Source organism: Dama dama, chromosome 1, assembly GCF_033118175.1.
Source record: "Dama dama isolate Ldn47 chromosome 1, ASM3311817v1, whole genome shotgun sequence".
Lineage (NCBI taxonomy): Eukaryota > Metazoa > Chordata > Mammalia > Artiodactyla > Cervidae > Dama > Dama dama.
In genome coordinates this window covers 26072595-26144683 of record NC_083681.1, presented here as the reverse complement: position 1 = coordinate 26144683, position 72089 = coordinate 26072595, and the positions used below count along the sequence as shown (strand labels likewise).

Sequence of the window (72089 nt, the reverse complement as noted above, 5' to 3'; positions counted from 1 at the left end):
CTGGCTTATCAGTAAGGAAAAAAAAATTCTCACATAAGATATAAGAGAAATCCTTTTGTAAAAAATACAGTGGTAGAAGGAAACGACTCGTAAGAAGTAGATTTTGAAAGATTCCAAACAGCAGAGGTTAAAAAAAAAAAAGAAAAGAAAAACCTTTATATTCTTATAAAGAGTTGAGGCTCTTTTGTAGAAGATTATTCTGAATATGCCTAAAAAAGGAAAACCATACCACGTTTTTAGAAATGCGAAGAAAAGAAGAAAAGTTCCCAAACACCACAGGAGGAAGAGACATGCAAAGATTATTAAGGCTCCCTGCTACACTTCAGAGAAGTGACCACTGAATCACACGGGGACTTGGCCTTATTTTCCTGGAGCGTGTATCCAGGAGAAGCTGGAGAGTCTCAGCAACCCTATGAGGATACAGAAAATATATTAAAGAGATAATGCAATTGTGAAATGAAGTAAATTGAAGGTCGTGCTAACTTTCATTGCTTCCTACTGACAGCCATAGCTTTAAAGATGAACGCTGTATAGGAAAGTAAATTATTAGCCACACACCTGGCAATGGCCAAAGTCTTGGTCCCCTGAACCATGACCAATGCCAATACAGTGAGCACTTTGAAAGAAATTAAAAAGAAAACTAAACAAATATATAAAGCCTTGTGCTCATGCATTGTGGAGGAAACAAGATGAATTAGCTTTGCCCTAAAAGTTGTTCATTACACAAATAAGCAGTATTTGGAAGACATATCTGTTGATACATAAGAGTTTTGAAGTTATAATAAGAATTCACTATGTCAATTTGTATCAGATTAAAAGATCTATGTGAAAAAGATGATTTTTAAACAAAATACAAATAACCAAAATTGACCAAGATAATAATTACTATAGGTAGTCAAAATTCTACCACTAATCCAGGTCCAGAGGGTTTCTTTAAGGTAAATTCTATCTCAACTTAAATAATCCAGGTGCTACTTAAGCTATTCCAGAGCACAGAAAAAGATAAAAATTGGAAAATGGATTGACCACAAACTTCCATCTCTACTTCCTGACCTGAATCCTTAAAAATGGTATAAAAGAACTGTTTAAAGAAATTAATTCATAAACACACTATAAAACAAAAAATGTTTACCAGTGATGATGAAGAATCCATGAAAGATAGGATATACATACACATGGGTTGGTTTAACAGAGGAAACCATTGTTCAAAACATGTGGGAGCATAGTTACTAATGAGGGATGAGAGTGAATTATTTGTAACAGGGCATCGTCATGACAACATCAAAGATGCCGAGGACATCTTCATCAGAGGTCCACAGTCCCCTATCTATAAAAGTGGGCTACTGCTTAGCTATTTAGATACTTCTGTGCAACAAACATTAAATGACAAGAAGATGATTGCTTTGTCTAACATTTTAGTTTAAGGGCCTCAAATATGCTTGCCACAAACTTGACACTCAATAAATATGTGCTAAATAAATTTTCATGTTAAAACAAAACAAACAAAAAAACATGTGACAGGACTCTAAGCAAACATGGCAATGACTTTGGAAGTACTTAAGTTAAACATGTAGACATAGAGGGTCAGGAAGGAGCCCCAGAAAAATACCTAGGTGGTTAAAAATATACATTTTAAATGTCTAGATGAGTTGATCTCATAGGACAATGACACCCCATGCCTATTTATACCATTTATACCAAGGAACAGCCTCTGGGCTAAAACTATGAATATGAGTACTTGGGTAAGAGAGGAAAGGCAATGTACTGGGTGACTTGCAACACCCAGGAAGAAGCAGGAAACCCCTGCCCCCTAAGTAACTATTATTGTCTCCCCAAATACATCTGACTTTTTAGTATCCACACTCATGGAGCCAGGGTTGTTCCCCCCCAAAATTAGCATCCACTGGAATTAGAATAGGGAAACTCTCTACAAGATGAGTATGCAGCAAGAAGCACCTAACATTTTGGAAATTCACTACAAAAAGCAGCACCCAACTCAACAAACAGGGACACTCAAGAAGATAATTCAACGAACAGAACATTTTTTTTTTAATCAAGGTAATATTCTCAGAGGGATAAGACAGAATATAATATCAATTAAATAAAAACAAGATAAAATGAGGAACTAAGAAATAATATTATAGGATTGCGGTAAAGGCCTAACTGATGGGTAGCATAAACAATAGAAATTTGTTTTCTCAAAATTCTGGAGGCTAGAAGTCAAAGGTCGACATGTTGGTGGAATCGGTTTCCTCTGAGATCTCTGTTTGGCTTGTAGGTGCCCATCTTCTCTCTGACTCTTCCAATGGCTTTACCTCTGTACCTACCTGTGTCCTTTTACTGTTGTTCAGTCATTAAATGATCTCTTTGTGACCTCATGGACTGCAGCACACCAGGCTCCTCTGTCCTCCACCATGTCCTGCAGTTTGCTCAAATTCATGTGCCCCGAGTCCTAGTCTCCTTTTATAAAGATATCATTCTTCATTACTGAAAACAGAGTAAAATTAGCATCTTTAAATCTAATCAGGTCAGAGAATCAATTCCAGAAACCCCAGAACCAACTCAGAAAACTCATCCTTAATATTCTGTTCCTCTGGAACCATTGTCGGTACCAAAGTCTCTATCAGCCAGTATTCTCCAGAGAAACAGAACCAACAGGATGTGTATATAGCCTGAGAGAGATAGAGATTTATTGGCTTACAAGATTGTGCAGGCTTGGAACATCCAAAATCTGCAGGGTACACTGTCAGGCTGGAGACCCAGGGAAATGTTTCAGTTCAAGGCCAAAGGCAGTTTTCTGGGAAAATTCCCACTTTTTGAGGCAAAATCAGTCTTTTTCTATTAAGGCCTTCAAATAATTGGATGAAGCCCTCCTGTATTATGAAAGGTTATCTGCTTTAATCAGTCTACTGATTCAAATATTTATCTCATTTAAAAAATCACAAAAACACCTAGAATGATGTTTCATCAAATACCTGGTTACTGTGGCCTAGCCAAGCTGACACATAAAATTAACCATCACAGGAACTAATAGTTTACCCAAAGTGTTGACATATTAAAAAGAGTTTTATTATTCTAACAGAGTATAGGGGAAAAAACTGTGTAAGTACATAAAAAATTAAGCAAACAGCAAAAGATAATTATCAACATCAAAGTAAATTATATAAGTAATGAAAATTTACTCACAGTATGCCATGTGATTCAACTATAGAAAGATTTATATAATCCTAGTGTGGTAGGCAAAATGATGCCAAGCTTCTGCCCCAGATGGTCACATCTTTTTTTTTTTTTTTTTTACTTTTTATTTGTATTGGGGTACAGTGAATGAACAATATTGTGATAGTTTCAGGTGAACAATGAAGGGTCTTAGCCATACATATACATATATCCATTCTCCCCCAAACTCCCTTCCCATCCAGGCTGCCACATAACATAGAGCAGAGTTATACAGTAGGTTCCTGGTTATCCATTTTAAATATAGCAAAGTGTACATGTCCATTCCCAACTCTCTAACTATCCCTCCCCCCAATCCTTCCCCCTGGCAACCATAAGTTAGGTTTCTAAGTCTGTGAGTCTGTTTCTGTTTTATAAATTGTTTCATTTCTTTTTAGATTCCTGGAACCTTTGAGGATATTAACTCATACGGCAAAGGTACTTATAGATGTGATTAAGTTAAAATGGGAGATTTTCCAAGTGAGCCCAATGTAATCAAAAGGATCCTTAAGAGAGAAGCAGGAGGGTTGGTGTAAGGGGGAGATGGCCAGCTAAAGCAAAAGAGTTCAGAGAGCTTTAAAAATGTTACACTGCTGGTTTGAAAAATGGAGGAAGGGGCCGTGAACTAAGGAATACGAGTGCGTCTCTAGAAGCTGGAAACACAAGGAAACAGACACTCCCCTAGAGCCTCCAGAAGGAACCAGCCCTGCTGACATCTTGACTACACTCTCACTTCTGAACTATGGGATGTAAGGTAATATCTTTGTGTTCATTTACACCACTAATTTGTGGGAATCTGTTCCAGCAGTAATACAAAACTAGTATACCTAGTGATATGAAATTGTGGATAATTAATCAAAATCATAGTCTTTTGAGAGGAAAAGAAGGGAAAAGATTGTGTGTGGGGGGTGTGTTTGGCTAGGGAATAAGGTAAGAGAAAGAAACTTATCTGCCTATATATCAGAATATATAGCCAATGAATATATCAGAAATAGTTAATTAGGTCTAGAAGGCAAAACTTAAGCAGTAAGGATATAGGGGGTTGCTCTTGTTCATTACAAGCCTTGTCAGATAATATGCCGTTAATCTGTGTAGCTACATAATTTTAATTTAAAAATTAAAATTAAACTAAAATCACAAAGGCTACCAATTCCATACTCTGAAAGAATTATTAAAGGATATACTCCAAAAGAAGAAATAAGTGAATTCAGAGAAGATACCAGTCATAAGAAAGAAGGATAAGCAAGGAAACTAAAGAAGTCTAAATTTAAAAAGGTTAGTAGTTTGAAACTAGAATCCCAGATGATCTCAACAAAGGTGATGGCAAAGAAAAGACAGAAATAAGTCCTGCTAAGCTTCATGGTGTGTGTTTGTTTGGGTTTTGGTTAGCCACAGGTACTGATTAACTCAAGATATTACTGCCTAAATAAAAATTAAGGGACATTAACATTTTCAGTGTTACTATCAAAATGAGTAGCATGTATGTCTTTCAAATCACTAGAGGGGATTCTGCTTTTACTATGTCTAAGTAAGCTTCTAATGAGCAAATCCTCCCACAAATAGTTATTATAGAATCTGGGGTGGAAGGGAGAGAAACTAAAAGTAGGCAGACTCCGGAAAGTGGTTGATATTTGAAAAACAAGAATGGTACTGATGTGTTTCCTGTTTTGAAAGTTTTGAGCCTAAGGAAAATTTTAGACTGTGCTATGCAGGGCATCTAAAACCCCTAAAGCAAATCTTCCACTTTTCTGACTTGAAGAACCAGAAAAGACAGCGAATAGAAAGAAACTAGAAAGTGAGAGGAGAACTCTAGAAATGAGGGAGAAAGAGAAAGAGAGGTATCTCCAAATGTTGTGTACAATCTTCAACAAAATCTCCGGCTGTCCCCAGACCATGAATGTATAGGGCAGATTCCAAGCTGCTTAGCAAAAGATAAAGAACTGAACTGAGATTTGAACTGCTTCTCGAGGAATAGAGTCCAACCAAGTCAATGAGTGCTGAAACAATATGAATAAAAACAATACTTATCAGAGTAATATAACAGATTCCATATTCTTTACAACATGATATTTACAGTATCTAGAATTTTTTTCTAGTTTTGAATAAACAGGAAAATGTGCCCCATTTTCCAGAGAAAATAAAACATTCAATGGACACTAAGAAGATTCAGATGTTGAAGTTAGAAGATTTTAAGCTATTCTCAATGACATAAAGAAAAATATTCTTGCTATACATAAAATCATAGGAAATTCAGGCAGAAAGATATATACTACTTTTTAATGTAAATTTTAGAACTAAGATTTTTTTTAATTCATTGGATATACTCAACAGCAGAATGAAGATTATAGAGGCAAGTCAGTGAACTTAAAGATAAATCACAGTTATTATCACAGTGCTTAAAAAAATTTTTTTTTAGATGAGTCAAGACTCAGGAACAGCATCATAAAGTTTAATATAGATGTAGTTGGGATCTGTCAAAAGTTCAGAGACAGCTGAAATAAAACCAGTGAATCACCAAGTAGTAATTAGCAAAAGTTTATTATGTACACACCAAAAAGACAATTTGTGAACCTGGAGTATACAGATTAAACATGGTATGATGCTCCAAGGTAAGGAGACAGTAACAGTTTATTCTTCACAGTGATTAATTATAATATTAGAATTTTGTTAAATGATAGGGAATTGGTCAGTGGTTACACAGTTGAAATTTTGCTTATGATTTCCAGAGTCAAAAACCAGAAATGACCCAGGTCAAGTTATTCTTGCAAAGTAAGCTAAATTAAGCTCTACTTGTCTGACTAAATTAGTTTTGTCTGCTCAGGGAATTTTCATGCCTGGTCTCCATTTGTTTTTAATTTTAACAAGTTCCAAAAGGAGAGAAGACAGAATAAAGGGGGAAAAAAGAGGAGGGGGGTGATTTTAAAGGAATCAGAGTGCCAAAACGTCCTACTGCCGCTGCTGCTGAGTCGCTTCAGTCGTGTCCGACTCTGGGCGACCCCATAGACGGCAGCCCACCAGGTTCCTCTGTCCCTGGGATTCTCCAGGCAAGAACACTGGAGTGGGTTGCCATTTCCTTCTCCACGAAATGTCCTAAGGTTGGAGAAAAAAATAAATTTATAGATTTGAGCATTTCATGGAGCCCCAGGCAGGACAGGTTTGAAGAAAACCACTCCTAAGCACATTGTAGTTAAAGCGCTGAAAACTAAATATAAAGAGAACATCTTGAAAGTAAACAGAGGAAACTGACAATACATAAAGAGTGAATGACCCAAATGAGAGCTGACTTCTTATTGGAAGTAATAGAGGCCAGTGAACAGAGAAAGGACACGTTTAAAATGCTTATGAAAAACAACTGTCAACACAGAATTCTATATGCAACAAAAATATCCTTCAGCAATGAAGGTAAAATAAAGCATATTCAGGTAAAGCAAGCTAAGAAAATTTGTTGTCAATACACACTACAAGAAACACTTGTGACTTAAAAGCTTTCCAGGTGATTCTGACACATGTTGAAGTTAGAAAACCATTGACTACATGGGAATTTGGCATCATGTACAAGGTCAGCACAGGAGCTCTTCACCACCCTCTTCAACTCTAAATGCTATGATTGAATGATTTAATAACATGAAGCAGGGAATTTTGGTTGGTGGAGCTAAATAAACCTCACACGCTTATTAGTGTGGATAACATACTTTTATAAGCTTTGGCACAAACAATGCTGTTGCAGGACTCCAGTGCAAAAATGTAGCATAGCGTGATGGTTGGATGGCATCAACAACTCAATGGACATGAGTTTGAGCAAACTCCAGGAGATAGTGAAGGGCAGAGGAGCCTGGTGTGCTGCAGTCCATGGGGTTGCAGAGTTGGACACAACTGAGTGACTGAACAACAACATGACCTCTGCCTGAAATCTAGCACGACTGTGGCACCCCAAGGATCACCAGCTTTACTAGCATTAGGAGGGGATAGTTTCTGAAGGCAACATTGTCCAGAGTGTAAGATAAAGCCATGGAAGTCTCAGTGAGGCCTCTTCAATCAGCTTTGCAAGCATTACTTGTGAGCAAGCATGAACCAAAGCAGACAGGAGCGAAAGAGACAAACACAGTAAGATCAGCAGATAGATAACATGAGGCACCTGTTTGGGGATGTTTAGACGCAGCTGGGAAGATTTTTTGTTCAGGGGGAGTGCAATGGAAGATTGTAAAGTTCCTGCTTGGGCTAGTGAAAGGTACAGAGGCACTTACATGTGGCAACATAATATGCAGGTGTCTTCATTTGGTGTGACCAGGTAACATTTGGACTTGAACATCTATATATGGCAAAGGACTGGCCAAGTGGTAGGAAAAAAAAAGATGATGAAAAAAAAAAGAATGTAAGGCTGAGACACTCGCTGTTGGCTATATCATTACAAGTAGGAGTGAATGTAATATTTTCAAAGTCAACCCATTAAAGCACTATGTTGTCAAGCACTCTGGTGGTATAAGGAAAAAGACTTCACTCTGCAGTTGACTTGTGGTTGAGAGTCTACTTGGGAGGTGGGCTGTCCTAATGGCATGAGAAGCAGTATGGTGCTGTGGTTAGGATCTGGGTTAGGAATTGTTCAGCTCTGGGATTAAATCTCAGGTTATGGTTTGCCCTCCCTGTGACCTTGACTATTTTATTTATCCTCTTCGAATTTCAGGTTCCTCATCTGTCAAATGGAGATAATAATGGTCTCTCATCCTTAGGATTGTGTCTGTTGTTCTCTCCGACCACTTTGACATTTTATTTTTCTAGAGGAAATTTAGGAAGGCTTCTCATTTCTGATTTTCCTTTTCTATGAAAGCATTGTTGACAAATTCTCAGCTATGAAGAGATGATAGCTGGGAAGAACTGAAGAACTCGGAGCTGGTCAAAAAAGGGTTCTGAGCACAAGGGATCAGTGGCGGGAGATCGGCGGTCAGCACCAAGGGGTGCTTCTTGTTGCTTATGATTGTGCATGAAATTTCTTTCCTATTTACCTGTAATAAAATGCTTACCATGTATTGGATATTTGAGGGAAACACACATTATTTTCCATACTGAAGTTTGTACTAGTTGCCTGGATCACTTTTGCAACCCCTTCCTTGCCCCACCCTGAAAGACTTTGTAAAGCCAAGAAATGTCTACTCACTCAGTACATTAGATAAGGGGGTTGCTTCATGACAGATTCTCTGGGCAGGCTAAAGTTAATCTACGTCCTTATGAAGATAACTCAGATATGGGGGTTCAGCAGGTGCATGCCCAGGGGAATGCATAACTGCATACAGATCCCATCCTGAGGCTCGTTCCTTCTGAAGACCTCAGGAAATCTTGCCATATGACATAACCTTGGGCTGTTTTCTCTCTTCATGCCCAAATGGATCATTTATTACTGTGTTTTTGAAACTCTTTTCCAACTCCATGCTTTCCACACTTTGGATTTCAAAAATTAGTAACCTCTTATAGCACAGGGAGGACTTCCCTGGTGGCTCAATGGTAAAGACTCCCCCTGCAATGCAGGAGACGCAGCTTCTGTTCCTGGGTCAGGAAGATCCCCTGGAAAAGGAAATGGCAACCCACTCCAGTATTCTTGCCTGAGAAATCCAATGGATGCAGGAGCTCAGTGGGCTAAAGTCCATGGGGTTGCAAAAGAGTTGTGAAAGTTGTTCCTATTAAACAACAACATAGCACAGGGACCTCTGCTTAAATGTTACATGGCAGCCTGGATGGGAGGGGAGTTTGGGGAAGAATGGATACATGCGTATGTATGGCTGAGTCCCTTTGCTGTCCACCTGGAACTGTCACAGCATTGTTAATACTCCAATACAAAATACTTTTTTAAGAAAAAATTAGTAACCCCTCCTATCCCCTTCCTTCCAGGCTTCCCTTCCTTTTTTCTCTCCCCCTTTCCTTTCTTCTTTTCTCACTTCCTTCTTTCCTTTCTTTCCTCATTGCAATTTTTAGATAAATTGCAAATTTTCTGTAAAGTTTAGGGAATGATATATTGAATACCCAGGTACTCATTGCCCAGTTTAAGAGATAAAATAAAAATAAAGCCCCCTTTATACCATCTCCAACCCAGTTTCTCTTCTCCCCCACTTCCAGAGGCATTCACTACCCTGAATTTGGTGTTAATTATTTTACATGCATGATGTTACAAATTTTATCACATGTGCATATAACCTTATATAGGGTACTATTTTGTTGGTCTTAAAACTTTCAGTTTCATATAACTTTTTTCCTTCAACTTTCTTCTCAATATTTTGTTTTTGAGATAGAATTTTCAATTTTTGGCTTGACAAAGGGGACACTTCAATGCCCAATTTAGAAATAATCTCCAAATCCTTTGTTAAATTATGTACATTTATCTTTTTATGTATCTTTATGTGAAGCACTGCATTGGTTTTGCTTTCCTATGTTCCCTTGGACTGATCAAAATGCCCTCCCAAGCTGAGGGCAGTGTGTGGTCCAGCCGGGCTCATATGCATCCCTGCTCATGGCTTTCCTAGCATCTCAGAGGGGAGGGAGTGTTGTGCACCCTTTCAAGGAACCATGAGGTACAGAGAAATGCAAGACAACACCCCAGAACCCTGGCTTGGAGTTAACCTTAAAGGTTCCTTCTGTCTTTATGGTTCTGCTGAGTCTCCATGGGAAAAACCCTCACACTCTCAAAAAGTACCTTTCCTCACCCTGCAGAATACTTTGCTCTAGCATCTATGTCATCCCTTCTGACAAAGGCTCCCTCTTCACAAGTTCCTGCACTGGGAAAAGTGGTTCCCACATGAACCATATCATAAACAGAACCCTATAGAAAAAGTAAAGCTTAAATAGACATTTTGCTGATGAATGTGACACTAGGGATCTTCCAGTTATATAAACAAGGGTTGAAACTACAGTTTTTTCCCACTTCCTTCGTATCTCCTACTCAAACTTTTCTCTCTTCCTCTATGTTACTCACATTTCTAGGATATCATTGTTTTGTTCCATTTCCTTTTTCTTTTGACACTTCTTTCTCTTTCCTAGGTAATCCCCTATCCTAATTCTACTCATGGGCAGGAAGAACAATCATTAAGAACAAACACTCTAAAGTCAGATTGGGCTCAAATCCTAGTCTGGCAGATTATTTAACCTCACTCTGTGTCAGTTTTCTCATCTGTAAAATGGGGTGGTTTTACTACCTTCCTCAGGGGGTGATTATGGGAAGTAAGAGAAATAATATCAATACTAAAAATCTTTCATATGGAGTGGATACACAGTCAACTCCCCAAAGCTATTAAATATCACTCTCATCTTTTTACTCTGTATTTTCCCTTCTCTTCCATCTCTTGCCAACTAATCTTCACTTGTTTTTATTCCCCTCACTTCCCCTGACTCCCATAATACTACCCCAGGTGTCCCAGGCTCTCTTTCTCCAATAGTGGGGATCTAGAAATGTGGCAGAATCCAGGCAAGAGATAGCAGCAGGTTATATAACTCTAGTAATGAGCCCACCAACATAGATAATAATGTGAAGACAAGTCTGTAATTTTCACAAAGCACTAAACCATGTTCTTCATCATTCCACTGGGATTATGCTTTGAAGCATCACTTATTGTGCCCTAAAGAACACAGAGCAGCAATGACTAATTCAAGGATTTTTAAAAGTAAGCTAAATCCAATGATCTCACACATCCACGATTGCCAGCTCTCAGTGTACATACAATCCTCAACCTCAGGATGGCCCACAAAAGAGTCATCTAACCTCCTGCTAGGGGTGAGAAAACACTTGGGGGGAAGGAAAAAGCACAGTGGGGGGTTTCCTTAGTCCAGGACCTGAGAGCAGGTGCTTCAGGAAGGGTGATTGACTTCCTCACTGGGACCTCCCTTGTCAAGCTCACATGTTTATACTTACCGTGCACCTCCATTTTCACCGGCCAGATTTCACATGCTTAAGAGCCACATGTGACTGGTGGCTACCTGGACACAGCAGGTTTCAACCATGAAGTCTTCTACTGCATGAAACCTGACGCGTGCCCTGACCCACCTAAAGAGCAGGTACAGCAAAGTGTCCTTCTTAGTTTCAGAGAAAGACGTTTGCTCTACAGATAAACAGGCCTTCATCAGCAGATGAACTAAGATGGGACCAGACTTGGATCAGACTCCCTCAGTAGAACTTTTCTCAGTGGAGTCACCCCACTCTTCACAGCAAGTTCTGCAAACAGATCCATCCACTCAGAGACCCACTCGCTCCTTTCCGCCAGATCCATGGAACTCGGGAGTGTATTTACAGGAAACCATTTATTTTCCTTGCACAGCTCTGATCTCATTTCCCTGAAAGAGTCTGTAAAAGGAAAACAGCCAAAGAAGCGGCCTCCCTAGAAGACAAGTTGGAAGGGTGTCAAGGAGGAAAGAGTGTCAGACTCCCACATTCTGTAGAGAGGTAGGGAGAGAACCGAGAACGGATGATGGTGGCGCTCAGCTGTGACCCCAGCCATCCCCGCACTGTGAGGCTGACACATGACACATGCCAGTTACAGGCTGACACGGATATATCCGGGGCCTAATAGCCCAGGCGAGAGAGGGCACATGAACTCGATTTTAAGGGATGGGAATGGGACTAAGCAGGTGTTAGGAGGTGGTTAGTGTAACAATGAGGGGAGTCAGGGCAAGATCTGCAGGGTCTAAACACCAGTCAAAGTACCGAGCACACTCAGAAAGCGGGGGCATTTGAGGTTTTCAAGAAAAGAAGGAACCCCTAAGACCACATGTATGTTGGCCAGGAGGAGGGAAGTGGGAGAGTGGGTTCTGGCCACCCATGGTCAGAACTCACCCTGGGCACCCTGGGTGGCCGCTGGATCTTGCGGGCTTCCTCCTTTGTCAGAAACGGTGCAGAGCTGTGGGGGGTCGGGTCAGACTCGGGGCACAGGCTCCCTCAGAGCTGTCCCAGCCAGGCTATCACCTTCATCAGGGGACAGCCACTCGGGTACCCATGAGAGTTGCGGGGCTTCCCGGGGTACCTGGGGAGGGAGCGGCATCAGAAAGGGCCAGAGCCTCATCCTACTTGTCTCGAGAGGCTCCTAGTGGAGGACCAAGGCCAGGAAACTGCTTGAGAGGAGACATGTGACATTCGTGCTGTGACCTGAGACCCTCAGCCACCACAGCACCAAACGCAAGCCGAGCCCCTGGGCCTTGCCAGCACATGATGCTGGCTGCAGTCACTCTGCAGACCCTCTGCCGGGCCTGGGGAGGCAGAGACTGAGCGTAAGTCTTCTAAACACTTCCCCTGACCAAATGTACCCAGTGGTTCTGAGAGGCACTGCCACTTCTGACTGGTACCAGGGGCCTGTAGTGAGGGCAGAATGGGCAACAGTCCATCCAGAGTAATGAGGAAAAGAGCAAAGGCACAAACAGGCGGCCCTCTCGCCCCCAAAGTTCGTGGCATCCAACCTCTCGCTGCATTAAGCTATGCTTCCCATTCTGCCCGCTCAGCAGTGACATTGTTTTCTGACTTCCAGAAACTGCTCCAAATTTCTCATTGGCCCTTGGTTCTCTTCCTTGCTTCCTAAAATTGTTATTCATTCATTCATAAAAGTATTATTTCTGCCATTTCTTTGGTTGGGTTGGAAGAGAGTTGGAAAACAGGAAGTAGTGCAGTAGTATTATTTATTGTACCTGCTGGCAGTGAAGACACAGTGACTACAGGTGATCTAACACAAAATAAAGGTTTGACTGTATTAGATAAAGCAATAAAAAACACAATCCACAGAAGCACTAAAAGTAGTAATATAAGGAGAAACTCGTACCGTGGCAGAGAGAAGCTGGAAGTGATCTAGATTCCTCATTTTCCCCAGTGACAACTCAATGAATTCCATCTAATGTCTGTGTAGTCAATAAGAAGTATGAACTTAAATTTATAGAACACTACCTGCCAACCTAAAATAGAAATAATTAACTCTGGAGGGAGTGGTATTCCATGTGATATCATTCTATTGTACTTGGCCTTGCTTTTAACATGTGTGTGTGTGTGTGTGTGTGTGTGTGAGGGCTTCCCTGTGGCTCATCATGCAATGCGGGAGCTGCAGGAGATGCAGATGAAATCCCTGGGTCAGGAAGATCCCCTGGAGGAGGAAATGGCAGCCCACTCCAGTATTCTTGCCTGGAGAATCCCATGGATAGAGGAGCTTGGCTGACTACAGTCTATAGGGTTGGGCACAACTGTACAACTGAGCACAAATGCACATGTGGGTGCTTAATCACTCCAGTCTTTGTGACCATATGAAATGTAGCCCACCAGGCTCCTCTGTCCATGGGATTCTCCAGGCAAGAATACTGGAGTGGGTTGCCATGCCCTCCTCCAGGGGATCTTCCCGACCCAGGTATTGAACCTGCATTTCTTACATCTCCTGCATTGGCAGGTGGGTTCTTTACCACTAACAGCACCTGGAAAGCCTGAGCACACACACATATATAAATTAATATATGTGATATATTTTTTACTTTGCCTGTATCTTGTTATATACATGTGTATTCAACTTATATGTTATATTTCTTATTTCAAATTTTTAAAAACAGGATTTGTGATTTAATTTTTGTCACAGATAAATGAAGCCTGAACATATTGGTTACACTAATGACTATATGTACTTACATTCACAGCAGTTTCATTGAAAATTCTACCAGGTTTACTATCCTTATTGTGGATCTCAACTGACCACGTGAAAAGGAGCAATGATGGATGTGATTTCATGCATTTCTTTATTACAGAGGAATTCTGGACCCTCATTTCTTTTACACTTTTTACTGGATGTTTTCAAACATTTTTATCAGGAGGTAGACTGGACTATCATAATTAATCCTCAGTTACCTATCATCTGGTTTTAACAATGAGTAACATTTTACTATATTATTTCCTTTTGGTGGGGGTGGGGGGGCCAAGGTGCAGAGTATTTTAAAGTAAATGTCAAACAAATGAAACTTCATCTCCAAATGTGTATATGCCTCTCCTTTCTAAAACATGGCATTTCTTACTTAAGGTTAATGCCATTATCATTTTCAACAAGATTTACAGTATTGTCTTAATTCCATCAAATATCTTGTTCATATGTAAAATTCCCCAGTTGTACCCAAAACATCTTTTACAAGGTCAAACCAGGATTCAATAATCGTATGTTTTAATAATAGAATATTACATCTCTTAAGTCTTTCTTTTAAAAAAAAAACAACTTTATTGAGGTATAGTTGACATACAAAACTCTGTACATATTTAATGTGTATAGTCTGAGCCTGACATAGTGTGGCTGAATTCTGGTCTCTGTCTATCAGCACAAAATTAAATCTCGGAGATAGAGTTTTTGGTGAAGCAGAAAATAGCTTTACTGCTTTGCCAGGCAAAGAGGGCCACAGCAGACTAATGCCCTTAAAGATGTGTGTCCCAGCCCAGGGTGGGGTTGAAGAATCTTACTGTAATGGTTTAGGGAGCAGGGTTGTCGATAAGGATTTATGTGCAGGCAGGGCCTGCCTTCCTTCCATCCAGATATCTGAAGACCAGCAGTGTTGGCATCAGCTGGGCTTGTGATATGCTTTTGTGGTTCTGGAGGCTACTGAACTGTGATCTTCTCTCAGAAATGAAGAATGTTTACAAAGAAGGGTGTGTAGAAGGAGTGTTCTCAACAGAGAAAAACACCAGGTGTGGATATGAAACTAAGCAGAAAAGCAAGTCATCTGTAAAATGCAAGTCAGAGTGAATTAAAACAGATTACCATTCCCAACAAGATTTACAGTATTGTCTTAATTCCATCAAATATCCTGTTCATATTCAAAATTCCCTAATTGTCCCCCAAACATCTTTTAGAAGTTCAAACCAGGCTTCGATAAATAATCATAAATTTAATACTTGGACGAGACGTCTCTTAAGTCTTTCTTTTTAAAAAACAGCTGTATTGAGATGTAATTGATATACAAATATCTGGATGTATTTAATGTGTATTTAATGAGACCAGCAGTGCTCGCATCAGGTGGTCTTGTGATGGGCTTCTGTGGTTCTGGAGGCTATTGAACTGGGATCTCTCAGGAATGAAGGATACTTACAAAGAAGGGTGTGTAAAAGGGAGAGTTCTTAAAAAGAGAAAAATACCAGGTATGGATATGCAACTAAGCAAAAAGCTCTGTAAAAAGCAAGTCAGAGTGAATTAAAAGAGATCAGAGCATGATGGGGGCTGTTTCAACTAAACTTTAAAAAGTTATCTGGAACAAAATGTGTAACACTCATGACATCAGAACAATCATCATAATAAACATATCTAATCACTTCTAAAAGTTTCCTTGCGCAACTTGGCTATTTTTGTTTAGTTTGTGTGTGTGCTAACATGAGATCGGCTCTCTCAATTTTTTTTGACTGCATGTTGTAGCATTAGCTATAGGCATGATATTGTACAGAAGTTTTCTGGAATTCATCTAGTATAACTGAAACTTTATACCCACTAAAGAGCTCCAAGATGCTGCTGACAATCACCATTCTACTTCATAAATCTCTTTTAGTCTTGAACAGTCGTCTCACAACTCCCTTTGTTTTTCTTTGACATTGACTTGTTGAAAATTGAAGCAGTTGTTCTGCAGAATAACCCATCTTTTGAATTTTCTTATTGCTTCCTCGAAGTGTTAGTTACTTTGTTCCATTACCCTTCTAGAAATAGATATGAAGGCTCAGTTAGATTCTAGTTCAACATTTTGGACAAAAACAGTTCAGATTGAATCAAGTCAGAAGGCATGTAGTTGCTGACTCTCCCACTTGTAGTGATTCTGAGTGGGTTCAGGTGGTGGTAGGCTGACTTCCCCATTATGTAGTTGCACTTTCCTCTTACATCCAGGAAGTAATCTGCAGGGCAATGTTTGAACACTTTGTGAAGACCTGTAATTACTTTAGCATCTATTAATGATTATTATCTAGATAGACAAACTCACTAGGGGTTTTAAAACTGGTAATTTTTTTCTAATTATTTCCACATTTATTCCCTGAAACACTTCTGTTAAAAAGTTTCCTTCATCAGTTCAAGCTGTTTGATTTCCCTGAATATAATTCACACAGGACAAGCAAGGGGAATGCAAATTCTTTAACTTTAATTATCAACATTTAGAGTAAGGTGTTTCTGCACTTCCTGCCTCCAATAATGATAAATGAGATTTCTTCTCTCTCTCACTCCCTTGCCTTCTCTCCCATAAGCTTAGAGACTTTTATATATTCAATGTGTTTCAAACAATTGCAGTCTTTTTTTCAGTGTTCACATTGCCCCATATTTGACCAGTAAGAGCCCCCTTGAGTTTCTTTTCAGACCCCTAAATGGAAGGGGACCTCAGTTTTCATTGCACAATTTCTGTTTGTAAAAATAGTTAAGTATTACATGTGAAACTTTATCCATGCCTGCTAAAAGCCTGAAAAATAAAAAACCACCAGGACAGAAGTGAATTCAGAATTACCTTCCAACATAAAAAGAAAAGTGTGTTATATTGAGAGTAGGGGTCTAGGGGGAGAATTGTTTAAGAAATTTCCAACATTGCAGGGATGGAAAAGTATTAGATGTAAGTAAATAAAAAAGCAACCACAAATAGCCTCAAGACCATTTTCAGATTGCAGATGAAATTTTGATGCAGTTTTTCTTAAGCTACATTTTGCCATTTACATATCCCTGTCCACCAAAAGGGAGCAGAGAGACAGAGAGAAACAGAGAGAGCGTAAAGGGAGGGAGGGAAGAAATGGGGAAGGAGAAAGATAAACAGAGGCAGACTAGTTTGGTTCTTCCGAAAGATTTTAGATGTGAGTAAAATTGCCACCAAGTCCATCCATCAGCTGTGCCCCATCTGCAAGTCCCACCTCTGCAAGTTACTTTGTCTTTACTTTATTCCATGTCTGACTCTTAATTCCTTTGTTTTGAAAAGGCCTTTGATTTTTTTTAATGTTTTTTCTACCAATGACATCAGCCAGGATTATTTCTTCTATCTGTATGGATAAAAATTTGAAGGATTATGACATATTCCCCAGAATATTGTCTACCATTTTGCTAATGGAGCAAGGCAATTATACCAAGCCAAAGAGATTCAAAGGGCTTCCCTGGTGACTCAGTCAGTAAACAATCCACCTGCAATGCCAGAGACCCAGGTTTGATCCCTGGGTCAGGAAGATATCCTGGAGAAGGGAATGGCAACCCACTTCAGTGTTCAGTGTTCTGGAGAATCCCATAGACAGAGGAGGGATTTGAAGGAGCCTGGAAGGCTACAGTCCATGGGGTCACAAGAGTCAGACACGACTTAGCAACTAAACCACAACAGCCCGAAAGTGATTCAAGACACAGGATATTTTAATGTTGATGGTTGTTACACAATGTACAGCTCAACTCAAAAGCAAGAAAGCCAAAAACTTAAGCCCCAATCTAAATCCAGCTACTTAATTTGAAACCAAAGATTAGTTGAAAGATTTAACAGCAAGTTATCCACAATAAAGTTGATACTAGTAAAACATTTGGACTACAGGTCAGGAATGAGATTATGTCCAGGGGTGGGGCAAGGGCTGGCCATCATGGGAGAAGATTCATTTTTCACATTGCATGCATGCTAAGTCGCCTCAGTCATGTCCGACTCTGTTCAACCGTATGGAAAAAAAATAGAGGCTAAAAGGTGAATGCTACCCATACCACCGCTTCCACAAAGCAGCAAAATGACCAAATCATATTAATTACAGAAAAACATTCAATTTCTTAACTGTTATCTCCCCTATATCTTATCCAAGGTATAAAATCTAAGAATTAAGCACAGTGACATAGATGAGATAGGATCAGACATTTCTGTGAGGCAGAGAACATTTCAGAGGCAAGAGGGAACAATAGTACTTAACATCTTTTGCTGCTGTAATTTAGACTTGTTTTGATTTCATTGCAACATTTGCTTCTTTAATCTGATGAGCATGGGAGACCTAAAGAAGAGAAATATTTGGCTATGATGAGTTTGGTTTATTAAAACCAAGCATGTTATGAATGGAGAGAGTAGCATGGAAGCACATACACTACCATATGTAAAATAGATAGCAAGTGGGAATTTGCTTTATGACTCAAGGAGCTCAAACCGAGGCTCTGTGACAACCTAGAGGGGTGGAATGGAGTGGGAGGGAGACTCAAGAAGGAGGGGATCTATGTATACCTATGGCTGATGCATGTTTGTTTTTTTTTTAATTTGGGAAAACTTTTTATTTTTATTTGTGTGTGTGTGTATCTGGTATGGTTCTTTTTTTCTTTTTTTGATGCATGTTCATGTATGGCAGAAACCAGTGCAATATTGTAAAGCAATTATCCTTCAATTAAAAATAAGTCAATTAAAAAATAAAACATTATACAAGTATAAAAAATTAAAAAAAATAAAATTAAGCATCTTGCCATATTAGAGTGGTACTATTGTATTTTGTCTTCCTTTCCTTGAAATGTTACACCAACTAATATCTTAAAACAAGAGCATGAGGCAGAGTGGGTATCAGTGAGTGTTAGTTGTTAACATTGACTTTGATGAAAAATAGAATAGATATTAATGATAAATAAAAATAACAAATTAAAAATATTGTTGCATACTTATATTGTTCCAGACTTATTTTACTAAATACTTTAATAAATCAGTCCTAGAAAGTAGATACTATTATGTATTTTACATACGATGAAACTGAAGTCCAGAGAGGTTAAGTAAGTTGTTCAAAGATACAGAGCTAATAAAGGACAATGCTGGGATTCAAATTCAGGCTGTTCAGAGCCCAATCTTTTAATCAATATTTGATCATGATGGCATTCATTTATAGGTAGATACAATTATCATTCATTCACTCATCCAGCAATTATACACTGAATGGCTCCTATTTCCATAGAATTGTGTCAGGCATGGTAGATACAGAGCAAAATAAGACCAGAACTCAGTTCCTAAAGTGGAATCCAGTGACTATCTTCTCCTTTGACAAACATCCTCAGAGCTACCCGCCCAAAGTTCCGTGTTTGTCCTGCTTGTAAGATCCCAGCCAACTCTCTCAGACCTCAAGCTTTTCCTGAGGTCCAAATACCTCAAACAGACCCAGAAGGAGGATCCCCTGGACTCCCATCCAGTCCTGAGCTAGGCAAAGAGGGCAGCAGAGAAAATGGAGGAGAGAAGAGGAAGCCAGCAACCTGCCTGTCACGGGGCCAGCGGAGAAGAAATGGGGAAGGAGAGTCCTAAGCACTTTGTGGTTTGTTTGCTTCTACCTGAGCTCACTCTTCCCAGATCCTTCTTCTTGAGATAATACTGTAGCATTATTTCAAATTTATATATGAAAAACCAAGATCATTGACATTAAGTGCTGCATTCAATATGCTAGCAAATTTGGAAAATCCAGCAGTGGCCCCAGGACTGGAAAAGGTCAGTTATCATTCCAGTCCCAAAGAAGGGTAACGTCAAAGAATCTTCGAACTACTGAAGAGTTGCACTCATTTCACATGCTAGCAGGGAAATGCTCAAAATTCTTCAAGCTAGGTTTCAACAGTATGTGAACCAAGAATTTCTGGATGTATAAGCTGGTATTAGAAGAGGCAGAGGAACCAGAGATCAAATTGCCAACCACCGTTGGATCATAGAAAAAGCAAGGGAATTCCAGAAAAAATATCTATGTCTGCTTCACCAATTATGCTAAAGCCTTTGACTGTGTGGATCACAACAAACTGGGGAAATTTTTAAAGAGATGGGAATATCAAACATGGAACAATGGACTGATTCAAAATTGGGAAAGGAGTACATCAAGGCTATATATTGTCACTCTGCTTATTTCACTTATATTACTTATTTCACTTATTTCACAGAGTACATCATGTGAAATGCCAGGCTGGATGAAGTTCAAGCTGGAATCAAAATTGCTGGGATATATATCTATAACTTCAGATATGCAGATGACACTACCCTAATGGCATAAAGTGAAGAGGAACTAAAGAGCTTCTTGATGAAGGTGAAAGAGGAGAGTGAAAGAGTTGGCTTAAAACTCAACATTCAAAAAACTAATCATGGCATCTGGTACCATCACTTTCTGGCAAACAGATGGGGAAAAAATGGAAACAGTGACAGGTTTTATTTTCTTGAACTCCAAAATCACTGTGAACAATGGCTGCAGTGCTGAAATTAAAAGACACTTTCTCCTTGAAAGAAAAGCTATGATAAACCTAAACAGCATATTGAAAAGCAGAGACATCACTTTGCCAACAAAGGTCCATATAGTCAAAGCTATGGTTTTTCCAGTAGTCATGTACAGGTGTGAGAGTTGGACCATAAAGAAGGCTGAGCACTGAAGAATTGGTGCTTTGGAAATGTGGTGCTGGAGAAGACTTTTGAGAGTCCCTTGAACAGCAAGGAGATCAGACCAGTCAATCTTAAAGGAAATCAACCCTAAATATTTATTGGAAGAACTGATGCTGAAGCTGAAGCTCAAATACTTCGGCCATATGATGTAAAGAGTCGGCTCATTAGAAAAGCCCCAGATGCTGGGAAAGATTGAGGGCAGGAGGAGAAGGGGGTGATAGTGGATGAAATGGTGGGATGGCATCATAGACTCAATAGACATGAGTTTAAGCCAACTCCATGGGATAGTGAAGGACAGGGAAGCCTGCAGTCCATGGAGTCGCAGAAAGTCAGACACGACTGAGTGACTGTACAACAGCAACATCCTGAGAAGTAATGATTTAATTTGAATTTAAGAATATTTAACCGGAGAATGATTCTCTTTCCACTATGCCAGCTGCCTCACACGTCTCAGGATTGGGCAGTGGTTGCAGGAGTTAACTCCTACCATCTAGCAAGATCTGATTGTGTGCATTGCCCCTCAATTTTGTGTTCAGTAACATCATCATTACAGCTTGAAATTGTTGGCAGCTTGAAATCAGCTGTGGAGGGGAGTATTTACACCACAGAAATTGGCAGACGCTACAAATCAGGACTTCTTGGTTCAGTTGCTGGTTGTTGAACACTTACCCGGACACAAATGGGAGTGGGTGAATCAAGGACAGGTACATGAATTCAGTCAGAAACAACTCTTAGTTGGTCTTCATGATGCAGCCAGAAAGAGTCCAATTAAGAGGACAGCCAAACAGGAGTTTACCAGGTACATGAGTCTAAAAGGACTCTAAGCCAAATATCAGCAAATTTTTCTGTAAAGGGCCAGATGGTAACTATCTTAGGTTTGCTGGTCACATATTCTTCTTTATTTTATTTTTACAAACCTAAAAAGGCGAAAGCCATACTTATGCCCCACCCCCCAGGCTGTATAAAGGCAGGCTGCAGTCTGGGTTTGGCTGGTAGCCATTCATTTGTTGACTCCTAAACTAGCAGCAGATCTGCAGAAAGGCAGAACCTATTTATTTATTTCCATTCTCCTTAGAGAAAGTGCTCTTTGCAAGTGGAATGAATACTTTCATCAACTGCTTCAAGTATGGAATACTGAAACACCACCTGCCTTCTCCCTACAGAGTATAACCAAGTGGCAATGGCCTGATACCAAATAACTTTCTGAGTAGGGCAGGTCTTTTCAATCACAGAGCTCTCATTTGGCTTAGTGGGATATGCAGCTTGGGGATCAGAGCTGAATTACTCAAGACAATATAAGCAGCACTGATCATTCACTGCTTTGCCCTTGGCTTGCATCTCAATATATGCTGGCCAAATCCTTAAAAAGAGCCACACACTTATTCCTCTGCCCAGGTCATACTTGGCAGGAAGGACATATTGTGTAATACATCCAAGACTCAGATAATGGAGACAGAGATAAATAGAAGAGACAAGAAACATACCCACCTGTATTTCAGGGCATCTTTATTTCATCCCTCGTCATGCCTCCCCTATTCCTAGGGTGACTTCTGTGCCGTAAATGGAGTGACCTTCCATGAGCACTGGAATTCCGTTTTTCATGAAGTTGAGTAGAAGTGCAGATGTAGACAGTGAGCTTTATTGGATCCAGAGCAGGTGAGGATAGAGACAACTGCCTGGTAACCAGGTCCCATGAAGGCTGCTTTTCCTTGTCCTACCTGCTGATGAAACTTCCACAAGGATTATGAGTTACCTGTCTTGGAGCTGCTTCCCATAGTATCCTGTGGTGAGGACTCAGCCATGTGATAGGTTTAGATGAGAACTGCGGAGGGATATAAACAGGGCAAATGGACAAGTGTAAGCTGCTTGACCTCCGGAAATAGAGAGAGAATACTGTAGAATATGATTCCTAAATTGATCTTATTGCAAGATGCTAGGATGGGTATGTTAGAGTTACACTGGAAGACCATTTAAAATAGAGATCTCTGAGCATCACACAGGGAAGGTCTTATTTGGCTGGCCAGAAGTTGGACGTGTCAATCAACGTCTTTCATAAGCTTCAGAGGTAGCTGTGGTACCCAGGCCCATGGAGGAGCTGACTTTGAGAACACTCTTGCAGACACAGAGAATGGACTTGTGGAAATAGCGGGGGAAGGAGAGGGAGTGAGGAGCCGAGAGTCGCATGGAAACGTACACCTTACCACGTGTAAATAAGACAGTCAGCGGGAATGTGCTGCATGACGCAGGGAGCTCAGACTGGTTGGCATTGTTCACTTGCTCAGTCGTGTCCGACTCTTTCAAACCCTGTAGACTATAGCACGCCAGGCTTCCCTGTCCTTCACTATCTCAGAGTTTGCTCAGACTCATGTCCATTGAATCGGTGATGCCATTCAACCATCTCATCCTCTGTTGTCTGTTTCTCCTTTTGTCCTCAGTCTTTTCCAGCATCAGGGTCTTTTCTAATGAGTCAGCTATTTGCATCAGGTGGCCAAAAGTATTGGCGCTTCAGTTTCAGCATCAGTTCTTCCAATAAATATTCAGGGTTGATTTCTTTTATGACTGACTGGTTTGATGTCCTTGCCGTCCAAGGGACTCTCAGGAGTCTTCTCCAGCACCACAATTTGAAAGCATCAGTTCTTTGGCACTCAGCGTTCTTATGGTCCAACTCTCATATCCGCACATGACTACTGAAAAAAAAAAAAAAACCATAGCTATGACTAGACAGACCTTTGTTGGCAAAGTGATGTCTCTGCCTTTTAATATGCTGTCTAGGTTTGTTATAGCTTTTCTTCCAAGCAGCAAGCATCTTTTAATTGCAAGGCTACAGTCACTGTCCACAATGATTTTGGAGCCCAAGAAAATAAAATCTGTCACTGTTTTCATTTTTGCCCCATCTATTTGCCATGAAGTGGAGGGACCAGAAGCCATGATCTTAGTTTTTTGAATGTTGAGTTTTAAGCCAGCTTTGTCACTCTTCTCTTTCACTTTCATCAAGAGGCTCTTTAGTTCCTCATCACTTTCTGCCATTAAGGTGCTGTCATCTGCATATCTGAGGTTATTGATATTTCCTCCAGCAATCTTGATTCCAGCTTGATTTCATCCAGTCTGGCATTTTGCATGATGTACTCTTCATATAAGTGAAATAAGCAGGGTGATGATATACAGCCTTGATGTACTCCTTTCCTAGTTTGGAACCAATTCATTGTTCCATGTCTGGTTCTAACTGTTGCTTCTTGACCTGCATACAGAAGGTCTGGTGTTCCCATTTCTTTAAGACTTTCCCACAGTTTGTTGTGATCCACACAGTCAAAGGCTTTAGCATACTCAATGAAGCAGAAGTAGATGTTTTTTCTGGAATTTTCTTGCTTTTTCTATCATCCAACAGATGTTGGCAATTTGATCTCTGGTTCCTCTGCCTCTTTTTGCTCCAACTTGTACATCTTGGTTCACATACTGTTGAAGCCTAGCTTAAAGGATTTTGAATATTACCCTGCTAACATGTGAAATGAGTGCAATTGTGTGGTAGTTTGAACATTCTTTGGCATTGCTCTTCTTTGGGATTGGAATGGAAACTGACACTTTCCAGTCCTGTGGCCTGGAAAACTAGTACTCTGTGACAACCTAAGGGAATGGGATGGGGTTGGAGGCGGGATGGATGTTTAGGAGGGAGAGGACATATGTATACCTATGACTGATTCATGTTGATGTGTTGCAGAAGCCAACACAATACTGCAAAGCAGTCATCCTCCGATTAAAAATAAATAAATTAAAAAATTTTTTTTTTAGAAAAGAAAATACCCTTTTAGAAGACAGCACTAATCCTCAGAATGTGGCCTACAATAGTTTATCAAGGGGTCAGAAAGTATTTGGGTAGTTCTCAAAGAAAAACATGTAAATATTTTGTACTTATATTTCATAGAGTTGAAATGAAATGTATTTCATCCTACCCTTTCTTAGGCGAGTTGATGTTGATTTCTATCACCTGCCAAAAAAAGTCTCATCTAATACGGAGGACTAAAGCCATCAAAGATTTTATGTAACTGTCAGAGAAAGCACAGTAACCTCTCTGCTAAAGTAATCTAATTTTTTTTCAGAGCAGGAACAAAAGATTTCCTTCTAGTACAAACTTGATGAATTCTATCAGTAAAGTCAAAAGAAAGATTAGAATTACTAAGGTATCATTCAGCATTGCACTCCTGATAATGAAAAAAGGTACATGTCAAACCACAAAGTCAACCACAAGTTAATGACAAATATGGTTACTGCTAATCAGAAGGAACTGTTGGTAAAATTTCTTTATCAAATGATACTGTTGTGCAAACACAACGTCAATAACATAGAATGTGAATTGAAAGGTGTGGTGCTAGATTACATTTTGCTTTACAGTAGGTTGACGTGATTGATATGTAGGCTATAAATAAGCTCTTGGCATCTGTGCAGCGTTTATAAGAAGCTGAAGCACTTGATTCTTTGCTTCTGGTTGTCATTGAAAACTTATGCTGTAGGGGAAGAATTTTCATATAAGTTACTTTGTGTGCTGTGGTGTAGAATGGAAAGAAGCGTTGGGATTACTCCCATTAGGACAGCAACTGTGTGTGCAGCAAGACTGATACCTGAAGCCAATTCACATGCTGCTTACTAACAGAGAACAGTTAGGGCTTTTTTTTTTTTAAACAACAATATGCCTCCTAATGTTGACTCATTATGAAAGAAAATTAAAAATTCAAGACACTAACAGCTACTGTGCAACTGAGGCTGTTTCATTTTAACATGTTGAGCAAAGAAATGAACTGCTTTGGATTTCAACACTGATGTTTATTTGCTATAAAATGGAATGAATACACATCATGTAAAAAACACATAATATTAAATCTACCACCTTAACTATTTTTAATGCTCATTTCAGTAGCATTAAGTGTACTCACATTGCTGTCCAACAGGTCTCTAGAACTTTTGTCTTGCAACATCAAAACTCTACACCTACGAAATACTTGCTCCCTTTCCCCCACATTGATAACCACGTTTGTACTTCTTGTTTCTATGATTTTAACTACTTCATTTTACTTTACCTCATATTAGTGGAATCATAACACTGTCCTTTTGTGACTGACTTGTTTTGCTTAGTGTAATTTCCTTGAAGTTCATCCATGTTATAATGTGACAGGATTTCCTTTTCTCCCTGAGACTTCCATTATGTTCCATTTCGTGTATATACCACATTTTCTTCATTTATTCACTCATTTTTCAGAGGGCATTTGGGTTGTTTCCATATCTTGGTTGTTGTGAATCATGCTGCAGTGAACATGGGAGTGCACATAACTCTTTGAGATCCTGATTTTAGTTCTTCTGGATATACCCAGAAGCAGAATCAGTGGGTTATATGGTAATTCTATTTTTAACTTTTTGAGTAACCTCCATACTTTTCCCCACAATAACTGCGCCATTTTACATTCCCACTAACAGTGCACAAGAGTTCCAACTTCTGCATCCTCACCAACATTGTTTTGATTGTGGCCCTTCTGATAGGCATGAACTGATGTCTTATTTTGGTTTTGATTTACTTTTCCCTAATGATCAATGATGATGAACATCTTTTCATGTGCTTATTGGCCATTTGTATATGTTCTTTGGAGAAAATCTAATCGATTCCTTTGCTCATGTTTTCCTCTGCTGCATGTCACTAGCTGGTGACTATGCCACAGCCGTTGAATAAGGTCAGCAGTTACTCCTCAAGGACTCTAGCACAATAAATCAGTAGCTGATACCCACGTGGCTCAGATGGTAAAGAGTCTACCTGCGATGCAGGAGACCTGGGTTTGATCCCTGGGTCAGGAAAAGCCCCTGGAGAAGGAAACTGCTACCCATTCCAGCATTCTTGCCTTGAGAATTCCCCTAGAATTGACTCTAGCCTCAATCCTTTGCCCATTTTCTCAATCAGGTTGTTGTATTATTGTTGTTGAGTTGTAGCTTTTCCTTATATATTGTGAACATTAAGCTTTACCAGATGTACAATTTACAATTATTTTATCCCATTCTGTAGGCTGTCTTTTCATGCATTTTTTCCTTTGACATGCATAAATTTTTGAGTTCATGGTATAGTCCCATTTGTGGTTATTTTGTTACTTGTGCTTTTGGTGTCATATCAAAGAAATCATTGACAAATCTCTTGTCTTAAAGACTTTCCCTTATGTTTTCTTCTAGAAGTTTAGCAGTTTTAGGTCTTTTGTTTGGGTGTTTAATAAATTTTGAGTCAATTTTTATATACAGTATAAGGTAAGGCTCCAACTTCATTGTGTTGTATGTGTACACCCAGTTTTCCTGACACCATTTGTTGAAAAGACTGTTCTTTCCCCATTGATTAGGCTTAGCATCCTTGTTAAAAAATCATTTGACCATATATGCAAGGGGTTATTTCTATACTCACTATCCTGTTCCATTGGCCTATATATCTATCTTTATGCCTGTACCATATCATATTAATTGGGCTTCCTAGGTGGCTCCGTGATAAAGAATCCACCTGCCAATGCAGGAAACGTGGGAGATGCAGGAAACGTGGGTTCCATCCCTGGGTAGTGAAGATCCCCTGGAGAAGGAAATGGTAACCCAATCCAGTATTCTTGCCTGGAAAATCCCATGGGCAGAGAAGCCTGGCATGCGACAGTCCATGAGGTTGCAAAGAGTTAGAGACAACTGCATGACCAAACAACAAGAACACTGCCTTAATTACCGTTACTTGGTAGTATCATTTTGAAATCAGGAAGTTTGAGTCTTCCAACTTTGTTCTTCTTCAAGATTGTTTTGGATATTCAGAGTTCATATGAACTTTAGAATTTTTTTCCATTTTCACAAAAAAAAATACCACTGGAATTTTTGTAAGTATTGCATTGAGTCTGTAGATTGCTTTATTTGGTACATATGAACATTCTGATAATATGAAGTCTTCCAGTCTACAAGTATGTGAATGTCTTTCCATTTATTTGTAACCTCCTTGATTTTAAAAGTATTTTGTATCATTTAGTGTACAAGTCTATTATCTACTTCATTAAGTTTATTCCAAAATATGTTATCCTTTTTGAGGCATAGTAAATGGGACGGCCTTCTTAATTTCTTTTTCAGGTTGGTCATTGTAAGTGTATAAAAATGCAACTGAATTTTTTTAAATCAAAGAACAGCTGATGTACAATACTGTATAAGTTTGAGGTGTGCAGCATAGTGATTCAGCTATCTTTTTCTGATTATACTCCCTGTAGTTTATTACAAGATGTAGAATATAATTCTCTGGGCTATACAATAAAGCCTTGTTGACTACTATCTGTGTATAGTGGTTTTACCTGTTAACCCTGCGCTCCTGGTGTTTCCCTTCTTCCCTTCCTCCCGCCCCCCTTTGGTAACCATAAGCTTGTTTTCTGCCTGTTTCTGTTTTGTATACAAATTTATTTGTATTATTTTTTAGATTCCACAAATAAGTGAAATCACACAGTATTTGTCTTTCTCTGCCTGACTTACTTCACTAAGTATAGTATTCTCTGTGTTTATCAAGGCTATTGCAAATAGCATTGTTCCATTCCTTTTTTACTGCTGAGTAATAGTCCATTGTATATGTACCACATCTTCTTAATCCAATTATCTGTTGTTTCCATGTCTCAACGACTATAAATAATGTGGCTATAAACTTTGGGATGCATGTATCTTTTTGAATTAGAAGCTTTTTTCCCTGAGTATATATCTAAGAGTAGGGTTGCCAGATCATATAGTAGGTCTATTTTTAGTTTTTTAAGGAACATCTATACTGTTTTCCATAGTAACTGCACCAATTTTCATACCTATCAGCAGTATACAAAGGTTTCCATTTCTCCACACCCACTGCAGCATTTATTATATGCAGATTTCTTTAATAATACCCATTCTGACCATTGTGAGGTGACACCTCATTGTGTTTTTTATTTTAAAATGCAACTGATTTTTAAACATTGATTTTGTTTTCTGCAAATTTGCTGAATTTATTAGTTTGAACAGGTGTTTTTGTAACATCTTCAGGATTTTCTAAATATAAGATCATGTCATCTGGAAACAAATAATTTTATTTCTTCTTTTTCAATTTCCATGCCTTTTATTTATTTTTCTTATCTAATTGCTTTGGCTAGAATATCCAGTACTATGTTGAATCTTTGCCTTGTTCCTGATTCTAGAAGCTAAGTTTTTAGTCTTTCTATGTTGAATAAAATGTTAGCTGTGGGCTTTTCAAAAGGAAGTAAATATTGTACTGTCAGCACAGTGCCACTAAACACATGTAGCCACTGAACACAAAATGTGATTAGTGCAACCAAGTAAATAATTTTTAATTTAATTTAATTTTAATTTAAACAGTGACATGTGACTAACAGCTATAATACTTACAGTGCAGCTTTAGAACAAGTGAACAGACCCTTATTAGTCACATTTAAATTAGACCATTGCCTTTGTTGAAGTGAGAGATGGGTTAGAACACATGTTGTAGGATGACACAGACACAGTTCAGTGCAATCAGAGAAGAGTAATCATAATAAAAGTGGAAACTCTAGCATCTCAGAATTAGGTTAAAGGGACTTAAGATAACTTTGGTAGGACAATGATAACTCATATAAGCATTTAAGAGTGTGATGATTGGGAGAACAAATAGATTTATTTTGAAAGCTTCCAATGTGAAGATTTAGAACCAAAGAAAAAGACTTCTAATATGTGTTTTCTTATTTAGAGAAGCCTAATCCTAAGCTGTATGGATTGACATTCATACTGATATTACAGCACTATAATTTCACTTCCTCTCCCTAGGAAACGTAGTCCAAAAAAGAAATCACCCTGGAGTAACAACATTTCTACTCTTGTAACCTCAAGCGGTCTTCATAGAACAGTTCAATTCCAGTTCCTTAAGCATTACTGGTTGGGGCATAGACTTGGATTACTGTAATATTGAATGGTTTGCCTTGGAAATGAACAGAGATCATTTTGTCATTTTTGAGACTGCACCCGAGTACTGCATTTCATACTCTTTTGTTGATTATGAGGGCTACTCTATTTCTTCTCAGGGATTCTTGCCCACAAGAGTAGGTATAATAGTCATGTGAATTAAATTTGCCAATTCCAGCCCATTTTAATTCACTGATTCCTAAAATGTCAGTGTTCACTCTTGCCATCTCCTGTTTGACCACTTCTAATTTACCTTGATTCATGGACCTAAATTCTAGGTTCCCATGCAATATTGCTCTTTACAGCATTGGACTTTACTACCATCACCTGTCACATCCACACCTGGGTGTTGTTTTTGCTTTAGCTCCATCTCTTCATTCCTTCTGGAGTTATTTCTCCAATATTTTCCAGTAGCATACTGGGCACCTACCAGCCTGGGGAGTTCATCTTTCAGTGTCCTATCTTTTTGATTTTTCATACTGTTCATGGGGCTCTCAAGGCAAGACTACTGAAGTGTTTTGCCATTCCCTTCTCCAGTGGACCATGTTTTGTCAGAACTCTCCACCATGACCCGTCCAACTTGGGTGGCCCTACATGGCATGGTTCATAGTTTCATTGAGCTAGACAAGGCTGTGGTCCATGTGATCAGTTTGGTTAGTTTTCTGTAATTGTGGTTTTCATTCTGTCTGCCCTCTGAAGGATAAGGATAAGAGGCTTATGGAAGCTTCCTGGTGGGAGAGACTGACTGTGGGGGAAACTGGGTCTTATTCTGATGGACGGGGCCATGCTCAGTAAATCTTTAATCCAACTTTCTGTTGATGGGCAGGGCTGTGTTCCCTCCCTGCTGTTTGACCTGAGACCAAACTCTGGTGGAGGTAATGAAGATAATGGCGACCTCCTGCAAAAGGTCCCATGCATGCACTGCCATACGCAGTGCCTCGACCCTGCAGCAGGCCACCACCGGCCCATGCCTCTGCTGAAGACTCCTGGAAACTCACAAGCAAGTCTGGGCCAGTCTCTTGTGGGGTCACTGCTCCTTTCCCCTTGGTCCCAGTGCACACAAGGTTTTGTCTGTGCCCTCCAAGAGTCTGTTTCCCCAGTCCTGTGTAAATTCTGTAATCAAATCCCACTGGACTCCAAAGTCAGATACCCAGGGGGTTCTCAGTCCCTTTGCCAGATCCCAAGGTTGGGAAGTCTGTTGTGGGGCCTAAAACTTTCTTAACAGTGCAATAATTTCTTTGGTATAATTGTTCTGCAGGTTGTGGGTCATCTGCTCTGCGGCTCTGTGGTGGGGTTAATGGCAACCTCCAAGAGGGCTTATGCCACAGGCTGTGTGACCAGGTAGCTGCACCCAGAGCCCCTGTTCCTGCAGCAGGCCACTGCTGACCCATACCTCCACAGGAGACTCAAACACAGGTCTGGCTCAGTCTTCTGTGAATGATGTCCTTTTCATCATAGGGGAATGGAATGCAAAAGTAGGAAGTCAAGAGATACCTGGAATAACAGGTAAATTTGGCCTTGGAGTACAAAATGAAGCAAGTCAAAGACTAACAGAGTTTTGCTAAAAGAGAACACACTGGTCATAATAACACCCTCATCCAACAACACAAGAGGAGACTCTACACATGGACATCACCAGATGGTCAATACCAAAATCAGATTGACTATATTCTTTTCAGCCAAAGATGGAGAAGTTCTATACAGTCAGCAAGAACAAGACTAGGAGATGACTGTGGCTCAGATCGTGAACTCCTTACTGCCAAATTCAGACTTCAATTGAACAAAGTAGGGAAAACCACTAGGCCATTCAGGTATGACCTAAATCAAATCCCTTATGATTATACAGTGGAAGTGACAAATAGACTCAAAGGACTAGATCTGATAGACAGAGTGACTGAAGAACTATGGACAGAGGTTCATGACATTGTACAGGAGGCAGGGATCAAGACCATCCCTAAGAAAAAGAAATGCAAAAAGATAAAATGGTTGTCTGACAAGCCCTCACAAATAGCTGAGAAAAGAAGAGATGCTAACTGCAAAGAAGAAAAGGAAAGATATGCCCATTTGAATGCAGAGTTCCAAAGAATAGCAAGGAGAGATAAGAAAGCCTTCCTCAGTGACCAATGAAAGAAATAGAGGAAGACAATAGAATGGGAAAGACTAGAGATCTCTTCAAGAAAATTAGAGATACCAAGGCAATGTTTCATGCAAAGATGGGCACAATAAAGGACAGAAATGGCACGGACCTAATAGAAGCAGAGGATATTAAGAAGAGGTTGAAAGAATACACAGAAGAACTATACAAAAAAGATCTTCACAACCCAGATAATCACGATGGTATGATCACCAACCTAGAGCCAGACATCCTGGAATGTGAAGTCAAGTGGGCCTTAGGAAGCATCATTAAGAACAAAGCTAGTGGAGGCAATGGAATTCCAGTTGAGCTATTTCAAATCCTAAAAGATGATGCTGTGAAAGTGCTGCACTCAATATGCCAGCAAATTTGGAAAACTCAGCAGTGGCCACAGGACTGGAAAAAATCAGTTTTCACTCCAATCCCAAAGAAGGACAATGTCAAAGAATGTTAAAACTACCACGCGATTACATTCATTTCACATGTTTGCAAAGAAATGCTCAAAATTCTCCAAGCTAGGCTTCAACAGTATGTGAACTGTGAACTTCCAGATGTTCAAGCTGGATTTAGAAAAGGCAGAGGAACCAGAGGTCAGATTGCCAACTTCTGTTGGATCATCAAAAAAGCAAGGGAGTTCCAGAAAAACATCTACTTCTGCTTTGTTGATTACACCAAAGGCTTTGACTGTGTAGATCACAACAAACTGTGGGAAATTCTTGAAGAGATGGGAATACCAGACCATCTTACCTGCTTCCTGAGACATCTGTATGCAGGTCAAGAAGCAACAGTTAGAACCGGACATGGAACAACAGACTGGTTCCAAATCAGGAAAGGAGTACGTCAAGGCTGTATATTGTCAATCTGCTTATTTAACTTCTATGCAGAGTGCATCATGCGAAATGCCAGGCTGGATGAAGTTCAAGCTGGAATCAAGATTGCTGGGAGAAATGTCAATAACCTCAGATATGCAGATGACATCACCCTTATGGCAGAAAGTGTAGAGGAACTAAAGATCCTCTTGATGAAAGTGAGAAAGGAGAGTGAAAAAGTTGGCTTAAAATTCAACATTAACCCAGAGGAATCGGGTGGAGAGGGGGGTGGGAGGGGGGATCAGGATAGGGAATACATGTAAATCCATGGCTGATTCATGTCAATGTATGACAAAAACCACTACAATATTGTAAAGTAATTAGCCTCCAACTAATAAAAATAAATGAAAAAAAAAAAAAAAAAACCACTAAAATCATGGCATCCGGTTCCATCACTCCATGACAAGTAGATGGAGAAATAATGGAAACAGGGACAGACTTTATTTTCTTGGGCTCCAAAATCACTGCAGATGTTGACTGCAGCCATGAAATTAAAAGATGCTTGCTCCTTGGAAGAAAAGCTATGACTAACCTAGACAGCATATTAAAAGCAGAGACATTACTTTGCTGACAAAGGTCCATCTAGTCAAAGCTATGGTTTTTCCAGTAGTCATATATGGATGTGAGAGCTGGACCATAAAGAAAGCTGAGTGCTGAAAAATTGATGCTTTTGAACTGTGGTGCTGGAGAAGACTCTTGAGAGTCCCCTGGACTGCAAGGATCCAACCAGTCCATTCTAAAGAAAATCAGGCCTGAATATTCATTGGAGGGATAGATGCTGAAGCTGAAACTCCAATACTTTGGCCACCTGATGTGAAGGGCTGACGACTCATTGGAAGAGACCCTGATGCTGGGAAAGATTGAAGGCAGGAGGAGAAGGGGATGACAGAGGATGAGATGGTTGGATGGCATCACTGACTCTATGAACATGAGTTTGAGTAAACTCCGGGAGTTGGTGATGGACAGGGAGGCCTGCCATGCTGCAGTCCATAGGGTCACAGTCAGACACGATGAGTGACTGAACTGACTGAACCTCAAGTATATTAATAGAAAGGGAGGATACTTTTATTTTGAGAAAAGCTTATAAAGTCATTTGAAGTTGTCTCAAGGAGATCTCATCTCATACTTTGAGGATCAGCAAGAGCCAGGTTTGTAGGGTCTGTACACTGACATAATAATACTAACTGGTTTCTCTCAATGAGTTTGCAGGTTTGGACTGTGATTCCTGATTCTTACCGAAATCTAGAGAACAACTGGCTAACAAATTTCAAATAATTATTTTAAGCACAAAGACTGCTATTACGATTCCACTAGGTTTTCTTCTATATTTCACATTTTCTCTAAACTTCTCTAAACTTTAATCATTTAGACTGCTCATTTCCAGGTCTTATATTTCCTACAATTAAACTATGAATGATGATCTTTTGCTGTTCTGTCATCACACTCAGCACTATAAACAATCCTTTAAATTTGGTTTCCTCTTCATAGCAGTATTACTCACAATATCCAAAAGATGGAAACAACCCAAATATCCCCATCAACAGATGCCTGGAAAGACAAAATGTGTATATACATAAAACAATGGAATTTTTCATCTGCAAAAACGGAAGGAAATTCTGACACATGCTACAACATGGATGAAACTCAAAAGATATTGTACTAAATGAAATAAGCCAGTACAATGGGAAAACACTATATAATTCCACTTATATGAGCTACCTAGAATGGTTTAATTCATAGAGACAGAAAGTAGAATGGTAGTTATCTGGGGGTAAGAGCAGTTGGGAAATTATTAATCAATAGATACAAAGTTTCTGTTTGGGATGATAAAAAATATCTGCGATCATGATGGTGCTTGCACAGTATTGTGAATGTTATTAATGCCACGAAATTGTACTCGTAAAATGGTTTAAGTGGTAAATTTTAAATTATGTTTATTTCAACAGTAACTTTTTAATTTTGTGTCCTCCTACCTTGGATTGTATTAAACTACCCTTGCAGTATAAGTGAGGTCATCTACAGAGAATGGCTAGCACTGGGTTTTCTTGTTGTTGCTGTATTTCTCCTCTAGCAAATGTAGTTTAAGAACATGTTGATCTGATTTTCAACCACATAATCAGGAGGATGGATATTATCGGTGCTATCAGCAATAGTCATGTCCCAGGCATCAATAACACCCACATTGAGATCCATGAAAATATCCCTCATGATAAGATTCTGAATATAACCGTGAAAATCACTAAACATCTCTGCATTATCAAACATCCTCCTAGTGTTTTCAGTTTTCAGGATCACCTTGGTCTCTGGGCTTCGCAAAAATAGTCGTTCTATGGCCTTTTGAACGTTGATGGCCCTACGGATAAAAATTTTGATGGGGAAGGGTCTCAAGTGCTGACCAAGAGTGATGACAATGGCGGTGTCCTTGTCTCCTGCTATCCGGTCAATTTCCCGTGGGATATAATTATCATCCTTTACCGAGAACAGGCTTTGGGTAATAAATGGATGACCATGCTTTTTCCACTGAATCAAAATATGTCTTTCAGCATCCAGAAGCACATGTGTTTTAAAGGGCCCAACTCCATGAAGATCAAAATATTTTAAGGCTGATGGGGAAAAAAAAATCAATAACTCTTTTAACCAAAGGAAAATAAAGATATAATTTTTAGATGCACACATTTATAAAATTCTGACCAAGATCACTTCTAACTAAAAAAGCATTGCTGCCTATGGGAAGAAGAGAACTTTACCAAATGCATTAAAATATTAACAAAATTGTGAAATTATTACCAGAATAGAGAAAGAGGAAGAAAATGTTGATATTTGAGAATGAAAAGATAAAATTTAACTTTTGATTAAAGGCCCAAATCCAAATGTTTGACACATTTTAAAAAATAGTTAACATTAGAAAAGGAAAATGAAGACTTCTATTATAAAAATAACTTCTGATGGCAACTATAATTTCAAAATAAGACACATACTTTTTACCATTTTTGGTAAATATTGAATCCACTGACGCAGTGTTGAATCTCCCATTAGGTAAATAAGTTTTCTCTTCAAGCACTCATTTATAGTTTTTGTTTCATTTAATTCTCTCTGTTTACAAAATGCTGCAATCCACTTTCTTTTCAAAGTATAACCACTGGGGAAAGGACTCTTCATGCCGAGCTGACATTTTGTTATGTCCTTACTCTCTGGTGATAAAAATTCCCACAATCAGCAATTTTTATTATCACAAATTATTTCAAAGACAGTTTCCTCATTTTCTTTCTCTGTTTCCCCCTTTCCCTCCGCCCTTCTCTATTGCTGCTCTCCTGTCTTCTTCCCAAATATTTACTTAACAAGATCATGTTAAAAGGATGACTTAAAACTTATCACTTTTGAATAATCTCAATAATGAATGGTAGTCCCTAGAATGGGGTTGGGGCTTCCCAGGTGGATTAGTGGTAAAGAATCTGCCTGCCAGCGCAGGAGACACAAGAGACACAGGTTCGACCCCTGGGTTGGGAAGATCCCTTTGAGTAGAAAATGGCAATCCACTCCAGTATTCTTGCCTGGAAAATCCCGTGGACAGAGGAGCCTTGAGGGCTACAATCCATAGGGTCTCAAAGAGTTAGACACGACTGGATGACCGAGCATGCACACACATAGAGTGGGGTTAGATTTTTCCCTTGTGAATTTTCAGTGTTTCCCAGGGCTTCATGTTATTCCTAAGGCCATGCAGTTGTGAGACAGCTAGCCAAAACTGAGGGAGAAATGCATGGTGGTAACAAGCAGGAATCAGTAGCCCAACTGAATATCATTCCCATGACACTGGCCAGGCAGGACTGGACATCTCTTCCTCAAACTACTTACCCATGGAGAAAGTTTGAACACATTTACGGAGTGGCTACTGCTTGTTATTCTGTATATATCAGAACCATGCTTTCTAGTTCACAGAAAACTCCTTCAATGTTTCTTCCTTGTGCCCATACTGAATTTAATATTCTGTGTGGTCTGATTAGTGCAGAAAAAGAGAAGAACAGTCTCTGCTTTTTCTGAATAGTCCACTTTGCAGTGCTTAGTCGCTCAGTCATGTCCGACTCTGTCCTCTGTCAGTGGAGATTCTCCCGGCATGGATACTGGTGTGGGTTGCCATGCCCTCCTCCAGGGCATCTTCCCAACCCAGAGAGGGAACCCAGGTCTCCTGCATTGCTGGTGGATTCTTTATCATCTGAGCCACCCGAGAAGCCCAAATATTCCACCTTAAAAGTGGCCTAAGCTGAACTTGCTGATTCATGTCAAAATCTTTCCATCCATGTGTGACTGAGCCATTTTTATCCTTTGCCACTTTAAAACCCATCTTGGCATACATCAACATGAATCAGCCACATCACGGTATTGTAATTATCCTCCAATTAAAATAAATAAATAAGCTAAAAAAAAAATCTTGGGACTTCTCTGGTGGTCCAGTGGTTAGGAATCCACATGCCAACGCAGGTGACAGCGTTCAGTCCCTGGCCTGAAAAGATGCCACATGCCACAGAGCAACTAAGCCCAAGAGCCACAACTACTATAGACTGTACTCTACAACAAGAGAAGCCACCACAATGAGAACCCCATGCACTACAAAGAGGGGTAGCCTCTGTTCACCACAACTAGAGAAAGTCCACGTGCAGCAACGAAGGCCCAGTGCAGCCAATAAATAAATAAATACATCATTTTTTTAAAGCCACATCTTTTTGTTATCTGCCTACATTGCTCGGATTTGGGATATATGTTTAGGAACACAACATCTTATAAGACTTTACTAGAAATTACTATCTAGGCAAGAGGGAAATCAAGCAGGGGTGTTACAAATTAATTGGCCTAAAGAGTCAAAGAACTTTCATTGATGTAAAAATTAGGTATGGATGATGGTTGCCATGGCAGGGAAGGAATCTATCTTTCACCCAGAGCCCATGAGCTTTAGATCTGGGTTTCTGGTTTATTTATATCCCCACAGGGTTTAGCAAAGTTCTTTGCCTATAGTAGGTCCTCAATAAACATTTTCTGAATATATGAGAAAAGGGCAGTAGATAGATGTATACCCTATTGACTGTTAAAATGGAAGTAATTTGCTTCTTTGAAGTTCACTTTAATTTCAGTATAGCAGAAACATCACTTTGATAACTGAGATGGCTTTGAATTGACCACTGAAGTTTATGTGAAAAAACTGAAAGAAATCCACAGGAATTTTAGTTTATACAACTTTAACTGAGATGGTTTGGCTGAAAGAGAGATTAGAAACCATCAAAGAAGTTTCCAAGCTCTGTAGTTCATTTGAGATATTTTCACCAGTACCCAATTATTGGTTTTTCAGGAACAAATCCCAAGTTGAAATACAAATACAAATAACCTGCACATTTTGAGAGAAAGCAGCTGAAATGAAGGGTTGCCTAGCCTTTTATAGCTGGCTCAAGATGAAAATTGGTTTAAATTTATATGAAAATAATTTCCAAGAATAAAACCCCTTCTGCAAAGCCCAAGATGATTAATACTATTTATCCCAGGAAGTGAAAGATTGAAATGGTTAATGTTCAATAAATATCTCTTAAAGTAAGGATATCCATTAAATGGATAAATTTTTAACACAACAGACTTACTGCCACACGCTAAGACCTTGATGGAGGCAAAGTTCTTCATTATTTCAACCCCCACGTTGGACCTTTAAGAAACGAGAAAATAAATTAGCCTGATAACAGTTGAGACATTAAAGTAAGAACAGATCACAGGGGACTTAGAAAGATCAAACCACTCTCAACTCTCTGTAAATATATTTTTTCTTTATTTTGATATATTTTAGATATTATGCAGAAAGTAAACACCAGGATTCTGTAAAACTGTTCTCCTGCTAATGATAGGAATCCAGAGATCCAGAGAGTCACTCACCTTATATGTGCAATTAATCAAGTATAAATCTCTTCGATTTTACCATCCAAATTATTTTTGACCACATTCTACCACATTTAGCACTCATAGCAATTTAGTCCTTCATGGATATCTTCCTAGGCGAGTACTTCTCTAATTCAAGTTTGCATCAGAATCATCTAGAGTGCTTGTTGTAACTCAGATCGCTGGGCTTCATCTTCAGAGCATCTGATATAAGAGTTCTGCAAACTTGAAGAGATATCTATAGTTCTGTGGTCATAGCAGCATTATTGGCAATAGCCGTGATATGGGAACAACCTAAGTGTCTATCAGTGGATAAATAGATAAAGAAAAATATGGTTTATATGTACAGTGGAATATTGCTCAGCCTTAAGAAAGTCCTGCCATTTGCAACAATATGGATGACTCTAGAGACCATTTTGCTAAATAAAACAAGCCAGATACGGAGAAGCAAATGGCTGCCTACTCCAGTGTTCTTGCCTGGGAAATCCCACAGACAGCGGAGCCTGGTGGGCTACAGTCTATGGGGTCACAAAGAGTCGGACACAACGCAGTGACTAAGCACAGCACAGAGAGAATAGAAACAGAAAGTAAAATGTTGAGGAGTTGAGGGTTGGGGAAGTGGGGAGATGTTGGTTAAGGGATACAAACTTTCAGTTTTAAGATGACTAAATTCTGGGGCTCTAATGTACAGAATGGTGAATATAGTTAATAACAGTGTATACTTGACATCTGCTGAGAAAGTAGATATAGTGTTCTCACCATAAAGACAAAAATGTAAACTATGTGAGACGATGGATATGTTAATCAGCTTGATTTTAGTAATTGTTTTACAACATACACATGCATGCTGGCTAAGTCGCTTCAGTTGTGTCCAACTCTCCGTGACCCCATGGGCTATATAACCTACCAGGCTCCTCTATCCATGGGGTTCTCCAGGCAAGAATGTGGGAGTGGGTTGCCATGCCTTCCTCCAGGGGATCTTCCTGACACAGGGATCGAACCCACCTCTCTTATGTCTCCTGTATTGGCAGGCAGTTTCTTTACCACTAGCACCACCTGGGAAATTTTACAACACATACATGTCTCAAAACGTCATGTTGTAACCTTAATAATATACAGCTTTTATTTGTCAATCATACCTCAATAACACTAGAGAAAACTAGTTCTGGGGTGGAGTTCACAGATTTGGATTTCTAACAAAACTCTCAAGTGATGCAGATGCTGTTGATACAAGGACATCAGAGAGCTACATCCTAGATTGTTATAATATTGTCTTTATGCCCTTTAGGGTTATCCCATTTAAATATATCCTGTATGCTGCCTGTTTTGCTCCTCTACGCAAAATCTTTCCATGACTTTCCATCATCAACCTACAGGATAAGAACCAAGATCGTCAACTGTAGGTTGATGATGGAAAGTCATGGGAAGATGACTCCTCCTTATCCAGGAGGAAAGATAAAACCTCCTTATCCAGCCTCTCCTCCATATACTCTTTTCCTTCACAAATCCTCCAGGAAATTTCCTGTTCCCTATTATCTCCTTGCAAACAGGGCTTGTGCATGTGTGCCAAGGCACTTCAGTCATGCTAACTCTTTGCAACCCTATGGACCATAGCCTGCCAGGCTCCTCTGTCCACAGGAATTCTCCAGGCAAGAATACTGGAGTGGATTGCCATTGCCTCCTCCAGTGGATCTTCCCAACCCAGGCATTGGATCCGTGTTTCCTGCATCTCCTGCATTGGCAGGCAGATTCTTTTACCATTATGCCACCAGGGAAGTAACCAGACTACGGTATGTTGGGATTCCAATTCTGACTCTGCCACTTACTAGATGCAACCTATATTGGCCAAGCTCTTTAATATGTCTGTGATTAAATTCCACAAAAGTGAAATGGGCATAGTCACTCCAGAGCATCTTACTGAGGATCCTATGAGACTTACCTGTGGCACAAATTAAACTTTGTCTCAGTGGGAAACTTGAAACATTGCTTTTCCCACATCCATTCCAGGTAAGTTTGAAGTTGACAAAAGAGACCAATATCTGGCTACCTTGTAAATTTGGTTACCAAAGCTAAACTGTGATGGGCCATTAAAATTAGGATTAAAAACGTGTACTCATGGTAAGAAGACATTCATTTCGGTGTGCCTTGTCTTAGTATTCTTGAGTGCGTCTGTGCATTACATTTCAGAAGGGAGTCTATAATCGCCCCTTCCACCCACAGAAGGATTGAGTGAATTTGATAGCAATATAGAAACATAACAGAAATGGAAAGAATTGTCAACAACTTGTTGCCTGTATGATGTCTTCTCATATGATAACCCCTTTGCTTATATTTCTATCATGGTTATCAATAAAACTCTTAAATTAAGAAGAAAAAAAACCTTTTTTTAACTTCAAAGAATTGAGTATCTGAGGAGGTAGCATCTGATTCTGCAGCTAATGTTGGGAGAGAGGACCTTGGTAGGAAAATGTATCTGTTAATATTATGTGACAAATGAAAGAGAAATAGGCTTAGTCCCTGGACTTCTGGGAAAGGAAGATGCCACAGAACCTGGCTTGGGCCTAAGAAGGGGCCCTTGAGCTTAGTGAGAGAATGATACATGAGAGCTCATGGATTCAGAATCACCTATGAACTCAACTACACCTGTGAACAGATTCATATCTCTACTTCTATGCATTGATGGGCAGGGGAGAGGGGAGAGGTGTGTGGTGAGGGAGGGAGGGATAAATGGTTTGAATAGAGCAGGGTATGGAGGAAGTAAATGTGTTTTGAGGGAAGTAAAATGGAATCAGGCAGATTATTGTCATGAACATAGCTCACTTGAGAAGTATGATTAGATCCAAAATACAGATCTGCAGACCTGCCAGACCCAGAACTTAGCATTCCTGAGAGCAGACAGGAGAATGTGCAAGGAGAGCTCCTCCATCCCAAACTGCAAGGAGGACCCTTTTCTCAAGAGGGAGCAAATGTAGTGAACAGGAAATATGGAATCAGCACAGGTAATCTCTGAGCATAGAGTTGAGATGTGGTTTGGAGACCTTCAAGGCAGGAAGGTCTCTACGCTTTTGTGATTATTTAGGCCTTTATGTCTCCATGATTATGTGTCCTTTAGTTATTAGCATAATATTTATTTGGAAAAGTCCAGCCTTTTTTGGATGAGCTATAAGATCCATGGATTTTTTCAAACCTTGACCAGGAAAACAAAAAGAAATAAAGGCGACCTAGGCGTGGAAGGGAAAGCTTATAGCCAGGTAGGGTCTGTTGTATCCTGCCCCCTCCCCTTGTGTCATCATAAAGTTTGAATTGGATTTGAGCTTGAATTTCCAGGATACTATGCTATTCAACTTACTTTTCTGAACATGTTTTAGAAAACCAAGGCCATTCTGCAGCAGCATTTACTATAGAACCACAACCCCTTAAAATAATCCATTAAGTAGGTGGTCTATAGTCAAATAATTTTGAGAAGTGTTTCGTGTCCTATCTGACTTGAAGGAATAGATACTAAAGTCAATAGATATTCCAAGGCTCTACCTACTTGCTGGAACTCCTTTTTCCTTCATTCACTGCGTTCCAGCCTCGATGGTCCCCTTCATGTTCCTGGGAGATTCCAGCACGCTGATGCTTCAGGTTCTAGTCCCCTTCTTGAAATAGTGTTCCCCTCAAATGCATGTGGCTCACTTCCTCACTTCATTCAGGTTGCTGTTCAAGTAACCCATTCTCAGGTTGCTGCTCAAGGTACTTACCTGACCGTGCTTTTAAAATAGCATTCACTATCACATTCAAATCTTATTCTGATGACTTTATGTTATAAATGTCTTTGTTGTCTTTCTACCCCATCCCAGAATGTTAAATTCTCAACACCTAGAGCTATGTCTGGAATATAGAAAGTGAGAACTATTTACAAATTGAATGAATGAATGTTGAACAAAGTTTGATTGGCCAAAAGGTTCATTTGGGTTTTTCCATAAGATGTTACAGAAAAACCCAAATGAATGTTTTAGCCAACCCAATAGGCACAGTTATTGGGTCACAGAGCTTATAGCTTGGCAGAGGATATAAAATATTTATCTGAGATTTAATAGTGTAATGAGTATTTTGATTGGGGGAGAATAGAATACAATGGAAGAATATGGAACTAGCAGTTTACCCAAATGGAGAAGGCAATGGCAACCCACTCCAGTACTTTTGCCTGGAAAATCCCATAGATGGAGGAGTCTGGTAGGCTACAGTCCATGGGGTCTCAAAGAGTCAGACAGTACTGAGCAACTTCACTTTCACTTTTCACTTTCATGCATTGGAGAAGGAAATGGCAACCCACTCCAGGGTTCTTGCCTGGAGAATCCCAGGGACGGGGGAGCCTGGTGGGCTGCCGTCTATGGGGTCGCACAGAGTCAGACACGACTGAAGCGACTTAGTAGCAGCAGCAGCAGTTTACCCAAACAAAGCAGAAATGATGTTTAGATGCAGGCTTGTGAAATGCCAGAGCTGAGAGACAGCATGGTTCTTTTATATAATTAAAGGAGTTCAATTTGCCTGACAGAGAACAAGGTAGCTGAAAGGTGAGATAAGCGGCTTCAGAGAGAGACAAGGCCTTGTAAACATACTAAAGAGTTTAGATTTCATCCTTAGAGGAATGGGATCTTATTAAGGATTTTAGGCAAGGAAAAGCAAAACAGTGGTCTGAATGCAGTATGGATAGGAAGGAAACCAGGCTGTAAGCAAGGAAACATCTCTGGAGATTGCTGCAATAATCTGAGGTGGGATGATAGTTTATGCAAGAACAGAGGGAACAGCAATGGCGTTAAATGACTGAGTTCAGGAAGTATTTGGAAGGTACAATTCATGGGATTTGGTGAGTCATTTGATGTAAAGGGTGAGGTAGACCAAATAATGATAACATTCACTCCCTGTGGGTTTTTGGTTGGTTTGTTTGGGGTCTTTTTTGTCATTGTTGTTCTGTTTTTGTCTTTGTTTTTGCATAGCATCTATTAACACTCTCTAGGATTGGCATCTCATGGAATACATCATAGAAAATGTTAGTCTCCAGAAAATTACTGAATCTGAAACTATGACAAGCCATGGAGAACTATAGACCTATTGCTTCATGGGTTATACTCTTTTTACAAACAGTTCAGGATGACTAAAACCACAGTTGAGGAGGTGACCTATTTGGGACCCTGTTAATATATTACCATCCCCACTGACTCTGATTATAACCTAGTCAACGTAATTGACTTAAGGGAGCTTGATTATGAAAAATTATTAAGCAGAGTTGGTCTGAACCTAAGTCTCCCTCTTTGTATCAATAATAATATTTGAAGGCTGTTTACCTGTCAAAAAGAGCCCATTCTTTCTGTCTAATATAGGACACGTTTGCATTCCTGGTGGTCACGTGGGTCAGCGCCTCACAGGGAACTTGGTGAGGCTTCAAGCAGTAGAAGGCTTCCTGGTCGCGATAGTCCAAGTACTCGCAGAGTTCAGCACTGGTGTGAAGGGTCAGGCCACATTTAGAGAAGACTGGGGAGGAGCCATTAGCAAACTGGCCTGTGAAGTTCACCCTGTCGTAGCCTTGGTTCCTGGCCCTCCAGAGAGCCGACACCCCTTCACTGGGGTGGATGAGCAGGACAGACAGGGACACCTGGCCCTCCCAGAACAGGGTGAAGCTCACGAGGTAGGTGCCGTTGTTGAAGTCTGTCACCTTTCCTGAAGCACCCGCCTTCAGGGCTGGGGAAAATACCCTGGCCCTGAGGAAATCCCCGCCATATTCCTTCCTGCGTCCCAAGTGGTCCCTCATCTCCAGCAGGACGTCCAGCCGGGCCCCCCTGCAGTATGTGTCTCGAGGGCTGAGGAGGGTGGCTCTGCTGTGTGTGGCGCTGGTGGTGGAGCTCACGTTGGCGAAGGGCCTGGGTGGGATCAGCTGGTCTAGTTTCTCCATGATCCTCTTTATCCTCAGCTCAGTCTCTGCTGGTGAAATTTCTGGATTTGGTGGGGCTTCTGGGTAGGTGGAATTCCTGAATGTGTTCCAAGGATCCAGAGAAATAGAATTTCTCAAGCTGAACAAGAACTGAAGTATTGAAAAGAGGATATATTATCAGCAAATAATATGGCTTGCTTTTCAAAATAAACTATTATGGGTTAATTTATATATATTTCAATTGATAGAATCACACAGATAAAAAAATGGATTCTAACTAGTTTTCAGTTTTGGAATCACAGGACTAATTTCCATGAAATGTGACTTCCTTAGCTACCAGCTGATGATTTCTGTTAGAAGTCACTGGTTTAAAAATTAAATATATGAAATAATTTTATACTACCAAATGATTGGCTGTTCAAGTATTTCCCTTTACCAACTCTTCACTTGGCCTACTTTTCTTTATGAAAATCATATAGCCATATTATAGGCAATATGGAAAACACCATGTTTTTAAAAATATGATCTTACCTAAGCTTTGCTCTTTGTGGTGTTTTTGAATTATTATGTCCACTCTTTCTTTTTCCTTCCATGCATATAATTCATTTAGTTGTAATCATACTAAATATATAGTACTAACACATATTTGCAGATAATCCCATGGATTATAAACATTTTAATATTGTTAGATAATTTTCATGATCAGTTTTAATGGTTGCATGATACTCTGTCAAGAGGAGGCAAAATGAATTCTGTGGCCAGTGACACTGGACAGTTGGATTATAACTATTTACTTCCATTTGACATTACATTTGGATATTTTCCAACTTTTCAAACATAGGATACTTCTTTGAAGGATTCCTAGGGATGGGCATATCAGATCATACATTATTGAATTATCTGTCAACCAAAGAATATAAACATTTCTATTCTTAACTGTCAAATATATGTCCTCAAGATAAGAGTTTTCATTGCCACCAGCAATATGTAAGGCTAGCTGGCATGCCACATTGCAGCAAAGTGTGAGTTAAGTACACTGCTCCGTAACAAGAGTACTGAAGGACATAGTTAATCAAATCAGGAGTTTGTTTAGCTGACAATGAATACATGTTTTCTGCGGGACAATGAGGTAATTGGAGGAAACATCACCACCAGTTTAAAGTCTATTCAGGTCCCAGGAATCTCTCAGGCCTCAAGGAAGGCTGTAGCCTTTTAGCTGTAGCCTAAAATGACATGGGTAAAGCCAGGGTTGGAAACCACTCCTGTTTGTTTCTCAATTGGTTGGTTTGTGTTTTGTTTTACTTTGTTTTGCTTTTTAAGTCAACTGCTGTTTAACATTTACACAGAAAGGCTTCAAGCTCAGATGTCTTATTTCCTCTGTCATAAAGATGCAATGCAGGATATTCAAGAGACGCGGGTCAGGAAAACCCCCTGGAGTAAGAAATGGCAACCTGCTCCAGTATTCTTGCTTGGAAAATTCCACAGAGGAGCCTGTCAGGCTACAGTCCACGCGGTTGCAAAGAATCAGACACGACTGAGCAACTAGGCAGCACTGCAACTATAGTCAAAGATTTTTCTGGAACAAGAGATTTAGTTATGCCAAAACAATATATAACATCACATCTATCATATTCTGCCTCCCAGGTGGCGCTAGTGGTAAAGAACCTGCCTGCCAATGCAGGAGGCATAAGAGATGTGGGTTTAATCCTTGGGTTGGGAAGATCTCCTAAATGAGGGCATGGCAACTCCATTCTCCTGGCAAGAATACTGGAGAATCCCATGGACAAAGGAGTCTGGTGGGCTACAGCCCATGGGGTTGCAAAAAGTCAGACACGAACGAAGCGACTTAGCACGCATGCATGCATTTCATATGCTAATAATTGGATTGTGGACTGAATAAAAGAATCATACAAAATCTATCTTCTGACTGAGGAGTTTGGATAGCTGTCTGCTCACCAAGAGAAAGGAGTTGGATATCTCAGTTAATTAAGTTTCCCTTACAAAATTCATCACTTTAAATACTGTTGGTTAAATTATAAAACATTGTCATTAAAACTATTTGCAAAGTTGACAGGTGAAAATGGAGACTTACCATTGTTTTAAATTACATTTATTTTAATACTAGTGTGTTTCAACTTTATTTTCTCTCAAATATTGTATAAGAAATAATGTGTTTCTTCTCTTCCGTATAGTTTATTTCCTTTGTTCAATTTTTTATTTTGATTTCATTGATTTCAATGTTTTTTAATTTCTTGGTACATCAGTTCTTTATATAACAAACATTTTAACATTTAATTTCTCAGTTTTGCAGAAAAAATTTTTATCTGCAAATGTCACTTCTTGACATTTTTAGAAGTATTTAATGTTTACTGTAAAAGCACTGAAAAATTCCTTTGTGATATACTTCTATTGCTTTTGATCTTTGACTGTTCTCCACACTTTCATTTTCTAAATATTTAATTCTATTTTTTAAACAAAATAAAATGTTTATTTAGTGAATAAAAATACCCTCTCAGTAGAGAGCAAAATTTTGAGAAAGTATTGGTTCGTAGAGAAATTAGTACTATTGGAAAATCATGAAAAATATGTCATTTCAAATTATAAACAAGTACCTTTGTACTAAGTCTATCAGGTACTAAGTCAAAGAGAAAAATCGACTGTTTTACTAAGGAAAAATCTAGTCAGCCAAACTAGATCACTTAGACTACCCATAATCATTCTAATTAGATTTAGTTAAATTAGCAGGATTATTACCTGTTTTGAATTTATTTTTACATTTTATTGCATTATTTTCATTCTTTTTTATTATCATATATGATCATAATTTCACCATCTGGTAAATAATCGCTCCACCCAATTTTTTTATCTTAAATTGGATAACAACTTTATTACTTCTTATTAAGATTATAGCACTTTTAAAATATTTATTTTGTTTATTTATTTATTTGGCTGTGTTGGGTCTTAGTTGCAGCACACAGGATCTAGTTTCCTGGCCAGGGATCAAACTCATGTCCCCTGCATTGGGAGCTGTAGTCTTAGCCACTGGACCACCAAGGAAGTCCCAATTATAGCACTTTTTACAAAAAAGAAATTTTTTTAAATTTTGTACTGGGGTATAGTCAATTAACAATGTTGTGATAGTTTCCGATGAACAGCAAAGGAACTCAGCCATACATAAGCATGTATCCATTCTCCCCCAAACAGCCCTCCTATTCAAGCTGCCATGTAACATATAGCAGTTTTAAATTAACAAATTTAACACCTAATGGCTTGGTCAATATCTACCCATGGAAAAAAATTTTTTAATACTTGGGTTGCCAGTGTCCTTGATGAACTGAGTGACTTCAGGGCTGATGAAGCAGATGTGGTCAGAGCAGTCATGAAGTTGACTGTTGACAAAGTGCTCAAAGGCAGACCCTGGTCATTGAGCCAGCTTGGAGGATCCAGTAGTGAGACATCTGATGGCCTCAGTAGACTGTATATATAACTCAAGACTATTAGAACTATCTTGTACTGACTAGAGCCACTCAGAAATTTCAGAAGCTGCTTTAGGCCTCACCACCCCAAACAACCTGAAAGCTGAAGATGGGTCTAAGGTAAATAAGTTGAAAAGCTAAACTTTGAATTAGCCTGTTTACATGAATTTATGCTTCATTCTGTGTTTTCCCTCATACCTTTCAGTGTGTGTGTATAAACCGAATGAATTAAATACTTTAAAATATTTGGAAAAAAAGTTTTTTTGGAGGACAATTGCCCTACAATATTGTGTTGGCCTCTGCCACACATCAATGTAAATGAGCCACAGGTAAAAACACATCTATAATGTATTCAAACAACTGTGATTGTACATATATATCAAAAGTAGCAAAAAAGTAGATTTAGATAAAGAACAGTCAAGTTACCTGTGAAATTATTAAGAGTTCTACTCCAAATCATGAAACCATGCCATATTATTATTGGTTTTCTACTCCTGACTAAACATTTTCACTTCTTTTACTCCTTATTTTCTCTTCTTTCCTCTCTTCTCCCATCTCTCTTCTCTCCTATCCTCCCCTCCTCCTTTACCCTCCTTCCCTTCCTCCCTACTTCATTTTTCCTTCCCTCCCTTCTTCCATAAAATATGTAGTGAGTCCATGCTATGCACCCAACCTTGTGTTAACTATGGAGACATATAAGCAAGATGCACCTAATCTCCCCTGAATTTTTTAAGTTGGAAGACTTCAATGGAAAATTAGAAAACAAAGTGAGAAATTACAATTGTATTAAATACATTAATAATCAGTTCAGTTCAATTCAGTCACTCGGTCATGTCCGACTCTTTGTGACCCCATGAATCACAGCACGCCAGGCGTCCCTGTCCATCACCAACTCCCAGAGTCCACCCAAATCCATGTCCATTGAGTAGGTGATGCCATCCAATCATCTCATTCTCTGTCATCCCCTTCTCCTTCTGCCCTCAATATTTCCCAGCATCAGGGTCTTTTCCAATGAGTCAGCTCTTCACATCAGGTGGCCAAAGTATTGGAGTTTCAGCTTCAACATCAGTCCTTCCAATTAACACCCAGGACTGATCAACTTTAGGATGGACTGGTTGGATCTTCTTGCAGTTCAAGGGACTCTCAAGAGTCTTCTCTAACACCATAGTTCAAAAGTATCAATTCTTCAGCGCTTACCTTTCTTTATAGTCCAACTTTCACATCCATACATGACTACTGGAAAAACCATAGCCTTGACTAGATAGACCTTTGTTGATAAACTGGTGTCTCTGCTTTTCAATATGCTGTCTATGTTGGTTATAACTTTCCTTCCAAGGAGTAAGCGTCTTTTAATTTCATGGCTGCAATCACCATCTGCACTGATCTTGGAGCCCAGAAAAATAAAGTCAACCACTGTTTCCCCATCTATTTCCCATAAAGTGATGGGACCAGATGCCATGATCTTAGTTTTCTGAATGTTGAGCTTTAAGCCAACTTCTTCACTCTCCTCTTTCACTTTCATCAAGAGGCTTTTTAGTTCTTCTTTACTTTCTGCCATAAGGGTGGTGTCATCTGCATATCTGAGGTTATTGATATTTCTCCTGGCAATCTTGATTCCAGCTTGTGCTTCTTCCAGCCCAGCATTTCTCATGATGGACTCTGCATATAAGTTAAACAAGCAGGGTGACGTACTCCTTTTCCTATTTGGAACCAGTATGTTGTTCCATGTCCAGTTCTAACTGTTGCTTCCTGACCTGCATACAGGTTTCTCAAGAGGCAGGTCAGGTGGTCTGGTATTCCCATCTCTTTCAGAATTTTCCACAGTTTATTGTGATCCACATAGTCAAAGGCTTTGGTGTAGTCAATAAAGCAGAAATAGATGTTTTTCTGGAACTCTCTTGCTTTTTCAATGATCCAGCGGATGTTGGCACTTTGATCTCTGGTTCCTCTGCCTTTTCTAAAACCAGCTTGAACTGGAAGTTTATGGTTCACGTATTGCTGAAAACCAGCTTGAACTGGAAGTTCATGGTTCACGTATTACTGAAGCCTGACTTGGAGAATTTTGAGCATTACTTTACTAGCGTGTAAGATGAGTGCAATTGTGCAGTAGTTTGAGCATTCTTTGGGATTGCCTTTCTTTGGGATTGGAATGAAAACTGACCTTCTCCAGTCCTGTGGCCACTGCTGAGTTTTCCAAATTTGCTGGCATATTGAGTACAGCACTTTCACAGCATCATCTTTCAGGATTTGAAACAGCTCAACTGGAATTCCATCACATCCACTAGCTTTGTTCGTAGTGATGCTTCCTAAGGCCCACTTGACTTCACATTCCAGGATGTCTGGCTCTAGGTGAGTGATCACACTATCATGATTATCTGGGTCGTGAAGATCTTTTTTGTATAGTTCTTCTGGTATTCTTGCCACCTCTTCTTAATATCTTCTGCTTCTGTTAGGTCCCTACCATTTCTGTCCTTTATCGAGCCCATCTTTTCATGAAATGTTTCCTTGGTATCTCTAATTTTCTTGAAGAGATCTCTAGTCTTTCCCATTCTGTTGTTTTCCTCTATTTCTTTGCATTGATCACTGAGGGAGGCTTTCTTATCTCTCCTTGCTGTTCTTTGGAACTCTGCAATCAAATGGGTATATCTTTCCTTTTCTCTTCTCTTCTTTTCACAGCTATTTGTAAGGCCTCAGGCAGCCATTTTGCTTTTTTGCTCTTCTTTTCTTGGGGATGGTCTTGATTCCTGTTTCCTGTACAATGTCATGAACCTCCATCCCTAGTTCATCAGGCACTCTGTCTATCAGATCTATTCCCTTAAATTTATTTCTCACTTCCACTGTATAGTCATACGGGATTTGATTTAGATAATACCCGGATGGTCTAGTGGTTTTTCTCTACTTTCTTCAATTTCAGTCTGAATTTGGCAATAAGGAATTCATGATCTGAGGCAAAGTCAGCTCCCAGTCTTATTTCTGCTGACTGTATAGAGCTTCTCCATCTTTGGCTGCAAAGAATATAATCAATCTGATTTCGTTGTCGACCATCTGGTGATGTCCATGTGTAGAGTCTTCTCCTGTGTTGTTGAAAGCGGGTGCTTGCTATGATCGTTCTCTTGGCAGAACTCTATTAGCCTTTGCCTGCTTCATTTTGTACTCCAAGGCCAAATTTGCCTGTTACTCCAGGTGTTTTTTGACTTCCTACTTTTGCATTCCAGTTAGAATTGCATTCTCAACAATTAGAACAGTCAACACATAGAAAACATTTGCTTATAATAGGCATGCTTATAAAAGGATGCTCTCCTAATTGATTTAATTGGATTTTCTAATTTAGCCTCATGACAACCCTTTGAAGCTAGTAGAACTGCTTCCCCTCTTCTACAGAAAGTGAAACTGAGGCCCTGAGAAAGTTAAATAACTTGGCCAGAGATGCGAGCCGGTAGGTGGTGGGAAGTATGATTCAAATGCAGGAAGGCTGACTCTAGAACCTGCAGTCTTAACCACTAAATTGTACTACACACTGAAGAAATTCTTTAGTCGACAACAAGGGAATAAATTAAAAACCTTAGTTGGTTTATTTTTTACCATAAAGTCTTTTTTTAATGTATATGTATTTTGTGCTTTTTATAAACAATTTTGACCTACTTTAACAGTGAACATTTCATCTTGATGTGGTTACTGTGAGTTGTCTTACTAAGTTTTAGTTCATATTTATCTTTTAGTGTATGGAATCCGGCTCTGCTTGAAAATATGCTCCAAATTTTGATTACAGGACTAGAAGATGTTTTGGCTACAAACTAGATTGATCAATAAATGTTCCAAATAAATGGCTTTTCAAATGGGTTTGGCAAAGGATATGTGTGAAGATAAATTTCATGTTTAAGCAATGGTAGAGTGTTCCCTTAGGAGAAGATGTTTAATATTGCACAACTAGCATCTCCCGTGGCAATTTTGAGATAAATAAGAGGATCTTTCAGTTTGGAAACTGATGTGCTATCTACAGCTACAGCTTTATCTAAGGTTCATATTTCAAATTCCAAAGATGATGCTTCAGTTACTCTGTGTGTGTGTTATATACGTATCAAGTGGTTTCTAACTTTTCTCACGTGTAAATGTGCCAAATAATCCTAGAGGGGAAAAAAGGGTTCTTTGTATATTTTGGATAACATTTACTTATCAGATGTGTTTTATGCAAATATTTTCTCTGTCTGCAGCTTGTCTTCTCATTCTTTTGCCTTTCATAGGGCACAAGTTTACTTTTAAAGAAGTTCAGTTTATGAATTATTTCTTTGATAGATTTTGCCTTTGCTATGATATCTAAAACGTCATCTCCATACCCAAAGTCAGTATCATTTTCTCCTGTTATCTCTTGAAATTTTATAGTTTTACATTTTACATTTAGGTCAGTGATTCATTTTTAGAAAAGTTGTCTAGGTTTTTTTTAAAACATAGATGGGTGACCAGTTGTTCCAGTACCATTTACTGAAAAGACTGTCGTTACTCCATTGTTTACCATTAGTTGATTTTATTTATGTGGGTCTGTTTCTGGAGTCTCTACTCTGTCTCACTGATTTGTTCATCATTCTTTTACTAATATCATTCTGTCTTGATCATGTACTATTTACAGTCGGTATAGTAAGCTTTATAGTAAGTCTTGAAGTCAGGTAGTGTCAGGCTTCTGACTTTGTCCTTTACTCTTGATTTGGCTACCCTGGGGGTTTTGCCTCTCCACACAAACTTTAGAATCTGTTTTTTCATATTTTGTATGACTGGATTTTTAAATTTTTTTGTCTATCTAGAATTCAAATAAGTGAATAGAAAGATCTACTCCACTGGCTCTTTTTTTTAAATTGGAAGATAATTTCTTTACAATATTGTGTTGATTTCTGTCTACTGGTTCTTATGGCATAGATATTCTTTGCCTTTACTGATCTTAATAATAATAATTTTAATTTAATTAATTATTTCTGACTAATTATGAGGGGATATGATTGTATATCCAGAAAAACCAATCTAGTGAAAAGAACAAATATATAAACTTATTATTACAAAAAGAATAATTTGAAAGACATGTAAGTAGAATTGCAAGGGCATTCCAAAGAGATTGTTGCAAACTTGGCCCCAGACTGTTAAAAATGGCTTCCTGAGGGGAAAATGGGAATTGGGGTTTAGTGGTCACAGAGTTTCTCTTTGGAGCAATAAAAATGTTTTAGAAATAGATAGTGGCAATGGTTGCACAATATTATAAATGTTATTAATGCCATTGTGTTATACACATTAAAATTGTTAAAAATGTTAAAGTTTTATGTTCTATTTAATCATAGTTTTTATAATTAATACCCCAAATCACTGACTTATATATTTTAAATGGATGAGTAGTATATTTTATGAGTTATATCCCAATAAAACTTTTTTTCCCCCTTAAAGAATGGCTTCACAGAGCTGATGACATATAGTTTTCAAAAGATAAGAGGGAGATTACCATATAGAGAAGAGAAAAAAGGCTTTTTAGGGATAGCTATTTCTGGAACTGAGATTTTTATCTTTTCAGAAAAAGACTATCTTTACTATATATCTGTAAACTGTGGCCAGAAGGCCAGAACCATTAACCTTTCATCGAGAACAATTCTTTCAGTAAAGAAGGCAATTAGTGTCAAAAAAGAAAAGAAAAAAGAACAAAAAGTCTAACCTAAATATTTAAACGACTTGGAGGAGCTCAGGGGAACAAATAAGGAGAATCAGCCATCTTGGTTTCCTTCTTTCTGACAATGGCCTTCATTAATTTTAACTATGCAATCCTGCTTCCTAATTTCTTTACAAAAACAAATATCCAATAGTTCTTATGATATAAAGATCCCAGTAACAACTAAACAAGAGTCTAGGCTACAGATGATAAAGGTATTGTGGAAGATTCTGAAGATTGGAACTCACTCTTCTTGGGACTTCCAGAGTGGACTTTCCATTGGGGTCAAGGTGTGTTTTTTTGGTGATGGCCTTTCTGACCAGTGTGGGGTAATAACTTATTGTAGTTTTGATTTGCACTTCTCAGATAATTAGTGATGTTGAGCATCTTTTTCATGGTTCTTTTTTGACTGTCTCTGAGGGACATTGTCACAGCTGAAGCAGAGTGGGGTTGTGCTGGGGGGTGGGGAGGCTGAAAGTTTGCTGTAACGTCTAGTGGGTAGAGGTCAAGGTGTATCATCTGACAATGCTCAGGACAGCCCCCAGCAACAATTACTGGCCCAGTTGAGAGTTCTACAACTGAGAGACCTTTCCCACAAAAAAATACCTAAGAGTAGGAATTATAAAGGTATATGGTAAATGCATCCTTAACTTTACAAGAAACAACCAAATTGTTTTCTAGAACATGTGTATTTTTTGACATTCTCACCAGCAAGGGAAGTTCCATGTCTTTACCAGCAGTTGAAATTACAAGGTTTTCTTTTATTGTATTTTTTGCCATTCTAGTAGGTACATAGGGTCAGCTCATCAGAGTTTTAATTTGGATTTCTTTAGTGGCAAATCGCATGGATTTTATATTTATATTTTGCTTAGTTGCCATCCATTATATCTTTTTGGTGAAGGATCTATTCAAGTTTGGGGGCCTAATTTTTAATTGAATTATTTGCTTTCTTACTGTTGAATTCTGAGAGCTTTTTTATACAATTGTCCCTTAGACAATGTGGAGGTTGGGGTACCAACCCTCCACACAATCAAAAATCCGAGTATAATTGTAGTCAGCTATATTTATCCTATGTGTCAGTTATACTAGAAGTATAACTTATAGTCATTTACAATCAGTAAATGCAACTCCTCCGTATACTTGATTCCACATCCATGGACTCAACCAGCTGCAGATCCCGTAGAACTGGCTTGTTTACTGTTGAAAAAAATCCACATATAAGTGGACCTGTGCTGTCAAACTCATGTTACTCACGTGTTCACCGTATTTTATAGATACAAGTGCTTTGTTGAATGTATAATTTGCAAATATTTTCTCCCATTCCATTCCTTGTCATTTCATTCTCTCAACAGTGTCTTTCGCAAAGAAAAATGTTTTAACTTCGATGAAGTCCCATGTTATTATTTTTTAATTTTATAGATCATGTTTTTAGCATTATATCTAAGAAATCTGACTAACCACAGGAGGTTAAGATAATCTGCTTCCTTAAAACTTTTATGGGTTTACACTTTATATTTAGATCTATGATCCACTTGAGTTAATTTTTATATAATTTATGAGTTTTAGGTTGATATTCATTTTATTACCATACAGATGGCTGGTGGTTCTAACCACATTATAAAACTATCATTTTTCCATTGAACTTCCTTTCTACATCCCTCAAAAATCAAGTCACCTTATTTGTATGGCTACATTCCTGGACTTTCTATTCTGTTTTACTCACCTTTGTGTCTGTTCCTTCATTAATTCTATACTGTGTCAACTATTGTATCTTAATAATGAGTCTCGAATTATTTTAGTGTGGCCTCCAACTCTATTCTTCTTTTTAAAACTTGCTTTGTCTGTGCTATTTCCTTCACCTTTCCATATAAATTTTAGAATTATCTTATCTAGATCAACAAAAATTCCTGTGAAGATTTTGTTTCAAATTGTGTTAAATCTATAATTTGATGACAGTTATATTGAGTCTTCCCATCCATGAACACTGTATGTGTTCAACACTGTATGAACATTTTTATGTATATAATTTTTTTTCAGCATTTTAAAGTTTTCAGACTATAGATTCTGCCCTATTTTGTTAGAATTTTATCTCAGGATTTCATTTTTTAATCTCTTGTAAATGGCATTATGTGGGTTTTTATATCTGATTTTTCATTGCTAAAATTACAGTATATAGAAAAAAAACTGAACTTTGTGTTAACCTTATAGCCTATCACCTTGATAAAATTACAGAATAGTTCTGGGAGCGTTTTTGTCTGTTCTTCAGGATTTTCTATGTAGACAATCAAGTCATCTGGGACAAATAGGGCAAATAGGTTCAGTTTTATCTCCTCATTTCCAACGTACATGTGCTTTGCTTCCTTTTCCTTCTCTTGCTATAATGGCTAGCCCTCCAGTATGATGTTAAACAGAAGCGGTGAAAATGGACATCCTTGCCTTCTTTACGATCTCAGGGATTAAGAATCCCTTTCACCATTAAAAATTATGTTAGCTCTATATTTGCTAGGGATGTAATTTAATGGGTTAGAGAGGTTCTCTTTCATTCCTAGCTTGCTAAATGTTTTGTCATAAATGACGTGTGAATTTTGTCAAATTTTTTCTGTCTAAATTGATATGATCAAGTATTTTTTTCTTCTGTAGCCTGTTGACATGGTTGAATATTTTGATTGATTTTTAAAAACATTAAACCAGCAATTGTATTCCTGGGATAAAATCCAGTTGGTTATGGTGTATTATTCTTTTTATACATCGCTAGATTTGATTTGTTAATATTTTGTTGAGGATATTTGCACCTGTGTTCATAAAGCATATTGATCTGTTATTTTATTTCCTTGTACTCTTTGGTTTGGGCATCAGTGTAATGTCGGCCTAATAACATAATTTGGGAGTTTTCCATTCTCTTCTATCCTTCGGAAAAAGAGACTGTATAAAATTAGTGTTATTTACTTTTTAAGTATGTGATACAATTTTACCATGTAAAATGACTATCTGGGCCTAGATATTTCTTTTTCAGAAGAGTTTTAACTATTCAGAACATCTATTTATTCTTGGGTGACTTTTGGTACTTTATGGTATTCATCCATTTTATCTAAGTTGTCAAATTTACATTCATAGAGTAGCTTGTGGTTTTCCGTTATTATACTTTAATGTCTGTAATTTCCTTAACAATGTGTCTTTTGTCAATTCTGATATTGGTTATTTATGCCTACTCTTCCTTTTTCAATATCAGTTTGGTTAAAGTTTGATCAATTCTATTAATCATTTTAAAGAACCAACTTTTGTTCTATTGATTTTCTCCACTGTATTTGTTTCCAGTTTTAATGATTTCTACTGTGCTGTTCATTATTTCCTTCTTTCTGCTTTCTTTTTCTTGTTCTTTAAGGTAGAAATTAGATTATTGATTTGGTACCTTTCTTCTTTTTTAAAATAACCACTTAATTTATAAATGAGTTATACATGAAAAAAAAGAACAAATTCAAAAGTATAGTTGTTGACTCCTGAATTGCTCTTCTTTCATTTATAAATTTCACTCTAAGTACAGCCTTTGCTGTACTGGAAATACAACAAATATTAATGTTATATTGCCATTTTTATTTAGTTCAAAATGTTCTCTCATGTCCCTTGAAGCTTATTCTTTGATTCATGGATTATGCAGAATTGTGTCACTTAATTTCCAAATGCTGAGAGATTTACCAGTTATTGTTCTGTTACTGATTTCTAGTATAATTTCATTATGGTCAAAGAACAAACTTTGTGTAATTTCAGTCACTTTAAAGTCTATTAAGATTTGTTTTATGACTTTAGATATGTTCTATCTTGGTGAATGTTTTATGTGCTGAAAATATCATATATTCTGCTATTGCTGGGTGAAATGTTCTATAAATGTCAAACAGATTCAGTTAATTGTATTCTTTAGTTCTTCTATATTTTTGCTGACTGTTTTAGATTCCTAGGGCTGCCATTACAAATTGTCACTGATTTGGTGGCTTAAAACAACATAAATTTATTCTCTCACAGTTACAGAGGCCAGAATTCTAAAATCAAGACGTCAACAGAGATGATTCTTTCTGGGGGTTCTGAAGGAGAGTATACTCCATGCCTCTCTCCTAGTTTCTGGTAGATGCTAGCAGTCCTTGGTATTCTCAGCCTATAGAAGCATCACTGCCATCTTTGCCATCAGATCCACTTCACCTTCCCCTTGTGCATCCTCTCCCTTCTTCTCTTTTAAAAAGACACTTGTCATGGGCTTTAGGGTCCACCCTAACCCAGGATGATTGCATCTCAAGATTAAAATCAAAGATGCAATTAAAGTTGCTAATCAGCTGACCTTAAAATAGGGAATACTGAATTATATCGAATTATCTAGGTGGGCCAAATGTAACAAGGGTCCTTAAAAGTAAAAGAGGGGGAAAAAAAATAAAGGAGGAAGGCAAAGGAGGGAGGACCAGACAGCTGGCTAAGAAGAACTTGGCCCAAATTTGCTGGCTTTCACTGATGGAGGAGCCAAGAAAAGCAGACAAATTCTAGAAGCTAGAAAAGGCAAGGGTATATACTCTCCCACAGAGTGTCCAGAAAGGTGTACATACTGCCAACACCTTGATTTTAGCCCAGTTGAACCTCATTCTGGAATTTTGACCTCAAGAAACATAACATAAAATACATTTGTATCGTGTAAGCCACCAAGTTGGTGATAATATGTCACAGCAGCAGAAGAAAACTAATACAATTGTAACTACTGTCTTAAAGTTTTTGATAACTTCAACCTCTGTGTGTCTAAGAGTTAGTAACTTTGCTTATTCTCCTGAAAATTATAGTTTTCCTGGTTCCTCATATGCTAAATCATTTTGGCTCATATACTGGATATTTTAACTGTTGTGCTATGAGATTTGGGTCTTGTTTAAACCCTAAAGATAATGCTGATTTTTTTTTTTTAACCAGGCAATCAAACCTAGTTAGGTTAAAGCCATAAGTTCCAACCCACCTTTTACAAGCTCTAGTTTCAAGGTCTGTTCAGTTCTCTAAGCCTTTGCCTGTACTGTTTGAATCTGTCCCATGCATCTAATATCCAGTGGCCACCCTGGGACCTGGGCAATGGTCCAGCCTGTAGTTCAATTCCCCCAAGCCTTTAGCATGCTATTTAGGGTAAGAGTGACACGGGCCAATCTCCGCTTTGGGGGATAACCCTTTTGAGCTTTGTCTTCTCTGCCCACTCTATGGAATCCCTACTTTTGGCCATTCAGCCAGACAAATGGGGCAAGAAGAAGGTTTCTTAGCCTGCATGAGAAACTTAACATGTTTCCCTATAACTCCTGTAGCACCTGAATCAGGCAGGAACATTTGAACAAGGCCCGGGTGGCTCAGTAGAAAAGACTCTGCCTGACAGGCAGGAGATGCAGGTTCGATCCCTGAGTCGGGGAGATCTCCTGGAGTAGGAAAATGGCACTCCAGCATTTTTGCCTGGGAAATCCCATGGACAAAGGAGCCTTAGGGGGCTACCATCCATGGACTCACAAAGAATTGGACACATCTTAGCAACTAAACAACAACAACTAATAAAGGCAATCTACCACATGAGGCTCTACTCTTAAGGGATATATAGTTTGGGCAAGATTCGGTTTGTAATGAGATGTTTAATTTGAACAGTAGTATAGCAGTGAGTGAACAAAAACTATTTTTAGACAATTGTAAATTCACACATATATAATCATAATAGAATAAAATAAATAAAAATACAATAGAATAAGATAAATAAAATATGAAAAAAATAAGAATAAGAGAGACTTCATGTATCCTTTACCCAGTTTCAACAATAGCACCTTGTAAAACTGTAGTAAAATATCACAACCAGCATATTGACACTGAATATAATCAAGATGGGGATCCCCTGATGGCTCAGACATTAAAGAATCTTCCTGCAATACCGGAGACCTAGGCTGGATCCCAGGTCAGGAAGACCCCCGGGCGAAGGGAATGGCTAACGACTCCAATATTCTTGCCTGGAGAATTGATGGACAGAGGAGCCTGGCAGGCTACAGTCATGGGGCCACAAAGAGTAGGACATGACTGAGAGACTAACACTCAGATAATCAAGATACAGAATATCTCCATCACCATCTGCCTGCTTCATATAGCCCTTTTTAGTCACACTCAGTCCCTCCCACTCCCACCCCTTCGTAATCCGTTATCCTCTGTTCTCCCTTCCTCCATTGTTTGAAGAATATTGTGTATTGAAATCACATAATATATGAGCCATAAATATGAGCTAGGGAAAACAATTTTGTGCCTGACCCTTGAAATGAGTCACAGAAAGGGGAATGTCTCTTTAAGATAGTAGTAGTAGGGCGGGGATCAGGATTCAGCACTCAATTTCTCTTACCCAGTTGCCTCATTCCTTTAACAACCTATTTCAAAGATACTTATTTCAAATATAAATATTAGGGATATATATATATATTTCAAGTGTATATTAGAGATAAATATAGAGTAAATACATATGCATATGAAATATAAATACTTAATTCAAATGCATTTATATTTCCCATATATAGGCCCTAATACATACTGTGTTTTTTGGAAGACTCGAAGATCTTCTTTCAGAAGATCTTTGCGGATGGGGAGGACTTAGAGTCTTCCAAGATAAGTCTAACCAAATTTCACTAATATCACTACATAATCCTCCTATCATCCATCATGTACTAATCATTGGTAGCTTCTACTCAACTCATTGACTGAAAATTTTGAAGAAATTGTCTTATAGTCTTCATCGTTGAAAATCCTGATAACATCCAAGTAGCCCTCAACATTCAGGAGGCATCTCCTCCAATAACTGAATTTTTTTGTTCCTAAACTTTAAAAATCTAAAAAAGTAGTCAGGGACTTCCTGGTGGTCCAGTGGCTAAGACTCCATTCTCCCAATGCAGGGGTGTGGATTCGATTTCTGGTCAGGGAACTAAACCAAGATCCTGCATGCCACAATGAAGATCCAGTACAGCCAAATAAATAAATAAATATATTTTTAAAAATTCTTATTAAAAAAAAAGATCCAGGGCTTCCCGGGTGGTTCAGTGGTGAAGAATCCACCTGCCAACGCAGGAGACACAGGTTTGATCCCTGTTCCAGGAAGATCCCATATGCTGCAGGGCAGCTTAGCCCATGTGCCACAACCACTAAGCCTATGCTCTAGAGCCCAGGGACCTGCAGCTACGGAGCCTCACACCCCAACTATTGAAATCCACACGTCCCAGAGCCCATGCTCAGCAAGAAAAGAAGCCACCACGATGAGAAGCCCATGTACTGCAACTAGAGAGTAGCCCTCGCTCACCTCAGCCAGAGAAAGGCCCACACAGTAACAGAAACCAGTACAGCCAAAAATAAATAATTAATTTAAAAAATTTTAAATCTAAATAAATTTTTTAAAGTAGTCAGCAATTCAACTTTCTGTTACCCTTGCCTACTTAATTGGACCCACATTTTTTCCTTTACCTCCTATTTACTTCTGTTAACTTCTTTCCATAAGAATTTAAACGTTTTCACATATCTCCCATATTATACAAAGAACTGCTGTACTAAAACTTTTGCTTATTCCCTAAACTTACCCAGTTAAACTTCTCGGGAGTTCTTGTCAGTCTCTTTCTCTCCTCCCACTCACTTCACAGACCAGTGCTTTTTTTGTTCCTTGGGGCAGTAGTTTAGCAACCTTTTCTTCTTTTTTAAATTCTTGTTGGGGTATAGTAGGTTTACATTGTGTTAGTTTTGGGTGTACCGCAAAGTGAATCAGTTGTACACATACATACATCCAGAGCTGACTCATTGGAAAAGACCCTGATGCTGGGAAAGATTGAGGGTGGGAGGAGAAGGGGACGACAGAGAATGAAATGGTTGGATGGCATCACCAACTCAATGGACATGAGTTTGGGTAAACTCCAGGAGTTGGTGATGGACAGGGAGGCCTGGCATGCTGCGGTTCATGGGGTCGCAAAGAGTCTGACACGACTGAGTGACTTAACTGAGCTGAACTCTTTCTTAGATTCTTTTCCCATATAGGCTATTACAGAGTATTGAGTAGAGTTCCTTGTGCTGTATAGTAGGTCTTTTTTTTTTTTTTCACTCTGTAGCTCGCCCAAGGAATAGTCATCAACATCAATAAGCTAAGCTACCATTTATATTCTGATGATCTTAAATCCATTTTTCTAAACCACATCTTTCTTAGCTTCAGATTTGTATATTCAAGTCTACTGAAGCAACATCTCCATTTAGATGACCTAAAAGCACCTCCAACATAGACTGTTCATATCTAAACTTGTCTTTTTTCTTCCAAAACTGTTTGTCTTACTCTATTCTCTAGTTCAACAAATGGCATCACCAGCCAGGCAGTTGTACATATCTGGAATAATTCCTACTTAATTCCACATCCTCACCCCTGCCCCACAGTCAATTTATTCCTATCAATTTTAACTCAAATTCCTTGACTTTTTTCCATCCTCATTGTTAGTACCTTATTTCAGGTCACCATTATATCTCACCAGGACCACTGAGCAGTTCTTATTTTGTAATTTAAAGAAATTTATTTGTTAAGCACCTTCTATGTGCCAACCACTGTTCTGGGCACTTGGGATATACCAACAAATGAATAATAATAAAAATCCTTCTCTTATGGCAGTCACCTTACAGCAGACCAAGAGGGACAATAATCAATGAACAGAGTAAGTAAGTAAATTATATAGTATTTTAGAAAGTGAAAAGTATTATCATGATTTTTTAAAGTCAGAGTAAGGGAAATGCTAAGTAGTGGGGTGGGAGCCATTTCTAGTGCTAAATAAAGATGACATTTGAGCTGAATGAAGAGCATTAGCTACGTGAAAATCTGGAGGAAGAACAAGCAGAGGAATCAGCCAGTTCAAGAATGCCTTGGTCCAGGTTTTCTAAATCCTTTCATAAAAAAGCCTGACTAAGACAGTGAGCCAGGAAATCTGAACCCTGCCATGCTTCCCCTGAAGTTGGGAGCGTGGCATTTTTCTTTTAGAAATATAATCTCAAGATCCTGAACACAAAGATTATGTCCTATATTTCTGTATCCCTAATACCCAGTTCAGCCCTGACACACAATCTATACCCAACAAAGGTTTGTTGAATGAATGATTGGATCAGCCTGAGACCAGAGGCAGGGAAATTAATAAGAGGACTATTTCAACACCATAGATGAGAAATGACAAAGGACTTGACTAAATCAAGACTCTGGGGATGGAGATAAAAGGATAGATATGAGAGAAACAGGAGGTAGAATTTAGGAGATTAGTGACTGATTGCTTGTGGAGAGAGAATTGGTTAAGTTGACTAATGGGCTGAGGCAACATAGAAAACATAGGAGAAAACGCAGAGAATTCCTTTCCACATGATTCTGTTTTGCCAAGGAGGGAGGCGAGGAAGAAGATAACCTCTGTGTGCTTTTCTCTGTGTTGGTAACACTAGTGAAACAGGTGGAGATAACTGAGGAATGAATTCAAGAGTGAGGCACAGAAAAGATCTCAGGTCTGGAAATACGAAGGCAGTGATTCTCAAACTTCAGTGAGTGTGAGAATCAGCTGGGGGACTTTGTTCAAACTTTATCATTTTGTTCATTCTTATTGGGGTACAGTTTATTTACAATGTTGTATTAGTTTTCTGGTGTATAGCAAAGTGATTCAGTTATTTATATATATATATATATATATATATATATATATATATATATATTCTTTTTCAGATTCTTTTCCATTATAGGTTATTACAAGATATTGAATAAAGTTCCCTATTCTATACAGTAGGTCCTTTTGTTTTTCTATTTTTGGGGAGGGGGGTTGCTGTGCCTCACAGCATGTGGTATCTTTAGCTCCCCAAGCAGAAATCAGCTCTCCTGCAGTGGAATCAGAGTCTGAACCACTGGACCACCAAGGTCCCTCTATTTTATATACAGTAGTGTGTATCTGTTAATCCTAAACTCCTAATTTACCCCTCCCCCATCCCCACTTTCCCTTTAGTAACCATAAGATTGTTTTCTATGTCTGTGAGTCTATTTCTGCTCTGAACATAACTTCACTTGTATCATTTATTATATTCCACAAATAAGTGATATCATACAACATTTGTCTTTCTCTGACTTGCTGGAGTGAACTTAGTATGATAAACTCTAGGTCCCTCTATGTTGCTGCAAATGGCATTATTTCATTCTTTTATATGGCTGAGTAATATTCCACTGAGTATCTATTCCACATCTCCTTTATCCATTCCTCTGTTGATGGACACTTAGGTTGCTTCCATGTCTTGGCTGTTGTAAATAGTGCTGTTATGAACCTTGGTGTATTTGTATCTTTTCTGATTAGATTTTTCAAAACTTCATTTTAGGTTCAAGTCCAGAGATTTGTTTTTAGCAGCTTTGAAGCAGGGCTCAGGAATCTGCATTTTACACACACATGCACAAACATGGGCATTTCAGTGCAGAGTGTCCAGGCCTCACTTTAAGAGACACAAATATTTGCGGATGGGACCTGAGCATATGAATTAAAGGGTACAAGCATGAACGAGAAGACTGATGGGAGAAATCTAGAAAACACATATTTACAGAGAAGGTTCACAGAGAGGAAGTTTTTGAGCTGTGGTTTGAGAGCTCTACAGTTTACCAGTTTCCATCATTGTCTGAACGTCCTAGATTTGTGGTCCTTCTTATTTGGAGGTGAGGGTCTGTATTAGACGAAGGTGAAATAGATACTTTGAAAAGAAGCTGGGCTCAGATTTAGAAGAAGCTTGAATGGTTAAGGAGTTGATCTCTTCTGCACTGCCCTCTGAAAGCCATTGGTGAAAGTTATTGATCATGAGGACAAGAAGATGATGAAAACAGAATTTTTGAAAGATGAGATTTGTATTGAATGGTTGAAGAAAGGAAGAAAAAGGAAAGCAAAATCAGTTTTTAAAAAAGACTGAAGAAAAGGAAAATCAAGGAATATGAACTGAATTATGTAAAGTATTTAAAAAAAAAAAAAACTGTGAAAAAGGCAGGGGCTGACACGGAGATTTAATTGGATTGGAGGCTCAGAGGCCAAGGTTGGAGAAAACTCAGGCAGAACGGTTAGCAGTGCCAAACACTACATAGAGACTGCAAATCTACCTGTCGCTCAAAAAATAATAATAATAGGATGCATATTGTCAAAGGAATTACTGCTGAACAAAGGATCCTCTCATCCACATCTATTGCTAAGATTACATGATTTTAACATTTAATTCTTGCGTTAATCACAGTGAACATTCCAAGTCATTGTGACCTTTTCTGAAATTCTGAAAAAGGAAACAATTCCTACCTTTGTGTGGTCTTTGGGAGAGAAGTAAATGACCCAGAAAGCTAAGATAAATATCCACATCAGCAGTAATTTATGAGCTATGGCATTTGGAAACAAAGCGAGGAGCCTATAAGAGAAGACAGGAAAAATACTCACATGTTGATTCAAATAAACATGACATTGCTCTGCATACCTAGCTTCCTCCTCAGTACTTTTCCAGAATAAGAATAGGTTATGTTCTAGACAGCTGCTCTCTTCTGGGTTTCCAGGATGTTCCATCATAGGTTCTATTAGAAATCAGAAACAATTGTCTTCCCCAAATAAAAGAACTGAACTGGGTGAATCAGGAAAGATCTCCTGGTTCCTAACTCTCAGACAAACTTTTTCATTTGAGTCATATCAGGGCTCTCGCATTAACGGCTCAGCAAGTGTAGCAAGGTTTTACAGCTATTTACCCTAAGAAACACTTTTTTTTTTTCTGGTGCCCTGTAATGAATTCTGGTCTCTAAATCTCTCTCAGACACACGCACACGCACGCACACGCACATATGCATTATCTGGTGTCCTCTCTCCCTGGTGTTAACTGCTTCAGGAGGCTTCCTTCTCAATCTCCCATTTGCTTTCTTAGGCAGCTTATTTCCACCTCAGGTTTTTCATCGCCTCATGTTGAAGTAGTTGAGAAGCATTGCCATAAAGGGCAAGAGTGTCTCCTTCAGAGAAGGTCACTGTTGAGTGGCCAGAATTTTAGTTTGTTTTGCAAACACAGAATGCCAAAAGTATGTGGCAAAGAGCTAAATTATGGCAGCATTTCCCAAACCTTTTGCCTGAGACACACAGTTGAGACCAGATCAAATCTCATTTCAGGGCATACACACTCACACGTGCATACACATACACAACACAAGTTTCATAAAGAATCCTTATTCTTACTGCATGCAGTGTACTATGATATTTTCTAGTTTTTACATTTTATTCTATGTGACTATTTCATTTTAAAAGTATTTTTCTACGCCCCAGTAAAATTCATTTTTATCCCTTATGGGATTGCACAGTTTGAAAATCACTGACGGGTCTATGGTTCTCCCTCCTGTTTCAGCCATTAAATTTACAAATAAGAGTTGGATGGTACCTATGAATGAATGTCTTCTCCATCATATTCTCTCACAGGAATTACAGCCGTCCAGACTTTCTTTGGATAAAGCAGTCTTTGCATTTATTTCGGGACTGGAGTTTCCCTATAAGCTTCATTGATCAAAAGCTGAAATGCCATTGGTGGCTCAAGTGTGCCTCGGAGGATCACAGCCCTGCCCCTGCTCACTTCACAGAGCCAGAGAAAGAAGCCAGCAGGAGGAGGAAATTCATTTCAGAAAACAGACACATCTAATCCCAGCCCATGGTCACCTTTTATTGCAGTCTTACACTTTTTACGTATTTACATATTTAGGTAGTGAATTTCCCTTGCTTATGCCCTCATTTCCCTGTCACGTGGAATTAGTTACTTTCACAATAGCAGAAGTATCTGAAAAACTGGAAAGAAGGTAAACAGCCTTTGACCACAGTTGCTGTATGACTAAGATTTGATTTGCCTGGTTCTTCTCAATATTCAGGTTGTATTCTTTGTAAACTCTTCCCCTTGCGCTAAGCAACTACATCTATTGAGCACTCCAACAATGATGATCTAAATTAAATCTCAGGCTGTAAGAGGAGGAGGCATAGGTCTAAATCCCACCGTACCCTGCGTCTGTCACAGGATAGGAGAGCATCCAAAAGAGAAAATTCTATGGACAGAGTCCATAGAATAGATTCCATGCTAAAATTCTATTGGCAAAGAGTCAGACACGTCTGAGCAACTGAGTATGCATGCACACTTGCATGAAGATAACTATAGAGACGAATATCTAGGTAGAGATGTGGATATAGTTGTCGTTCTTTAGGCACTAAGTCGTGTCTGACTCTGCAACCCCGTGGACTGTAGCCCACCAGGCTCCTCTGTCCATGGATTTCCTGGGCAAGAATACTGGAGTGGGTTGCCATTTCCTTCTCCAGGGGATCTTCCCAAGACAGGGGTTGAACCCAGGTCTCCTGCATTTGCAGGTGGGTTCTTTACCATTGAACCACCAGGGAAGCCCATATATAGATAGACATATGTTTATTTCACATACATACTATATGTATGTACACATAACATTTGTGTGTTTGCATCTGTACCAATCTATACATATAACTACGTGTATATCAGGACTGTGATCACAGCACGTAGAAGATTGGCACAGAGATTGAATAGATAATTTCTAAAGGAATATATTGAAAGAAAGATCTAGATCCTGCCAATCCTTCCCTGCCCCTTCTAAGGCACATTTCTGTCTATTGCCTTGTACTACTCGGATTGTGACAATGATAATAGTGGGTCCAGGATTCTTAAAGTAAACCCTAACAAGCTTCTCTCATGTAGAAATAAGTGAAAATACTTGGCTCCCTAAATTTTTGATGATAAATGTATGCTCTGAGCCACAGCATAATTACCACAGTCTCTTAGATAATAGCATAGTAACCAGACAAATGTTTTGTACGCCTAAAATATGTAATTAACTCATTTTGTTTATGTAAGAGCTGCTGAGCCAGTTGGGATAGTTACTACCACCCTGGGGCACAGAGAGGAGCTACAAAACTGGCCTGAGGTCACTGTGTCAGCAATTGCGCTGAGGTTACAGCTGAGGTGAGACTAGCCTGAGACTACCTGAGACTATCCTTTGAGCTGAGGCTAGAGCTCCCAGCCCTTGACTTGTGCAAGCCCTCAGTCCACAGGAATGAGTGTGGTGGGTTCAGGGTGTGTCTCCACATCATGGAGACCGATTTGAAAGGAAATAAATGCAATGAAGGAGAGCTATTTTTGGTTGAAATAACAAAGCCTTGGCTTTTGCTTCTCAAATTAAAATTACTTTGCCCAATGGCAGAGATAGCATGAGGCCACATTTGAGGGGAAGAGGGTACTTATATACTCCAAAAGTACACTTTTCCCATAGTGTTAATTTTACTCAATGATTTGGTGGGTGAGGGGGGATTAAAGCTGTTTAATTGGAAAATAACTTAGACATTTGTCAATTTAAACTTTAGCATACCCCAAGGGAAATGCAACATTGGCATAAAAAGAACAGATGGTCAAAGAAGCTTACTCCCTTAGTGGGGTCTTTTTTAGTCACATCCAGAAGTCCCAGAAGTTTAACGTGCCTTCTAGGCTGCTTTTGGAATACATTCACAGAGAAGTTTGAGCTAAAGGCAGAAAAACTCCCCTGGCACACACTGAGGAAACTATGACAATGTGTCAGCATGTTGCCAGCACCCTTGTGGGAAGAGGTGGCCTTGACCTGGTAAACATAAACATCCAGCCTGGCAACAGTGGGAGAAGGGGGTGAACATTTGCAGAACATTAAGAACCCATTCCTGATATTTCCATCCATTTGGACAGACCTTAATGATATTTTTATAAAAAGGTACCCAGGCTCCTCAACTTCTTCCTGTTCGAGAAGGCCTGGTTTGGTGTGGTGCTGCCTAGACAATGTAGGTAAGCTTCTCTGATTCTGGGGTTCAGATTAGAAAGGCCACTTACCTACAGATAGAAGCCACCTTTCTCCTATTCCAGCTTTCCTATAAGTAACAGTGAATTTGGGGTTACGGCAATGTTTTCCATTTGCTTTTTTCTAGTTCCTCAACTGTGTGCCATCAATTACATGATGCTGGTGATACATCTTCTCATTTAATTCTTTTTTTAATATTTATTTATTTCCTTGGCCGCACAGAGTTTTCACTGAGGCACACCAGATCTTCCATCTTTGTTGCAGTATATGAGATCTTTTTTAGTTGTGGTATGAGGGATCTTTAGTTGTGGCATGTGAACTCTCAGGTGAGGCATGTGGGGTCTAGTTCCCTGATCAGAGATTAAACCCAGATCCCCTGAACTGGGAGTGTGGAGTCTTAGCCACTGCACCACCAGGAAAGTTCCTTCATTTCATTCTTATAAACTTGGAGAGTTAGAAAGCATCATCCCCAGTACATAGACAGAGAAACAAGGCTCAGAAAAATTAAATAACTTGCATTTTCTTGCATAAGCCCATGTCTAGGTCTGAGTCTAAACTCAAGGGAGGAGTATAAACTGTGGTCATGGATCATATCTGATCTGTGGCCTGTTTTTGTAAGTAAAGTGTTCCTTGGAAGACAGCCATTCCTATTAGCTTACATACTGTCTAGGACTGCTTTTCCCCTGAAACAGCAGATTTGAATAATTGTGATAGAGATCATGTGAACCAAAAAGCTAAAATTTTTACTATCTGGCCATTGACAGGAAAATTTGCCTTCAATCTTGGGTCTAAGCAGTCAAATAACTCATTAGATTAGTAAGAGTGAAAAATTCAGGAGGCTACAGGAAGAAAGGGAGGATGTACTCACTAAGAGGAGCGGTGAAGTGGCAGAGAAATTACAGCTAATGACAAGCTGTAATATATGCCCATGGGTCTGATTCTCTAAAGTGGTGAAAAGGGGAAGAAGATCACTGGATTGAAAAGGCAAGAAACTATGAGGGTTTAGATGTCAGATGTGTCACCAGATGACTATTGAAAACATGTGGAATGAAAGCAAAATTTAGGGTGGAAAGAAGGTCATGAACTCAATACTAAACTCAATTACAATGTAATGGAAAGATTGATAGATGGCAAATAAAGGAGGGTGTGATGGGTATTAACAGAAGAGAATGATCCTCAAAAATGAGGGGGAATTCTACAGAAGAAAATAGAGATTTAATTGTTTGAAAGCAGCTCTGTTGATGGCAACCCTCGCTTTCCACTGGCTCCTTGCCGCTTATATTGAAATATCTAGTACCCAGTAATCACCTAAGGCCATCACAGGTCGTAACTAGCTGACATGTCCTTTTGTATCACTAACAAATTTCTGTGTGCATGTGTGTATGTAGTCATTCAGTTGTATCCAACACTTTGCAATCCCTTGGACTGCAGCCCATCAGACTCTTTTGTCCATGATATTCTCCAGGCAAGAATACTGGAGAGGGTTGCCATGACCTCCTCCAGGGGATCTTCCTGATCCAGGAATCAAACCCATGTCTCCTGTGTCTCCTGTATTGCAGGCAGACTCTTTACCTGCTGAGCCATCAGGGAAGCCCTATAAATTTCTAGGCATTTTTATTTGAATTGCTGTTAAAGGCTGCTTGCATATCTCAGCGATCGTAAATAGTGCTATAATTTTGAAGCGACATCTACAGGAAGATTCTCTACCACTGAGCCACCAGGGAAGCTCCATGGTGGAATATTACTTGGCCATAAATAGTGAATTTACAGCTACGTGGATAGACCTAGATATCATCATACTAAGAGAAGTAAGGCAGAAAAAGACAAATATCAAATTATATCACTCATATGTGGAATATAATTTTTAAAATGATACAAATGAACTTATTTACAAAACAGAATCAGACTTACAGATGTGAAAAACAAGCTCATGTTTACCAAGGGGAAACAGGGGAGGAGGGATAAATCAGGAGCTTAGGATGAATATGCACACACTACTATATACAAGGTGGATAACAAGAACATACTATAAAGCACAGGGAACTCTACTTAATACTGTGTAAAGGCCAATATGGGGAAAGAATCTAATAAAGAATGGATATGTGGATACATATAACTGATTCACTTTGCTCTACATCTGAAACAAACCCAACATTGCAAATCAACTATAATAAAATTAAAATTTTAAAAACAACAACAAAGAGTCACTTACCAAACATCACAGCATCTGCTGCTCCACCTACACATAATTCAGTGAGGATCTGCAGGCAAATAAAAATGTGTCTAACTAAACAAAAAAAAACATTGTTGTTAAAACGACTGTATAGGAGACCTCTGAGATGACATTTTAAGACTCTCCCCATTTCGAGTACTACTGTCACGTTCAACTTTCTACATATAATATTCATATCACACTAGGAGAAAATAACAAAACAGTGCAGAAATGTAGATTCTGCTCCCTTGGCTCCCACCACCAGCATCTGTATGAACCCTCTCTCTGCACCAATCTCATGGTGGACTGGCTTAAACTTTAACCTTAGAAAGACCACAAGTGACTGTATTTAGTGGGTTTTGGGGGTGTTCAGGTACAAACAAAATCAAGAATGGTTTCCAATCCATGTTTCTTGTTTAGTATCCTCCAACCCCAAACACAGTGATTGATTTTCCCTCAATTTGTTTCTAGTATGTGATGCCTTTTGCTATTTTAACATATACCCCACATAACTGTAAATTTCTTGTTTTAACAGCTTTATCAAGCTATAATATACATCCAATAAGACTACCCACTTTAGGTGTTTAGTTCATTGCCTTTTAATAATTTTTTAGACTCTGTGGGAGAAGGTGAGGGTGGGATATTCTGAGAGAACAGCATTGAAACAAGTATACTATCAAGGGAGAAACAAAAATCAATTTTAGAATATCTTTATCACCCCCAAAGACTCGTCTCCATATTCACACCTCCAGCTCCAGGCAACCACTAATATGCTTTCAGTCACTTGGCCTTTTCTGGATATTTCATACAAATATAATTGTTCAATATATGGTATATTATGCCTGGTTTTTTTTTCTTTAACATAGGTCTTATATTTTTTATTATTGTTGAACTATAGTTGATTTACAATATTATGCTAATTTCATGTGTACAACAAAGTGATTCATATATAAATATTTGTTTTCAGATTCTTTTTTGTTATATATTTTCTTTTCAAGAGTTTTGTAGATTTGCTGTAACAATGGTACTGTATTCCATTTTGAGTTCGTCTTCATATAAGATATGAGGAAGTGTTCCAACTTCATTTCTGTGTGTGAATAACCAGTTGTCCAGCACCATTTATCAAATAAACTATGCAAACTATTCTTTCCCCCATTGAATTATCTTGGCACTCTGGCCAAAAAGAAATTGATTACACTTGTAAGGGTTTATTTCTGAACTTTGAATCCATTCCATTATCTGAGTTTACTCCTATGCCCATACCACACAGGCTGGATCACTGTTACTTTGTAGAAGGATTCAAATTGGGAAGTGTGGATTATCTGAAATTATTCTTTTTCAAGATCATTTTGGCTATTATGGATCCCTTGCAATTCCATATGAATTTTAGGATCAGTTTGTTAACTTCTGCAAAAAAAAAAAAAAAAAAAAAAGCTAGCTATGTGTTTGATAGCAATTGTGCTCAATCTGCAGATCAGTTTGGAAAGAACTGTCATTCTAACAATATTAAGTCCTCAGATCCATGAATA

At 38.8% G+C, this 72089-nt stretch overlaps 1 protein-coding gene across 1 annotated transcript; it reads right to left on the bottom strand.

Moving 5' to 3' along the window:
• Positions 1–34551: 34551 nt before the first annotated feature.
• On the bottom strand, positions 34552–65928 carry LOC133045763 (NXPE family member 2-like). Its single transcript, XM_061128123.1, has 6 exons — positions 65903–65928; positions 64795–64900; positions 43725–44458; positions 38106–38167; positions 35463–35675; positions 34552–35087 (listed from the first exon to the last, which is right to left on the bottom strand). The coding sequence occupies exons 1-6, from the start codon at positions 65926–65928 to the stop codon at positions 34552–34554; spliced, it is 1677 nt and encodes a 558-aa protein (XP_060984106.1).
• Positions 65929–72089: the final 6161 nt, after the last annotated feature.

Coding starts and splice junctions, on each gene's coding strand:
- LOC133045763 (XM_061128123.1), bottom strand. CDS start 65,928: ATGATGGAGAAGACATTCATTCATAG. Junction 64,901..65,902: donor GAGAAGACATTCATTCATAG/GTACCATCCAAC, acceptor CTTCTCTTATAG/GCTCCTCGCTTTGTTTCCAA. Junction 35,676..38,105: donor CAAGGTCTTAGCGTGTGGCA/GTAAGTCTGTTG, acceptor TTTTATCACCAG/AGAGTAAGGACATAACAAAA.